Source organism: Amblyomma maculatum, chromosome 4 (genome assembly GCF_055883805.1).
Source record: "Amblyomma maculatum isolate TAMU_Amacu chromosome 4, ASM5588380v1, whole genome shotgun sequence".
Classification (NCBI taxonomy): Eukaryota; Metazoa; Arthropoda; class Arachnida; order Ixodida; family Ixodidae; genus Amblyomma; species Amblyomma maculatum.
Genome location: NC_139347.1, coordinates 176,269,602 through 176,341,690, shown reverse-complemented (window position 1 = coordinate 176,341,690; position 72,089 = coordinate 176,269,602). Strand labels below are relative to the sequence as shown.

The 72,089-nt window shown below is 47.5% G+C and overlaps 1 protein-coding gene across 1 annotated transcript; it reads right to left on the bottom strand.

Annotated features, from left to right (window-relative positions):
• Positions 1-14,223: 14,223 nt before the first annotated feature.
• LOC146193529 (uncharacterized) lies at positions 14,224-28,111 on the bottom strand. The gene is made up of 5 exons (XM_084600106.1): positions 27,976-28,111; positions 27,682-27,840; positions 25,066-25,203; positions 19,864-20,019; positions 14,224-14,521 (listed from the first exon to the last, which is right to left on the bottom strand). The coding sequence occupies exons 2-5, from the start codon at positions 27,801-27,803 to the stop codon at positions 14,443-14,445; spliced, it is 495 nt and encodes a 164-aa protein (XP_084456232.1). The 5' UTR covers positions 27,804-27,840; positions 27,976-28,111; the 3' UTR covers positions 14,224-14,442.
• Between the last annotated feature and the right edge of the window lie 43,978 nt (positions 28,112-72,089).

Here is a 72,089-nt window from a genome sequence, read left to right as displayed (position 1 = left end):
TTGGAATGACTGCTATGCTACACAAATGAAAATGGTCTGACGCTATATTTAGGAGGTGACCAATACTGATCATTTAGGTCGTTCAATAGCTCTACGTAAATTTCAAACTACACTCTCCTCAAATGCGTTTAGCAGTTTAAGGCCAACAGCAATCCGCATTAAAATAAGCACGACTACTTTAATAGACCTGTTCATTACAAATGTACCTACCCACGAGGTTTCCGCAGGCGTGTGCGCTGCAACCATAAGTGACCACCTACCCATCTACATGCTCAAAAATTGCCATTACCACATTCTAACAGAAGCTGAACACCGGTGCGAAAAACAAAACATCGATGAACGAACATTAAGTAATTTTCAGAGGAAAATAATGGAGGCAAGCTGGGATAGCGTTTATGAACTGAACTCTGTAAATGACGCGTATAACGAGTTTCTCAATCTCTTCACATCTGCATATTCTCAATCTTTCCCTTTGACTTTAATTAAACACGTTAAAACATCTCGCAAGCCTTGGATCACGAAATAATGCATTAACATAATAAAAAGAAAGATAAACTATTTCAGCATTTCCCAACCACACGTAATTCAAATGACTGGAACAAGTTTAAGAAACATAGAAATAGAACAAATTCTTTCCTAGGAAATCAAAAGCGTAATTATTTATGTAATGTTTTTGAACTCGGCTGCAACAAAAAACCTGAAGTAATGTGGAACAAAACAAATAGATTATTAAATCGTTTCCCTGCCAACAGGAACCTCAATGAAATAACAGTGAACAACGAAATACTGCGTGATAAAGATTTAGCCGAAGCATTTACTGTTTTTTTGTAATTTGGTATCAAGTTCTGATAATCCTGAAACGCAAAATTGTGTGAGTAGAAATTCAAATACACTTTGAATTCAAACAACCCTTTAGTCTGCCGACAGCGACCAGAGGAATTTCGCTGCTTCGGCGCAGCTGTTCGAAGTCAATGGCCTATCTACCAATAAAGATCACTGGTTCCTAACAACCGCGGTCATTCACGAGAAGCTGAGGCATGCCACTTTTTCGGCAGTTTTCTTTCTCTCCGCGAGACAACAGAGAGGAAATGCCTGAAGACTTACCATGCAGATGGATACATCTCTCTACGGAAACCTTCGCCTTCATAGTACTACTGCTATACTGTGTGCAATCCCTAGTTCATTTATCTCCTCGTAAAAGTGCGCAGTTTTGAGCTCCCGAAGCAGGATCGCGTATGAGGCGAGAACGATTTACATATATCTGTATTTGTTGCGAACTCGGTTTCGCGATGGCCGTTTCGGCTTAGCCAGGGAAAACCAGCGGTGCGAGATACAATTGGTACAGCACTATAACAAAATATTAGCGGTGGTTAAGCTCGTGGGTAAATTTGGAATTATGCGAAAGCAATCTGCATGGCTACGCTTAAGTTCGGCTTCAAAGTAAAGGCGTGGCGTTTGCACGTAATAGTTTACTTTATGATTTAAGCTTTATTTATGCCATAGGGGAATCACGTCACGTGTGAGCACCCCTTGACTCTTGTCGTTGATCATCCTCGTTCGCGCGTAGAAGACTTCTAGTGGTATGACATCGTCTCTACGTCGAACTTTGGGGCACACCACCGTCATAACGTTCGAACGAACCCGCTGTCCTAGGAAGTCGCTGTTGTCTTTCGCCTCTACGTACTACAAAATTATTTGTTATCTTATTTTTTTCCTTCTTCTTTCTATTCTTTTTCTTTTGCTTCTTTTTTCTTATTTTTTCCCTTTTCTTTCCTTTTTTTTCAACTTCTGTTCCTTTTATTTCGTTTCCTTCTTTTACTTCTTTTTCTTCTTCTTTACTTCTTTTTCTTCTACCTTTACTTCTTCTTTTCTTCTTCTTTTACCTTTTTTTACATCGTTTTTTTTTTCATTTTCTGTTGCTTCTACTTTGTCTTCCACGGAGCACGGTAACACGATGCCACGCCATCGGCTTAAAAACCTAGCACAGTGCAGCACAGTGCACGAAAAAGCGCGGCATAATTTTATCAGCATATTTTTTGGTTCCCTTTCTTGGAACGCGACGGCGTCCAGAACAGGACTGCAGGAGGAGAGGAACAACCGCCAGCGCGCCCGTAAATACCCGCTGGGACGCAGTGCGGAGCAGACATGTGTTCCGATGCAGCGCGGATATTTTGCCGAAAGGGCGCTGACGCACAGAGCGGTGCAGGGCTCCACGGCCCACGTTGTCTTCCCTATCTTCAGCGGGACCGATAAGCCCGATGTTGAAGATTGGCTCACTGCTTAAGTATGGATGGGCCTCTACAATAAGTGGGAAGACAAAGATAGCTAGAGTCACTCCAGTATATAAAGGTGGGGTAAATGAGAACCTGGCAAATTATCGCCCTATATCCATGCTCTCAACGCTATTAAAAATATTTGAGGGTGTCATTCACACCGAATAACATCACTTTTTGATAAGCACAACATTATTTCAGAGAGTCAATATGGTTTTCGAAATGGAAAATCTACCGAGCAAGCTTTATTATACAATAAGGATAGAATAATTTCTAACATAGATGATAGAAAATACACAGCGGGACCTTTTTTGGATATCAAAAAAGCGTTCGAGTCTATCCAGTACAGCATCTTACTAAAGATATTATCTATGTATGGTGTACGTGGTATTGCTCGGCAACTTTTCACTTCGTATCTTTATGATCGCTGTCAGATTGTGCGCATAAATGGCTGGAATTAATCACAGCTAAGACTAACCCAAGGTGTTCGACAGGGATCTATACTGGGACCGCTGCTCTTCCTAACTTATATAAATGATATCGTAAAAATACCCAAATCACGAGAAGTTATCATGTATGAAGATGATACTAATATTTTTTTTCATTACAGGATATAACAATACCCGAAACCAAAGTACACATCTTCCTTATGCACCTCGCCCGGTGGCTCAAGGAGAATATGCTAGAACTCAATTAAAAAAAGACAACGTATATCGTATTTCGCCTAGTCAATAAACCATTACAGACTACAATAACACTGAAGTATGATGATCAATGCCTTTCTTCGGTTAAATAACAAAACTTCCTAGGCGTGTGGTTCCAGGAAGCAGTATCATGGACCCCACACGGGAACCATTTAATAAATGAACTGGCACGAACAGTTGGTTTCTTATACAAAGTAGCGCAAATAGCCCTCCTGTGGATAAAGCAACTTTTGTATGACACACTTTTCTATTCAGAACTGTTCTATGGTATTATAGTGTGGGGAACCACAACATATACTAATTACAATAAGATTATAATACTGCAGAAGAAAATGTTGCGTTGCTATGAAAATTATTATGGGTCTTTGCAGCTTTTACGAGCTTCTCCTTTGTTCTTAAATTAAAAACGTTGACGGCCGACCAGCTTTAGTACTACGAACTACTAATGTTCATAAAACACCAAAAACTGTACGTCTGCGACAGAAAAGAAAATCCTGTTTATCCCTTGCGATATAACAAAGGACGCACACCAAAAACAAGAGCGAACTATGCAAAACAAACATCCACATACCAAAAGATTGTTATTCCTAATAAATTAGAAGATGCAATAAATTCCGAAACCAGTATAGGTAAGTTTAAAAAGCGCATTATTAAAGATGTCTTAGTAACATCTGGAGTTCTGTACGGGGACTGATTATCTTGGCCATGTTTCTGCAGAACATATCCTAGTAATGTATACTCACCTGGCATTTGATCTATTTTGCATTGTTGTGTTCCAGTATATAATATCTCTATTATCTTTATTTTGCTATAAGTGACTAACTATAAATTGTATAGTTGTACTGGAGGAGATCTCCGTCGGATATCATTTCACTGTTGTATATATTGCTATGGTGTTGTATAGTATCATGTGATTCTGTTAGTTTTGCTTCTGCACATTTTTTTGTGTACGTTGCGTTCCGTTATGCGGTAATATGACTGTACTGCAGTCGATTGCAGAGGGATAGAGGCCTTCGTTAGGCGCCACAGCCTTTAGCCTCTGCCCCTACAGCAGATGCTGTATTTGCTCCGTTGAAATAACAAAAAAATAAAAATAAAAACTGAACAACGTATTTTTTTATCCCACTGGCGTGGCTAACTTGCGGTACCGCAAATAAAAGCGATATCCGCATGTGGGCTGCATTAAGAACAACGATTGCCGATGTCTTTGGTAGTCCAGCTGTCGAAAAATTGCGCGCCAAACAGCGCTTGTGTGAGCGATCGCAGCAAGTAGGCGAAAGCTTTGTCAGCTATATGGAAGAAGTCATCAACCTGTGCAAGCGCGGAAATGCCAACATATCAGAAGCTGATAAGATCAAACGTATCTTGAAGGGCATAGACGGTGACGCCGTCCAATTAGCGCGCTGCTTGCGTAGCGTCACTGAAATCTTCAAGCTCTGCCAGAGCTTCGAGTAGCTACGCAAGCATAGCGCATAGACGCGTCAGCCACAAACACAGGTTGAATGACTTGTTGGACTGACGTCTGCAGCCGACAACCTATCGTTCCTATAGAAAATTAAATCATTCCTTCATAAAGGGATAGCGCATCAGCTTTCCCTGCATCCTAGCCCTGAAGAGCAGCGGGCCTTGGAGCAGCCACCATAGAGAAAGAGATTGGTAAAGACCGGACACTCCCATAAGGCCCAGCGGCCCATTCGACTGTCGCGCACCAAGCTGCCGGCGGCAACTACTTCCGGTCTTTCTGAAAGGCGCGCGATTTGAATGCTAGCATGCGCTGCGCCCTTCCCTGCCCTTTTGGCACAATATTTTGGTTTGACATGGTCTGCTAGTGTTTCTACTTTCAGCATGCATAGCATGAAAAATAGATTCCCAGTTCTCTAAACTGGCCATCAACGCAGCTGCAGCCTTTACAAAAAAGTATTGCAGAAAAGACGCCAAGTGCTTTGTTAAATGAACATTTATTTTGCTGCATATAAACCACATAAGAGATGCAACAGATGTAGACGGATGCATTGACAAACCTTGGCACACATTAGGCGATGTGCACAGTACATAAAAAGGAAAAACCAAGGCGAGAAACAACACTTAGGTAGAGAAAAAAATAGCATAACGTTGATTTCCGAATTATGAAAAATTATATGTAACAAAACAGGCATTATACATACACTACACAGTCCCAGTCGCGGCTATCTTAGCAAGGGTAACTTGTATTTATTGTTCAGGGCAGAGAGGAGTACTGACGCTTGGGGGAAGGCCACACCGTTCACTCGTCGCATCTGCCGTGCTTCGCTGCAGTCCGTGGGTCCATGCAGTGCTGTTGAAAAAGGAATGAACGTGATGCAGAAGGTTGCAATGAAATGTAAGGCCACTGCACCGCGCGCACATATGTGCATGTGGGTGCGTACTGAAGACTTTGTGAGCAGCAGTTATGGTCCAGAACAGAAAATCTGTCATTCGTAAAATTAATACAAAAGCTACTCTTGCAACGTAGAGGTCAGGAAATGCAGGCTAACTGAACCTATCTGAGAATGCATTTTTACAGTGAGTGAAATAACAGCCACTAAACTTACAATATTCCTCAAAAGCACTGAACAGCTGAAGCAATGAAGCTTGCAGCGCAATAAACCATTTCTAATTTTAACGTTGTCCCGTTAAATGCAACGCGACACCACACCAAACTACCTTTCGCAAAACCGCGGCCTGGCCTCACCGCGGCCGGCGAGCACACCATGTTGGCTTGCCCTTCATACGCGACTTTCTGAAGCGCAAATCGCCGTGCTGAGCTAAACTGCCCGAAATGCCTCGCAGTTTGACAAGAATGAAACATTTCTCACCTTACGATTGCCCTGTTAAACGCGACACCACGCAAAACTAGCCGTTCGCAAAACCACCTCACGCCATGTCACGTCACCGCGGCCAGCACGCCTTGTCATGTTTGTTAGATTGCCCTTCACGCGCGACTTTGTAAAGCGCAGTCGCCGCCGTACTGAGCTAAACTGCCTGAAATACTGCGCAGTTTGACAAGAAAGACAAGAATGCAACATTTTTCACATTACCGTCGCCCTGTTAAGTGCGAAGTTAATCTTCAGTCGGGTTTCTTCTTCTTTCTTTGTTGCTGCTTTGCAACGTCAGGTCCTCGGGGGGAGGAGCGGTCCGTTTGGCGTGCGACACGTTGCAGAGATGACACAGATGGTTAGACTTCTTGGCACGAATGAGTACTGAAGGATTTATTTACACTATATACATATTTACACTACGACCGGTGTGGTCGCTACCATGAGAGGAAAACTAGAACGCCAGGCCACGGTGCGCCCGCAACAACACCCTGTCCTGCCTGGCCGACGACTTAACTTGCGTCGCACTACAAGTAGTGGTTCCTCGGAGCACGGTCAGCGCATGGCATGCCCCGGTCCGCACCTCTCGCCCTGCTCTCCACCGAGAGCCTCAGATCAATCTCTCCTCTAAGTCTGAGTTCTAAGTCCCAACTGCCCTCTGGCGCCAAAAACACATCCCTAAATCAATTCGCACAGCATTTCAGTGCCCAATAGGAAGTGCGTTTTCTAGGGGCCAATCAATGGATCATTTCCAGTTCAAAATGGCCAATGGCATGCTGCCACACCACTCACGCGCACAGCATGCATTTCTCTCTCCCAACAGCAAAAAAAAAAAAAGGAAAAAAAAAGAAATAAACAGACAAACAAACAAACACGCTAAAACGCAGCGGCCACCAACGGTGCTCACCAAACCTGCGAGAGCCGTCGGCGGAAGGCGACTGAAGAAAAAAAAAAAAGGAAAGGAGCAATTAAGCGTCCCCTTTGGCGCGCCGACTCCTACGCCTTTAGGCCCGTAGCATTCCCCATGCTACACCCTCCGACCGTCCCAGGCGGCTTCTCCGGAAGGACCAAAACCGGACAATGCAAGGGGAGCGCGACACGCAGACCACGTCGCCGAGCGCGCGTCTCCTGCCAATGTCTTTCCTGCCGGCTTGGTTTCACTTCCGTGCCCGGCGGCCCTCTGCAAGCAGCATTTGCTACAAAGTTTCGCGACGGCCGAACAATTGAGGTGGGGGCGACTCGAGGAGCCATAAAAAAAAACGAGACCTAAAGACGCCGAACAAACACCCTTCTGGTGTGCAGATGTACCTGGCGCCACCCAGTCCAACGGTCTGCAAAGGTTTAGAGAGAAAAAAAAAAAACTCTAGACGCCGACCTAAACACTTTCGGATGTGCAGGTGTACATGGCCCTCTCAGCCCAACGGCCTGTAAACCTGACTCCTCCCAACCCAGATTGTTGTGCGTACACTTGTTGTAAGCACAACAAATACCCTAGGCGTCGATCTGCTGGCGCCCCAACGCTCAGCCGCGGTCAAAGTCAACAATAAAAACTGCATGCCCACATAGCAACAAGCATGCCTACATCGACAGCATCTCGGCATGCATCACAAGTACAAAGACGACGCAATGGGCACTTCAACAATGTGATACAAGGAAAAACAAAATTGCCAAGTGGCAAGCAATGACACAAATAAGTTCGGGCAACAGTTCATGTCTCAAAGCACAAATAAAAAAAACACAAAAAGGTGGGACCCTACCCGTTCCGTCCCCGGCGAAACATGGAGGCCACCCTGTCACGTACGGTCTATCCACCGTCTCCTAGTTACGTGCATGGCACACTTGGTGAACGCAAGTGGTGCCAGCAACCACGGTAGGCTAACTGCAGCCTCCGGGTTATTCAGCTTCCAATCTCGACAAGGCGTCAGCGCACTTGTTTAACGTCCCCTTAATATGGGAGAATTCAAGGTCATATTTTTGCAGGGCCAAGGACCAGCGCGTGAGTCGGGCGCTCGATGATGTCGAGCGTGTCAAGTAAGTCAAGGGGTTATGGTCGGTGACCACCCAACCCTTGCTCCGAACAACCAACCATCCAAGCGACCCAACGCCCGCACTACCGTACACGCTTCCTTTTCAATGGCTTAGCCTTTCGCCTAATGCCCCGCGCGTGCTCGAACCTTACGCGCGCATCATCAGTGCCACCTGGGTCGAATACCAACGCTTCCCGGATGAGACTACATACCTCTACATGCGCGGGAGAAGCAGCTCGCCTGGGGCCTACCTTCAAATCGCGGCGCGAACTGTTTCTCTGGAAGCTTCCGTCTACTGTCAGCGCGCACAATCCGCTCGCCTTCATGGACTGCACTCTCGCATAGGCGTAGCGCTCCCTCGTGTGTTGCTGACCTACACTAAACCTTTCATTACAGGTAGACTCCACACCTTCGACTTGACTGTCACGTACAAGCATACTTAAATCACGGCGCAAGTGGCAGCGCATCACCGGCCATGACGCTGTCCCTTTGTTCTGCCTACGATGAGGCAGAAAGTCCGAGTCGTCAGCAGTGCTGCTCCATCCGTGCGGCCGCAACTCAGCCACAGCGCCACCTGAATCTAGCCCGGTTACCTTCTCACCGAAAACTTGCGCATAAGCGGAGCTCATCTGCTTACTAACAGTTGAAGACAACTGTTTCCTCCCTGTCTGTGTAGCTGGAACCACAACCTCTGCAGTCGCGACACCGCCTGACTCTATTCTGGTCAACAGTCGAGATTCTGTCAATAACGAATCTGAAACATTGCACTTGGCACCTCCATCTACCGAACTACTTGCGTGATGCCCCTGCTGACCTCTGCAGATGTTCTCAACGCCTTCGATATCACTGGTGTGATTTGTTGCATCGAGTATCTGATTGTCAGCGTGCACCACAGTCGTCGTGGCTATGTGCATGCCGGCCGCTAATAACCGCTCACTCTCAACCTGGGTGGCTGCGACAGTAACATCGGGCGCCGCCGCACAAGTGGTCTCCACACTACAGTCCGCAGGAACTAGACATTCACTCTGGATACTGCCTATTCCAACCGATGTGATTTCACGTGCAACAGTATCCAGCGCCTGAGTCACGTTTTCCGCATCACCTGCAGGACATGAACCACTCTGAGCTCTCTCCGGCAGAATCCTCGCTGCCCTCTCTGAGCGTTGCCCTTGCTCCAACCCTATCGTCACTTTACATATCTTTTCTTCCACTATCGCCGCTTGGCGCTCAGGGACCTGTCGATGCTGTTCTCTTTCACTCTTTTCTTCGACCTCTACGGTGCGAATAGAACACGGCGGGTTCTGCTCATCATTTTCTGCTCGGACGGGTGCCTGCTTTACAGCTTTCTCTGTGAAAACTTTGCCCTCTGCTCTCACCATGCGACCTGCAAGCTCCTGAGATTTTATCTGAAGACGCCTGAGCTCCTCAAACGCATCAGGAGTCAATAGCGCTTCCTCTGCCAGCTCGTCGGTTACTGCACACAATTTGAGCGCGGGCGGAATTACACTGCCGTCTGGTGTCGACAAACTCAAGGGAACATGCATTAAATCAGCTGTGACTGTATGCCCAAACGCACCTTTGAGCCGTATCTTGCCCGATCCCTCTGATGTGTTTTGGGGTACTATATTTCTCCTGAGGATCGTTATCTCTGCTCCCGAGTCAAGACAAGCCCTAATTGGCTGTCCTCCCGCAGTCAGCTCGACCCAAGTTATTTTGGACTCACTAACGGCGCCGCTCACTACCTCACCTGTTGGTGCACTTTCATATGCAGCCCTAGCAGTTAGTTTTGAGGTCTGAGCCCTTTTTCCTGGGTCCTGCATCTCGAACTCTTTAGGCTGAGTTTGTGGGCAATTTCGTTGGTAGTGGCCTAGGCGGCCGCAAGAGAAACATCTGGGGGCAAGTCTGCAACCCTTGTTTTCGTTCTTTAGATCTGACGGCCTCATGTTATTCCCCTTTGTTGTCTCTACCAACCTCTGGCTCACATGGCGGGAGCTTCTTTTGCTATCCTCGAACTTTTCCGCAAGCTTCGCTAACTCTTGGGGCTGAAACCATTCTCCGGTTTCGTGCTGTAGTACGTAGGTTCGTAGGTCATCGCTCATGAGTTGCTTCATCCGGTCCGAAACGAGTAGCGCCTGCAGCTGATCCACCGACTCTATTTTACGGCTGCTCAAGTAATAGTCCAAAAGGACTTGTAACTTTGTTGCGAACCGACTCCAAGTTTCGCTACCCTTCCGGCCCGCGACAAACCTACGCTGGTACTCCTCCGGCGTCAATTTCAGCTCCGCCAGCACGAACTCCTTCATTTCATCGTACGATGCCAGATCACTGTCCATCCCTTCTGTTATCAGTGCACGGCTACGCTCATTCAAAAGGGGCATTATGAGACGTCCGCGAAGGTCATCTGGGATCTCGCAGATCCTCATCATCTTTTCCGCATTTTTGAACCAAGCGGGCACCAGTTCGTCGGACACCGGCATGGGAGCAAGGACTGCCCTCAACTCTTTCGAATATTTACTCGGATCACATCGAGTTTTCCGTTCCCTTTCACGCTCGCCCTTCTGCCTGAGTTTTTCTAGCTCAATTTCGAGCCGCAGCCTTTGAACTGCACTTGATTCACTGTCGGCTATACTGCCACTTGCTGCGACAGAGGGTACATTATGATTTTCCTGGCTCGGACCAGATTCATTTCCTTGCGATACTGAATATAGCTCAGCATCATCCGTCACTGACGCCTGGTCAGAATTCTGGCTCGCCATCCCGTCTTCCCTCTGAGTTGTCCCTCGTGTGGTGACCACCATGCCCTACCAGAAACGAAAAGGGAAGAGACCCACCTTCAAATGTCGGTGCTTTCCGCCGTCCGTCTGGCTCACTCGGTGATGTCAGGCAAAGTTCTGTCACACCCAGGTCAGTTCGTTCACCGTCAGCACTCAGCAGCACGGTCCCTGTCGTGGCCTGGATCACGGTCGTCCCGGGGTAGGATGCTCAGGCGCTCCGATGAGGCGTCGTCCTCCGCAACACTTGTGTTGTGGCCCCGTTCGCTCGATCTTCCGTTAGAGTTGGTTGAGTCGTGCTCTTCTATACTCTGTGCCGTCGAAGCCGCTCACCCTCTGCAGGAAGCCGCACACCAATCCTGTCGACTGCGCCAGTTAATCTTCAGTCGGGTTTCTTCTTCTTTCTTTGTTGCTGCTTTGCAACGTCAGGTCCTCGGGGGGAGGAGCGGTCCGTTTGGCGTGCGACACGTTGCAGAGATGACACAGATGGTTAGACTTCTTGGCACGAATGAGTACTGAAGGATTTATTTACACTATACACATATTTACACTACGACCGGTGTGGTCGCTACCATGAGAGGAAAACTAGAACGCCAGGCCACGGTGCGCCCGCAACAACACCCTGTCCTGCCTGGCCGACGACTTAACTTGCGTCGCACTACAAGTAGTGGTTCCTCGGAGCACGGTCAGCGCATGGCATGCCCCGGTCCGCACCTCTCGCCCTGCTCTCCACCGAGAGCCTCAGATCAATCTCTCCTCTAAGTCTGAGTTCTAAGTCCCAACTGCCCTCTGGCGCCAAAAACACATCCCTAAATCAATTCGCACAGCATTTCAGTGCCCAATAGGAAGTGCGTTTTCTAGGGGCCAATCAATGGATCATTTCCAGTTCAAAATGGCCAATGGCATGCTGCCACACCACTCACGCGCACAGCATGCATTTCTCTCTCCCAACAGCAAAAAAAAAAAAAAAGGAAAAAAAGAAATAAACAGACAAACAAACAAACACGCTAAAACGCAGCGGCCACCAACGGTGCTCACCAAACCTGCGAGAGCCGTCGGCGGAAGGCGACTGAAGAAAAAAAAAAAGGAAAGGAGCAATTAAGCGTCCCCTTTGGCGCGCCGACTCCTACGCCTTTAGGCCCGTAGCATTCCCCATGCTACACCCTCCGACCGTCCCAGGCGGCTTCGCCGGAAGGACCAAAACCGGACAATGCAAGGGGAGCGCGACACGCAGACCACGTCGCCGAGCGCGCGTCTCCTGCCAAGGTCTTTCCTGCCGGCTTGGTTTCACTTCCATGCCCGGCGGCCCTCTGCAAGCAGCATTTGCTACAAAGTTTCGCGACGGCCGAACAATTGCGGTGGGGGCGACTCGAGGAGCCATAAAAAAAAACGAGACCTAAAGACGCCGAACAAACACCCTTCTGGTGTGCAGATGTACCTGGCGCCACCCAGTCCGACGGTCTGCAAAGGTTTAGAGAGAAAAAAAAAACTCTAGACGCCGACCTAAACACTTTCGGATGTGCAGGTGTACATGGCCCTCTCAGCCCAACGGCCTGTAAACCTGACTTGCGACACTTAGGAAAACTAGCCGTTCAGCAAACCGCGTCAGACCTTGCCGCACCGGCCGCCTAATAGACCATGTTGGCGCAACGGCGTGCCTTGGTGCCTTCACATGCCACTTTCTCCAACGTGCTGAAATAAACTGTTCGAAATGCAGCTCAGTTTTGCAGGAAGAAAACATAATAAACATCGCTGCAGTTGAAAACTGCCTGATGAAAGCAGCCGACCGCTCTAAAACAGAGTTTTGTTGCTTCCGGCAACTTGTAGGAATTTACCGTTATGCCTTTCGACCTTTGCAGTGCTCCTCGACATTTCAATGACGGACAACATTTAGTGTAGAGTGAAATGGAACACCTCTTTTTCTATCTCGACGACATTGGCATCTTTTCTCCTGACTTCGACACTCATCTCTACCACCTGAAGCACATATTGAACTACCTTTGTGATGCCGGCTTGCAGCTCAACATATAGAAGTGTCAATTTGCCATACTTTAACGGACCATTTTAGAGCTCGTTTTCTCCAAAGAAAAGGTTTCTCCAGGCCGGGCCAAACTTCGTGCTGTCGCTACTTTTGCCCCGGAGATCCATCAAAGCACTACGCAGCTTCCTAGTCTTGTGCTCTTACTTTCGTCGGTTCATACCAAACGTTTCTTTCACTGCTGACCCTTTGACACAGCTTCTGTCGGTAGGTTCCGGTTTTTCGTTCTGGTCCCGGTCATGTGACGACACCTTCAATGCGTTGCACCGCAGCCTCACAACACTACACGTCTTGCGTTACTTTGACCCCACGGCCCTTACTGTACTAAACACTGACATCAGGGGTGTTGGTCTGGAAGCTGTACTCGCTAATCAGAAATCTGGCTTTGTTGAATACGTCGTCACCTGTGTATGTCAAACACTCACGAAGGCGGAGTTAAATTAGTCGGTCACTGAAAAGGAGTGTCCTCGACGTCGCAAGCCCTTCCTCATCGTTCTGCTGGCGAGTTGCAGCAGTTACTTTGCCCACCACGCGTCTTTGTGGCGTCGGTATTTATTTTTATACGTCCCGCTCCCGTACACTGCTGCTGCAAACCGTTGGGCCATCGTCGCGGTTAACCACCTCACGAGATATGCAGAAATCGCTGCCCTTCCATCTGTCACAGTGTCATATGTAGCCTCACTAATTTTTCAGCGATTCGCCTTTCGCTACGGAGCACCTTGTGAGCTTTCAATTTTAGTCGGGCTGCTGCGCTCGGCGGATACTAATGGGTAAGATTACTTTATGGCAAATGTACTTAACACCGGGCAACTCCAGTGAAGCAAGGGCGATGAGATGCAGAGTTCTCGAAACATGCATTCGGAAATACGTTCACGTGCTTATGCGGGGCCTTCGCCATCATTTTCCATCGAGCTTGGAAGTGCCAGACTGTACGCAGTACTCGAGATAACTACACTGATGCAGACGCTGCTGCGCGTATGCTTCATCGAAGGCTGCTCTCTCTGTCTCGCTTACAACTCGGTGCGGGCTTTTTATTTCTTCTACTTTTTTTTAGCTGACCAAACTACTGTTTCTTGCATCTACTCAATCACCGGATTAGTAAAATTTTAGGGGAAAAAAACGCATTACCTTCTCCTTCTCTATGTACCCAGGGGGATGAGTTGTCCCTGACTTCCACGATTCCATCGCACATGGGGGCGGAGGGAGAAAGGGAAGGAGGGAGGGGAAGGTATACGTCATGACCAGGGCACCACACGGGAAGCGAATATTGATTGACGAAAAAGCGGCTCACGTGTCTAGACCTTGGTAATGTGTGAATTGATTCTCCTTTCGGTAGAGCCTCGAGCAACGGAGCACAAATCGCGAAACAATTACGAGTAAAAAGCGATTCTAATCAGACTGTGTGTCTGAGTGTTTTCTGCTACACAGGCGTGTGCTTGCTGCCTGTGCTTTGTTGAAACTCATGCGCAAAGCCCTGTTGTCTTCTTTTAACTGTCATCTATTCCTTGTCATCGAGAGTTGCATACTATGCCATTCAGCGGTCAATCAATGAACGTAACTAACGAAGTATAGAAAATTGTGCAACTTTATTGACGCAGTGACTCAGGATTTGCAGTATAAGACTCAGTACTACATCACAAGAGCAAAACGAAATTCTCTGGGCGTACGTAATGACCTCATGTACAGACACACTACGTGACATGCAAAATACAAGACTCCTGTGGGCTCTCTATCGTCGCCAGGTCATCTTTTTCTTGCTGTCCCGAATAAAACATATGGGTTCTTTCCGTTCCTCTTAGTCGTTCTTCGAATCGCTGTCCATCGGTCTGGATGAAGCGGAATCCTCCTCGGACGAATCGCCATCTATAGAACACCTGTGCAATACCAAAACATGACCTGAAGCGAAGAGGCTGGTTATGCCAGCATGTCATTGCCTAATGTTTCAAAAACTCGGCGTTAATACACTTCATGCATACCGACCTAGGTGAAACTCAAAAATTATCCGGATCAGGTAAAGGAAGCGTATGGACGGCAGTGAACGTTTAATGCGAAGGCATGACTTGGCTAATGCGTTGCGTGAATAGGATTTGGGGACAAAGCGTAACGAACAAACTATATCTTCGCCAAAGGGCTTCAAACCCACGCAAGAACAAACAGGTCAGTTTCATTGGACCAGGATCGAGAGCAACGAAAAAGGTTTTTGCTATCGCCGCAACATATCACGCCTCATGTAAAGGTGCAAAACGCTCTCGGGCTGTGTATTGAACATCATCGCCTTCCTGAAGTTCCATCTGTGCTACTCTTTCATTTAAACTCCGTAAATACGCCGTACGCGTAAGCCATCTGACCGAGTACTGCCGAGATCCTGAAGTATACTGTTGGGGGAAAGGAGCACGCGGCTTGATAGAAGTCGCAATGCCTTCGCATTAATGTACCTAGCAGACTTAAGTGAAGCCCTTTTTTCTGCTTTCAATATTTGGCCCTAGGTGCTCTCCTCGAGAACACATGGGGCGTTGATGAGTCTTGAAGGGTGGGGACAGGAGAGCCTTGGTCGCTGTAAAGCCTGCGAGTAGAGATGATATACGTGTTCCTGATGCTCCCCTAAGGTTTTGCTCCTCATCGAGTGGCAATTTAATTTCGTCATTGCCTGTCTAACAGAACTCACTTAGAGACTAAACATGTTTACCATCTAGTCACTCTCTTGTTCATTCCAAAAAAAGCACAATCTCTTCACGGCAGCAGCTGACGTTTGAGATAACCTCACTAAAATATCCTGAAAGGATGCGACTGTCAGGTACGATCCAAGCCTCCCACTCATTTGATCCAGCGAGCACGCCAAACAAGCGAACTGTGAATGAAATTGAACACAAACCACAGAGACGACTCCCATGTTCGAGTATTGACTTGCGTCATCAAAATGAGACAAAGATCTTAATCAAGTTGACCTACAATCGCAGGGAGCCTTGCGAAATGAAAACGAAACTTTCGAGAGATAAAAATTAGTTGTGGTTTAGCTCTGGTTAACACTAGCTGAATTGCGAAAACAACGGCGGAAGTTTTATTTACCAGCTATATTGTTCTAATGTCAGGCCCTATCAGTGTAAGATGCTACATTATTGGCGACACTTAAGCTCATCCTTTATTGGTATGACGCGAGAGCGTAAGCTACCAGCCCACATATAACGTCACCTTTCAACCAAGCCGTATGGATGTGCTGGCGTGTCGTAGGAATAACGAGAAGGCAAACGGCTCTGGCAAGCTGATTCTTATATCACCCTAATTAAAAGAGTGACCCGAGTTGGCAGCTCTTGCCTGTGGCATAGGAGTAACGTGCATTTATATGTCATGCTAGGTTGATATTTTATGAGGAGAGCGTAGCTGCGCCTTTTCATAGCGTAGCTGCCGTCATCCGATGTCTCGCTTTGGCTGTCATAGTATTGCTTTCTCATTAAAAACGAAGTAAACGCATCACCTTCTAGCTTGCATTGATCATAAGTTTTGGGGCAGGTTCCGGCGATTACGCCACAGCGCAATTATAGCTTCAAAAAGGTGGCAATAGCTGGTATTAGGACTTTCTATAGACTTGTGGAAAGTTTTAAAACCACATTTTGGTCATCAACACATATGTAGTTGGCTGCTGGACAAAGGCAAACATAGCCAGAAGGAGGCAGAGAATAAATATTTACTGATAAAAATTTTGCATGTCGTTGTCCTCAGTGTTCCTTTAGTCGGTGATCTGCAGAAGTAGGACATAAAAAAGCTTCCGTATACAGCCATGGCTGCATGAACTGCATTTCGACAGGCGGGATATATACGCTGGTCGTCGCAATGAAAAAGCTGGGCGCCTCATATCGGGAGTCGGCAGAGCCAGCAAATAAAATTACTCTACAGTTAAGGTCACGCACGTAGGCTATCTCTGGTCAATTAGTAAACTGTTCCTATCGCACAATGCTCTGTATTTACCGTATTGTAAGTAAGCAAAAAGTTTCGTAGGGAAGGTCGCGGCGAACAGCGCAATCGTCGACATGAATATCAATGCGCGAATAAAAAAGGCTTAAATAAATGATGCACGTACACACACTCGAATTGAGCGCTAGTGTTTCGTGATACTTTCTTATTTCTCGCCACCATGTAACCACTCTGTTTGCGCGTAGTGGCTAGCACCGCTAAGTGTCGAAATTGCGCGTCAGGATTCCAACTAAAAATACTCAGGTAATGCTAATGCGGGGAAATGTTCGTCCAAGCAGTCGCAAAGCTAAGTCTACACTGGCTTATAACTACCTCAAAGATATTTCTGCAACCAGAAAGGAACAGGGATGCACTGAATACAAAGTTGGGCGTACCACAATACTTTGGACTGTGATGCAGTATGAGGCCACCCCGGAGAAAATAAACCTCCAGGAAACAGCACGCGCGGTTGCTACAAGACGCCTCAGAAGGAGTCTCTATGTTCCCTCCCGGCCGTCACGACGAGAGTGGGACCACAGGCCAGCGTAGCTGCTTCAAAAAAATGTGCATCCGAAGGACAGTTTGGGAAGAAAAAAAATTGGAAGTGCTTAGCTTGGTTAAGCCTGGTAATTGCGAAAGCAATAGCTACGGCTACGCCTAGGTTCAGCTGGCGGTGTAGCTGGTTGTGGTGCTTGTGGTTATGCAGAGATTCACTCTGGCCACGGCATATGGTTCAACTATTGTTTATTGCGGGGTGCTACTTGGTTATTCTATGTATAACTAGTAGCGAGGCAAGGAGTGCCGTGGCTGCAACGATATACTTGGTTGTGGGTGAGGTTAAGGCAGAATGTACAACTGCCGCTCCGGCACCGGCTGCAACGGAATTATTTACGCCAGCAGAAAAGAAAGCATCCATGGAGACTGCGTTGGTTCCACCTGCCGCTAGGTCACCTCCTATAGTACCCAACGTTGCACCCCCGGGGGTAGCTGCGGCTGCAGCCCCATAATTCTTCTTAGCTTTACGAGCATGAGGCACAACTGCAGCTCCGCGGTTGGTAGCTACCGCCTCGCGAGCCGACGGCACGAGCTGGGGCCCCAAAATTGCCGCAGATGGGACGATGTCACTCCGGCTGTAGCGCCCCTCGTGGAAGGAGCGGCAGTTAGGCTGCGGTCAGTAGCTACCACCTCGAGCGCCGACGGCACGAGTTGGAGCCCCTGTTTTTGCGACAGATGGGATGACGTCATTCCGGTTGTAGCGCTTCCTCACGCAGGGAACGAGAGTTTGGCCGCGGCTGGTAACTACCGCCTGGCAAGCCGACGGTGCGATTTGGGGCCCCTGTGTTTGCAGCAGATGGGATGATGTCACTCCTGCTGTGGCGCTCCCTCACGAAGCGAGCGGGAGTTAGGCTGCGGTTGGTAGCACCGCCTCGCGAGGTGAAGGCACGAGTTGGAGCCCCTGTTTTTGCGCAGCTGTACTTGGTGGCGCACCGACGGTCACGCTAAAGGTCAATAGCAGCTACCGCCTCGCTACGAGAAGGGCTGAAAAGTGAAAGTAGTACTGCTTTCGAAATAAAAATTTGAATTAAACTAAAGCTGAAGAAATGCATGCGAACACCGCCGTAAACATCTGGCCCAGCAGACCGCTTCAAAAAATGCCGCTGGTATTAACGAAACCTCTCTTGTAGCCAGATCGGCGAAGGAAACGCGTAGAGCGAGCGCTGTAATGTTAAATCTGGCTATCGCTTCAGGAGATGCGCATGAATCCAAGAGCAGTATTCAGCGAATATTGAACTCTAAAGTGACAATTAGGCGCAGTGATTTCCGGTGTTTCGATGGCGGCCGCTTCGTTAGCTTATGAAATGTTTACGTACAGGTTTGCAGGAAAGTAAACAGAGTATTTCCTTCAGAGTGTCACCTGTGGCAACATTTTGATTCGTTATTTTCTTGTCGCAGGGCTGGTCAATATGCGGAGCCGAGGCTTATGTCATAGGGCGGGTCGCAGTAATGAGTGCTTCTCTACGTCATCTGTTTCCACTGCTCTTTTATTTTTGATAACGTTGAATATTGCCTCGATGCGTAAATGTTGAGAACAAAAGACAAAAAGGGTTGCTGAAAAAGGTAGTCGCTGATTTAATAACGTCGACAAGGGAGCGATTATGGGACCCCTTTATTCAAGCAATATATAGACGATATGCTGTTCGGGAGAGGCGACGCAGCCAGATGCCGAATTCGTCTTGGACTTCGGCGCCCGGTAAAGCCTTAATTTGTGTGAATATCTGCCTCAGTGTTTTCAGAGGGACAAATTGGACACCCTGGTAAGTGCGGATATGTAGGCCACCTCCAACTTATAGCAGCAGTGAGGGCAGGCTTGATCCGGACCCTCCAAAACACAGCGTCCTCCGCTCGGACAAGACAGGCAGGGAAGGTGTACAGCATCCTGAGGGACGACAGCACAGCACCGCGTGTGTGGCGCCTGGGGTGTCCCTTCATCGTGAGAAAGAGGGTAGCATTACCCATACTGAGGAACTGAGGCACTGTTTGGAGCAGGTTTTCTAGGTGTGTACCAGAACTTTTAGAGCTTTGTGAACTCAAAAGGTCACGTTGGACCCAGAGAATCCTAGTGGATGTCAGGATGAAATTGCATTTAGGCTACGTTTTTCGCACTCCACATTAAAATATATTACCAACTCGACCGTTTGGCTATACAGTTTAGCTGTTATATTTAGTGTCCCGTTGCGAAAGAAAGCAAAAATTTCTGCGTCCATTTTTCTAGGTATCTCGATAGTGATTGAGACACTCCTACCCTCTGACAGCTGGTGGAGAACAGGAATGACTGTTGCCGAATAAAACGAGGTAAGGAAGAAAAGCGGGATGTGCTTTCTGAAAACTGGTTGGTTGGGTTATGGGGTTTAGCGTTCGAAACCGACTTAGGCTATGAAAGACGCCGTAATAGAGGACTGTGGGAATTTCGACCACCTGGGTTCTTTAATTTGCACTATATACGCACAGCACACGGGCGTCTTGCTTTTCGCATCCATCGAAGAGCGGCCGCCGTGGACGGGATTCAAAGTCTGTCCAGCTTCTGAAAACTCTTGATCAGTCCGTCATTCAGATTATGCAGACGGTGACTTAATAGTAACTTCAATATTACGCGGTCATCTATGATTCTAACAGCCCAGTATTAGTAGGGACGTGACGTCCTCGGGCATGGAGCTGTCTGTGAGCCGTAGAACTGTAGTAAAACAGGAAAACCGAACTGGTTTCTCACGTGGTAGCTGCATGGGAAGCTCTAGTTCTCCCTTTCGTGTCTATGCGGGGCGTGCGGTCGACTTTTCGCCTTTCCGTTCGGCGCCTCCGAGCTTTGGGGCCTTCGATCTCGGGTGCTGTGGGATCCTCTATGGGCGAGTCTGTATCCGCGGAAGACCTGCGCAAGGCGGAGAGACAACCACATCAGCGAACAAGTTCGTTCTTTCTTGCAGCCTTACGCCCGGTAATATCGGCAAACGTGACGGCCGACGTCGAAGAGGTTCTCATTCGCTTCAGTGCTTATTTGTCTCCTCTGCGACATATAATGTAGGTATAAAATTTTCTTTTTTTAAACATATTTGAATTTGCATAATTATAGCAAAAAAAGTTTTCAGATTTATGAAATAGCGTCAGGATATCTGACACACCATGACATGGCAGGCGCAGGTTGATTTCCAGAGGGAAAACAAAAACACGCTTGAAAATCCTCTAACAATAAAAAAAAAGTACTAAAGCTTGGCAAAAGAAAAAAAAAAGAAATGTTTAACCCTGCCAAACCTACGTACCCAAAGCAAAAGTACCTGCATGTTTTGCTCGCCCACCTCTCAGTCTCTTTGCGGCAGCCTCTCGGCGAGCTACAACCACTGCATGATCGTAGTCGGCCTGTCATTTTCACAGCCTTTGAGACGCAGACAGTTCACGAGGCGTCTCGAAAGAATAATCCATGAGGACTGCTGCCGGTAATTTGTCGAGAACTATTGCGTTCCATTGGCACAGCTTCAGCTTCTTCTCATCTGACAGGAACTATCGGAATTGGCAGCTCCAGTCCTTGTAATGTTACGTAGTCTTGTGTTGTCACAGAAACTGATCAATAGTAGCCAGCATTGTGGCTTCCAAGCTATCACTTGCTAGAGGCATGCCCGTGAAAAGGAACGTAAAATTAAACCAATGAACGTCGAGAGAAATGCGTGACTGAGGAGGGGGTGCTCTTACTGCTATGAAGATGGCTTTATCTCTCAGCAGTAACCGCCAATGGAGTTCTATACCTCCTCCACGAGAATCCATCACTCAAATGCTTATTAGACAGTCACCTCCGTCATATCCTGTAATGCGCTTTGGATGTGGAGTAGGTGACAGCCCGTAAAATTGAGTCTCTCTGGTCTCCAGAAACCATAATACGAGAGAAGAGTTGCTTTCTGTAAACGCGTGAAATTGGAAGCTTGCCGCTTTTGGTTGTGCGAATAAATATATTGGGATTTGTGCTCTTTCAGGGCAGTCGGCCCTCTTACTTGCAAGCAATCTGTCACTGTAACCTTTGCTACGGTCGAAAAATGGATATCATCGACGAAAGGTGCATGTAACTACTGCTGAACCGAGGCATCGAGATCGCAGCAGGCATCACCAAGTTCTGATACTGAAGGTACAATGGGTAACGTCGGTCGAGAGTACTTGCACCTGAACAAAAGCAATCAGTTCAGTTCAGTCGTTCAGTCGTGTCCGACTCTTCGTGACCCTATTGACCATGTCACGCCACGCTTTCCGGTCTCTCACTATCTTCCTAACATCACATAACTTCATCTGCAGTGCCTCGAGGATGCCATCTAACCATCGCGTTCGCTGCCTACCCCTTCTCCGGCGACCCTCAACCTTTCCCAACATCAAATCTTTCTCCAGCGACTCCTCTCTTCTCATCAGATGACCAAAGTAGCTGAGCTTTTGCGCGCTTTTGTTACAGCTTGGGAAAGAAATATACAAGCGAGGCTTTCTTTATCAGAAATAAATGGAAAAGGGTTTCAGAAGGTGCTCTCCAACTTTGGAAATCACATTTTTGTCTAAATGCAACAGTTCGTAATTGAGAAAAATTTCTTAATTACTAATAAGTTAATTGCAAAATAAGAACTGCCTATGATGCTCCAGATGGATGGAAGCGGTCCTAACTCAAATATTTTATTTTTTAACGCTTGGATAAATTTAGCTTGGACACCCTGTAAATATCAGAGTTTTAAAGTACTGGCAATTATTTTCGCTTTTTGGGACGTACCTATTGAATCGTTTTTGGACAAATTGTCGTTTGTAAATGGTATGATGTGGCGGCTAGGGCTTTTTTACCATATAGAATAGAGTTTCTGGTTTTAACACCCTCCTTTTTTACTACAGTATAAATACAGTGTAGTAGCAGGTAGCAATCTACAGACAATACATATACTGTAAAAAATAAATTTGTTCTTGCACTATTTAACTTATCTTACAATACCTACACATCAGAATTGTTTCCGAAAGCAAATATAATACCGTGTTTGAACACTATAATTACGGTTTGTGAAAAGCTTTCAAAGAGGGGGGAACAAATGTGAAATTGTTTCACGAATTATCTAAGCTTACAAAGAGTACACACTGTTATGTCACAAGATGCACGTAACAGTGGAAGATGGTCATGCCACGAGCCAAGTATTCTATACGGAAGGTATCATGCACGCTACCTACACTTCTATATCCGTTTCATAAATCAGATCGCAATTTTTATGCTTGTCATGTACAAGACGTTGGTGCATTTTTTGGTGCTTATTGTTTATTAAATAACTGAAGAGCATTTTGCATATAATTTTGCGTGTTATTTATTTTGTATATCACTAATTAAAAGCCAATTGTTATTCTTTTCTATTTTCCTTTGTATCTCTGCTTTCCTTCTAAAGGCGTTTGTGGGCTGTAGTCAAGTCCCTTTCCACAAAGGGACTTTTAACCGCGGTCTCCTCCACCATGGATGGAAATAAAATTATTATTATTAATATTATTATTACTATAATTATTATTATTATTACTAATATTGTTATTATTGTTATTGTTATTATATTATTCTTTTTATTATTATTATTACTACTGTCATATATATTTTGTCCAAGGAGGAGGAAGGCGAGGAGGAAAAGCAGGGAGGTTAACCGGTAAAAGCGGTTTGCTACCCTGCACTGGGCGAAAGGGTGAGTCGATATAAAGGGTGTGGGTGAGAGAGGGATAGGTGAAGTAAGTACAGTCACATCAAATCACGTCACAGTCATATCACGGAACATAACACTAACATCATAGGCATTCGATCAGGTCTGTGCTTTTCATAAAGCTGAGCAGTGCTTGGGAGGCCTTCACCGCAGACGATCGCCGTGGCCCAAATCGACAGCTGCTGCTAATTAGGTAATGATGCGTGGCCTCAAAGTCAAAGAGAGCGCCTACCCAGAGAACAGAGCGTCGCATTGCTAGAACCTGTGCACTTCAGAAATTCCATTATGTCTGAATGTCTGAATACAAGCTCGTGTGACAGTGCATGAAGACATGTCTCTGAATTTTTGCTGATTATCGGCAACTTAGCAGAGGAAAAAATACCTACACTCTCCACTTCGTATCGATGCAACCTTTGCAACAAGTGCTTCTTGTTCATGAATCTAAAGATTCGGTGCTGGCATGCCGAAATGAAAGAAAACAGTCGAATGAAGAGTGACTTCATCATCGTGGGTAGCCTCATTGAGTTCCATGTACAAAAGTTAGAATTTGTTCAGCCCCAGTAGCATTTCATCATTAAATGAATACAGTGCTGGCGGGTCTCAGATGGGGCATTTGTCTCCTATTTAAATGTTTGTTTTGTTTCTAACGCTGACGATCTTCTAAGAGGCTTTCGAGAGTATCGCAGAGTCGTCAGGGATAAACATTAAGTGACTACATGGACACTTTGCGGAGATGAACTGCTGTTTCTTGATCAAGTCGCAATCACACATAGAACAAGCCCAGACGAAAGAAAATATGCTATAGCTGCGTTTGCGCAACCAGCCAACAACAAAGCTGCCCCCCGAACTCTGGGGCACTGTGCGAGCTACCACCGGTTTGTTAGGTACCTTTCGCGCACAGCTGAATAAATTGACGAAGGTGATCAAGTCTGATGAGCTGTTCGTATAAGATACTCCTCAGCGTGAAGCATGCAACGAACTTCAGCAGAAACTCCTGCGAAAATCCCGAATCACACATACATACTGACTTAAGCAGTGTTATTGGCCACGAAGGAGTCATTGTGCAGACGACCTGCTTTTTATCAAAGTCTCATCTGTGCAATGACAGAGTAGAGGCGCCTTTTGATGGTATGGGTTTCGTATAAATTTTCACTGTATTTGAATGGCAGCCTTTCATTGTTTTAAAATACCAACGTGCTTTGTATTGGCTTACAAACACGAAAACCCTGTCTGGCCCACTCGTCTGTATAAGCTTGCGACTGCAAGATTACTGTGTCGCCGGGGTCCACAAATCCGGCTGCAAACGCTCCGAGAAGGATTGACCGTCTTGAGCCCCAATCTATGGGTCGCCGAATGAACACAGTACACCCATCCACGTCCATTCTGGACCTTCAACTTCGTGCAACCGTGCTCGGACCTTGCGCGGCAATGCCGTATCAAGAATCTAGATGGCAGGATTTCTTCACATCCCATCTAGTCAGGGGTATTCTCCATCTTTTTTTCTGCTAAGTGAGCCATCGTGTACAATATGCGCCCAAAATATCACGTAACATGACAATATTCGGCAGGTTTCTCACGAGGAACAAATAGCTGGAGACTTCGTTTTTTGTCACGCCCTCTACCGAACTGCGGGCGACTAATTAAGGCCGCATTTTTTTGTTTAAACCGGACACTACGTCAAGAGTGGTAGTGACTGTAGCAACGTCAAAATGCCACCAGCGAGCCTTGCGAGGTTTGTACAGGTAATTTAACCACCGAGACCTTTCGAGGAGATTGGTACAGACAATCTTGGCCCCTTCCTAGCATCAATGCCCTTCAAAAAGTTGGTTAATTAGAAGAAACCAGCTACTTTAGCCACTATGCTGAAGCGAAAGGACACCAGAAGTTGCCAAATTCCTTCCTTAAAACATTTTTCTTCCCTTCAGCGCTTCGGAGGTTTTGATTACAAAACCCATGACCTGCGTTTAGTGTCGAAATCACTAAGGTATAACGACGACCGCGCAAATGACATCATTTAGGTTCGTTCACTGTAAGGAGGCCATAGCCACAATAGGGCCTGAAATGGCACATGCGTTTAACGCGTGTGGCATCGAAATCAAAGATCTTGTCTTGATCTTACTGGCACTACGTCAGGGCTATTGTTCCTGGGTACTAGATATGACCAAAGGCACGAATTCTAGGGCATTATGCACGGACTAGCGTATTTCGTGACTAGTGGAATCGGAGTGTCTTGCCTGCGAGTTGCGTTAGCCGCTCGAGCCGTCCTCTTACGGCGTGAACGCTGGCCTAACTTCAGTGTCTCGCGCAGTTTCAGGGTAGTGGAGTCATCAGACGAAGAGTCGTCTGTGGACGAATCTTCATCCACATAAGGCCTGCCGGAAGACAGAAAACATTAGGTTAGATGATACTATGGCGGCGCCCAAAGCCAGCATGCTACCAAGAGGTCAACACCACCAACAAATAACAAACCCATCACAAACAGCAGACTTCCGCGAGATACAAAATGTATCAGCGTACTGCATATCAATGTGTGATCAAGCGATGCCACATGCTAGAACAGCAATTTAGGTGAAATGCAATTCCAGGCAGCGAGACGAGAACATGGTTCAGCCAAATAAAAGATGCAAGATTTGATTAGCAAAATGATTTCTGAGAAGAAGAAAGGTACAGCGGCGAGCAGCCTTGTCGAAATCGTGCCGACGGCGCTCTGCGGAGCAAGTCAGCGACATCTAACGTTTGGCTCTGGGTTTAAGATACGCGTCCCGCGCTCATGCGCGGCAAATAAAAAGTATGCCTGCTCAGCGCCTCCTCTATAGAGGCGCTGGCCTGCTCATTATTTCTTCGTTCAGCCAGTGCCTTGCGAGTACAGTCGAGCGCGATTTGAAGGTTATCACGCGAGCGTCGACCAGCCTTGCGCTCCAGGCACCTGGCGGCCGGGTATGGAACAGGGCAAATTATGATTTTGCACTCTTCTCTCCCTTGTTCGCTGTTTCATACAACCATCACCACCGCGACAAACTCCCCGCACTTTCTCTCTATTCTAAGCTTTCCATTTGTTGCGATAAAGTATCCAATTTCAGATAATACCGAAGAATACGTTGTGCGCACAACGATCACTGCCTGTTCTCATAACCAAAAAAAAAAAAAGAAAGATGTTCCAGCAGGGAGTGATGGCTGCTAAAGGAACAGCAAAAAGAGTGAGGGAAGCTCGCTTGATATCTCCCTGGCCTCGGCAGAGAATTCTGGGCCATGACGCTGTTCATGTTCCCGCTCGACGCTCGCGCGATAACCTTCAAATCGCGCTCGACATTACCTTTCGTGCTGCTGAGGTCGCACTGCCTGGATTTGTGAGGCTGTGAGGCCGCCAGAGCGTCGAGATGCCGCCATATGTTCTCCAGTGTAACGAGACGGCAAGGTAAGCAAGTGCGAGTGATAGATTAATACGCCTTCCTGCATGCGCACTGCTCATCGCTCCTGTGCTTTACCGGGGAAGAAGTCAAGTTCCTACATCTGTACAGATGCCATATGGTTTGTCCCTTATAGCTGATAACCCGGCCCAAAAACACGCTATCAAACAATACGCCTACAATGCGTGGCGCGTGGTCGTAGCCTTTAACAGGACAAAAACAGACACCAAACAACTATGCCCAATTCTCGCACTCTCAACCATGGTGTATTTTGGAAACGTGCGATCATCCTCACTTACTCCGCGGAGCACCGTCGGCGCGCTCTAGACAAGGCTACTCACAACTGTACATGTAGCAATTCTACTCACAATCAAGAGAACCAGAGGACAGCTTACGGTACAGCAGCTATTTAAGACAGCTTATGTAGCCTGCACAACGCGTAAAGTGGGATAAAGAAATAGCATCTTTGAACAGGCCGCATCCTTATTCTAGTGAATTTTACTCTGTCGGAGAAGAAATGAATAACGCCTGAAATTGAGCCACCACACATCACAGTGAGAAAGCAGGAAAGTCTGCTCTTTCCCCTGAGGGTTGTCCTGAACAAAGAGCAGTGTGCGCAAGCTAAACCCTGCCAGCGCTGTGGAAGCGTGGCCGGTTCGCGGTGAAACTGGAGTTTTGTAATAGGAATATGTCAAGCACAAGGAAACCACTGGATAACCAATGGAGCACGTTTTACTGCCCGTAACGTAGACGGCACTCATAAGCACATTGTCCGTCTTGAGAGCTAAATTACCTACCTATAGATCTACAGCCTCTTCCTTACAAGTGCGCCAGCATACCTTAAGCACAGCTATGCATACTATATATGCACTTCGCTTTAGGAAAACGTGAGGAAACCAACCTGGAGTATGGGGCTCTCATGTCAGGCATCTACTGGCTTATTTTTAAAAGGGATCTTCGTCATTAGTAGACAAGTAACGAAAAGAATCTTAATAGGAAGAAGAGGTTCAAATGGCAGCCAGAGCAGATGTGATACGGAAGACTAGATTGTGCAGCACGCACCAATGCTATAGGAAGCATACAAGTTGCAAGAAGGCCATCGCGAAACCGGTCTTTAAAGACCATGTAAAGAAGCGTTTCTGAACTGCGCAAAGCAACTATGCGTTCTTTGTCCAATTTAAATGCATACCAGCTATGGATGGCGTTTAAGGTTACAGTACATCGCCATTTTTACTTACTTGAAAGTTGCATCACAAGATCTATGGATACATGGGACAAATACCTCTCGTAGAGTAGCCGTGGTACTACAGGCCCTTGTATTATTTCAAAATCATCGTTCTCGAGTGAAAATATTGGCCCTTCGATTAAAATGAAAATTTGCCTTGCATTGCTCAGGGCGGCTTGTGAAGGCACTCAAGATGGTAAATGAAATGGAAGGCTTGCCTGGAGGCTGCGACGCTGGCAAAAGTTATCGTTTTCCCGCCTTTAGTGGGACGACGTGGGGCCACTTCCCCTTCAACTCGACGGCCTTGCGCGGCGTTCAAGTCTGGGGCATTCGATGCCATAGGATACTTTGTCGATGATCCTCCACGCGTGGGAAACCTGCGGACGACAGAAAAAGATGCCTGTCAGCAAAGACACTGGTTGTAATTCGAGGCCTAGAGCAGGTAGCGGTTGGCAACAAGAGAGAGTCTGTAAAAGAAGCTGTTGCTCATTTCACATCAGTGTTGCACTTGCCTTCAGTAACTCGCACTTTCGTGGGCAAGGTTTGGCTTTGCTTTAAAATACCAAGGCAAGCTTCACGACAGAAACGCTCTGAAATACAACGCGATAACGTGTGCAGCTGGCTAGGTTGAAAAAGCTTCGCCGTTGCTGTTACTAAATGAAATATTGAAATATTTGTGTTCTTTTTCGATCACCGCCGGCATGTGCGACCTTATCACATTGATTCCAGCGCACGGGCCGCTTCTGTATGCTTTGTTTTTCAATGTTCGTTGTCGCAAGATACTGCTTTATCATTTGCTGTGTCCCGCAAGATGCGTCGAGATGTGTCTCGAAGTTATGCTAGTCAGCGTTTGCGGCTTTATCTTGAAATTTCTTAGCCGGCTTTAAAATGAATGTTGATAAGCGCGACAGGTATTCTTTGTTCGACGACCAGTGAGCACGTTGGCTGTTATCGCCGCCGCAGAATCGATTAGCTCTTTTGCGGGCGCAAGTCAGCCCAATAAAGAGTTTATTTCAGTGTCATTGTTAGTGTTCCTGTATATGCTCCCGCAGGGAACAGAGTTGCGTGAACGTCCGCCATCATGTTCCCAGCTGGGCGGGAAAGCCACTGCTCGTGCGTCCAGCGGCTACGTTCATGGGATCTCTGCGTAGAGCGCTTGGGCTTGTTTTTTTTTATTTGCGTACAAATTGCACCCGATGGTAAGTTTTCAAGCATAATGCCGAAAAATAGTCTGTGATTTTCCAAACGTGTGCATCCAGCATAAAAAAACAGGAGATCTTCATAGGTTAACAGCAAAGCTGTAGTCATGACATACTGACGAAAAAATACTTGGAAATGACCTGCGAGATTTTCTTTATTGAAACAGGCAATTTGAGATGAACAAGAAATCTCATTCCGGATGGGACATATATTATGGTGAGGCTACCCAAAAATAATATAAAATATTATGCCTCTGTCCATATGTGTATGTCCCGTCCTGTCTTCTTGCGTGCTCATCTTGAAACAAAAATAGTATCGCGACGAATTAGTTGTTCACAAGAACTGCCATGTGTTCTGCGCGAGTTATGTTGCGGAAAAAAAATAGAAACGCATCCCCCTAAAACTGCATTGAAATCACTATGCATTGTGTTGAATTGATTTCAGCAGACACCAGTGAATTAAGCAGGCGACTCTGACCGAACGTAGAAATTTCATACTCACTTGCTTCCGAACAACATTTTGCATAATGTACCCCTTTGCTAAATGCAGTGAAAGAACGCATCTTTAAATTACCTTAAAAATGCTTTCTTTTTGATAGTATTAACCTTCCCCATTTTTATTGAAAGTAGTATCGTTTCATCTGATTATCAAATAAAAATATTCGTTCGTTAATGTTGTAGAATTTGCTGGTTGCTTCATCCTTGCTCTTCGGAAAAAGTAACAATTCACTTTAATGTTTCCTTCGTACTCTAATTTATTCTTCGCAGATTTGACTTCGGTTGCAGTATAAAACATTTCGCGACTCCTGGATGTTTTGAACAGATATTATAGGCTCTTTTGTTTTCGTTAGCTCAAATTTTTCGCGAACTTAGGATATGCAAAGCTTGTTTAGATGTGACGTTTGCCTCTACTATCCTCACACCTCTCACATAATCCTTGAAAGAGGGTTCCTAAGGACATTTTTATTAAGCACAATACATTATAGCGTAGGCAAACGAAATTTTCATGCAGAATAAACTGGTATTCAAATGTAGCAAAGCTTTCTACATGCGGAGCCCCAAGGCCTACACATGATAGCAACGATGGCGTAATAGTGCCTGCGAATCAGTGTAGTTGTGATGGCCGCAGTTGAAGGCCGACTGAAAGTGGGCTGCTGGTTGTCAACCAAAGCCCTAAACATGCGCAGCCAGTGCAGAACATCGGCGATTTTATCAGGAGAAAGCATTGAAAACGGCTGTGCCCAAGATATGCGTGTATATATATACAGGGTGTTACAGGACAGAATTGATAATTTAAAAAATAGTCGGTAAACAGTCCTCATCATCATCATCAGTCTGACTATACCAACTACAGGGCGAAGGCCTCTCCCATAATTCTCTAATTAACCCGGTTCTGTGCTAGCGACACCCACTTGACCCCTGCGAACCTCTTAACCTCATCCACCCACCTAATTTTCTGCCACCCCCTGCTACGCTTTCCTTCCCTTGGTATCCAGTTTGTTACCCTAAGCGACCATCGGTTATCCTCTCTTCGCCTTACATGTCCTGCCCACGCCCATTTCTTCTTCTTGATTTCCACTAGAGTGTCAGTAACTTGAGTTATTTCTCTTACCCACTCTGCACGCTTCCTATCTCTTTATGTTACCCCTACCATTTTTCGTTCCATAACCCTCTGGGTTTTCCTCAACTTAAGTACAATCCTCTTGGTTAGCCTCCACGTTTCAGCCCCACGGGTGAATACACGTACGATGCAAAGGCTGTAAACGTTGTATACTTTCCTCTTGAGCGATACCTGTAAGCTGCTCGTCATAATCTGCGAGTGCTTGCCAAATGCGCTCCATCCCAATCTTAATCTTCTTGTCATTTCCTTTTCATGGTCCGGATCTGCGGTTACTGCCTGTCCTAAGTAGACATATTCGCCTATTACTTCCAGTGCTTCGCTACCAATCGTAAACTTCTGTTCCTTCCCGAGGCTGTTGAAGATTTCTTTGGTCTTCTGCATATTGATTTTCAAGCCTACCTTTCTACTCTTCCTATCTAGGTCACTAATCATTCTCTGCAGTTCATCTCCTGATTTACTTAGCAAGGCAATGTCATTAGCAAATCACAGATTACTGAGGCATTCTCCATCTACCATTATCTCTAACTGCTCCCATTCCAATCTCTGAATGCTTTCTCTTAGCAAGCTGTGAAAAGTACTCGGGAGATCGTGTCTCCTTGCCTAACACTTTTCTTCATGGGAATTTTTTTACTTTCTGTATGCAGAACTATGGTTGCTCGGCAGCCACCTCATATATCTTCCAGCAGACACACAATATAAATCTTCCGGTACACAATACAAAGGAAATATTTCCGGGAACACAATACCTGCCCTGGCCCACATAATATTGCCACCTAGCGTTGCCAGGTGGCGCATGACTGAGGTGTGAAAGGAGGACGAAGTTGAAAAGGACGACAAAGTGTCGCTTGCACGTTTGCGTCTGTGCTGCTGTGTTGTTGTGTCTGGGCTACCCCCTGCTATCATTGGTATCCTTAGTCACCGTGTACGTGACATTCTGGTGGAGGTGCTGGATGAAACGATCGCCTATGAAAGATTCTCCATCTACAAGACGTCGCGCCAGCCCTGTACCATTGGACACCCCCGTGCATTGCTCCAGTCGACGGCTCCAGGGACTGTCTCCGGAGTTTCAACCATCACCAGCCGCCATGACATCTAGTGCTTCTGCTCAGCAGGTAACGGGCGTCGCACCGGCCTGTATTTGCACCTTTCAGGCTCCTCGGGTACCGAAGTCTTTCGATAGGGACCTCTTTGAGGATGTGGAGGACTGGTTCCTTCAGTTTGAACGTGTCGCTGCTTTCAACCAGTGGGACGATGCTGCCAAACTAAGGAACGTCTACTTCAGCCTTGAGGACGGCGTCCGTATCTGGTTCGAGAACCGAGAGCAAGTATTAACTTCGTGGCGGGAATTCCGTCGTCAACTGCTCGAGGCTTACACTAGCGCGGATCGTCGCGAGCATGCAGAACGTGCCATTCACTCTCGCATCCAAAGGCCGAATGAGAGTGTCCAAGCGTACGTCGAGGACATGACGCGCCTCTCCAGGCGAGCCGATCCCGCCATGTCCGAGGACAAAAAGTCAGGCACCTGATGCAGGGTTTGAAGGAGCAGCTGTTCGCAGGCCTTGTGCGAAACCCACCGTCGACTGTAAACGGATTCCTTGCGGAGGCCACCACAATAGAAAAGGTGCTACAACAACGTGCCGTGGCTTATGACCGACCTTTTCATGCAAGCAAAATCGCGGAATCATTTGCATCTTCAGAGCGGCATTCCGATGCATTGCGCGAACTGATGCGCAGCGTCGTCCGCGAAGAACTAAGCAAGTTCTGGAGCCCTGTGCAGCAATCACCAACTTCCGTTTCTGCTATAGTGCGGGAGGAGGTGCGGCAGGCACTCAAGAGCCCTCTTTCGCCTGTAGTTCCGAACCCGCCATTGCTGTCGGGGACCGACAATCGTCCCACATATGCGGAAGTTCTGCAGAGTCAGGCTCGCCCCTCACCATCGCCCATTCTCGCGTCACCTTCAGTTGCGCTGCCCTCGGTGCAGCCAGTGCAGAACTTCGACAATCGTCCGCTGCCCCGACGCAAAGCCGACATTTGGCGCACGCCTGACCGCCGTCCTCTTTGCTTCCACTGCGGTGAACCAGGACATCTCCACCGGGATTGTCCGTATCGACGCCTCGGTCTTCACGGCTTCCGCATCGACTCGCCTCCTCCCCGGTTTGGTCAACGACCCCGAGTTATTGAGGAGTACCTGGCGGAGCAGCGTTCTTCATCTCGTTCGCAGCGTCAGCCCCGCTCCCCTTCGCCAAGGCGCTCCTCCTCGTTCGCCCACGGTTCCTCGCGAGAGGACCAAGGCCTCTCGTCTAGCCCTTATCGGGAAAACAAAACAGCGACCTTCGGGGGCGAGGCCGCTGGTAGTCGCTGCGTTGAAGACCTCCCGTCGTCGCCGCTTCGATCCGACCGCGAGCTGCTGGTACCGCCACCTAGGGAAGCAAAAAGCTTTTCTCTGGATATTCCGGTTATTTTAGACAGTCGCACTACGGTGAATGCATTAGTGGACAGCGGTGCAGATTATTCAATTTTGAGTGGTCGCATGGCGACTGTTTTGAGGAAGGTGCTCACTGCTTGGCCAGGTGTGTACCTTCGAACCGCCGGCGATCATATAGTTACTCCAAAGGGGATGTGCACGGCTCGCATTCAGATTAACGGACGTACGTTCGTTGTTAGTTGCGTTGTTTTAAGTGACTGCTCCCGTGACCTTATTATCATCGGAATTGACTTTCTGTGGGAGTACGGAGCAGTTATCGACCTGCGAGATAGACTCGTCACGTTTTCGATGGGACAATCTACCGAACAAGATAGTAGCAGTCCTTACAATGCCGCACTTCGTGTTTCCGCTGAGAGCGTCTCGCTGCCGCCGCGAAGCAGTGCTCTTGTGGAAGTTACCTGTGACGATTTCCGTACCGGTGATGCTGTTGCGGAGGCGAACCATTCACTCCTGCTTGCTCAAGGCATTTGCGCTCCCCGAAGTTTATTGTCGTTTCACATTGGCCGGGCTGCACCCCTTGTCACACATTTTTCTAATGAGCACCGACACTTGTTCCCGGGGACTGCTATCGCTTTTGCTGATAATTTTGGGCACGATCCGGTCTGTTTTGCATCCACGGCAGTAGAAACTAACGAGCCATCTCTTGACAACATAGACATTAACTGTCACTTGTCAAAGGAGAAACGGCAGGCCTTAGAGCAACTGCTGCTAGACTTCAAGCACTGTTTTGCTTCTTCCTCGAAGGTTCGTCAAACGCCCATCACACAACATCGCATCATTACTTATGACGACGCTCGCCCAATGCGACAGCAGCCTTATCGTGTGTCTGCCAAGCAACGAGAAGTGATCCAGACGCAGGTTCAGGAGATGCTGGATGATGATGTTGTGCAGCCTTCACAAAGTCCGTGGTCTTCACCAGTAGTCCTGGTCAAAAAGAAAGACGGCACTTTCCGATTTTGCGTCGACTATCGGAAATTGAATAATGTGATAAAGAAAGATGTATACCCGTTGCCGCGCATCGATGACTCACTGGACAGATTGCGACGTGCGAAGTATTTTTCATCTATTGATTTAAAAAGCGGCTATTGGCAAATCGAAGTAGACGAACGAGACCGAGAAAAAACCGCATTTGTCACTCCAGATGGCGTATATGAATTCAAAGTACTCCCATTTGGATTGTGCTCTGCCCCAGCTACATTCCAAAGGATGATGGACACCGTCCTCACTGGCCTCAAGTGGCAGATCTGTCTTGTGTACTTGGACGACGTAGTTCTTTTTTCCGAAACATTTGACCAACACCTCGAACGCCTTCAAGCTGTCCTGGAAGCCCTCCGTTCTGCTGATCTCACGCTGAAGCCCCAGAAATGCCACTTCGGGTATACAGAACTCAAGTTCCTCGGCCATGTTGTAAGCACTGATGGCGTGCGCCCGGATCCCGATAAGACTGCTGCCGTCGCACGATTTCCCGTTCCAGCTAACAAGAAGGCTGTTCAGCGCTTCCTCGGCCTGTGCGCATGTTATCGGCGTTTCATTGCGGACTTTTCTCAGATCGCAGAACCTCTGATGCGCCTTACAAGGAAGGACACCTCCTTTGTGTCGAACTCTGAGCAGCAGATGGCCTTTTCTTTGCTTCGTGAGCGCATTCGAACATCCCTTGTTCTGGCGCACTTCGATGAAGCGGCTGATACTGAGGTGCACACTGACGCCAGTAGTGTCGGTCTTGGCGCGGTCCTTGTTCAGCATCAAGATGGGTTTTAGCGAGTAATAGCCTGTGCTAGCCGCACTCTCTCTCGTGCCGAAATGAACTACTCCACCTCAGAAAAGTAATGCCTGGCTGTCGTATGGGCTACTATGAAGTTTCGCCCCTATCTTTACGGCCGGCCATTTAAAGTCGTCACGGACCATCATTGTTTGTGCTGGCTGGCAAATCTGCGAGACCCATCTGGACGGCTTGCACGCTGGAGTGCCACCTAGCGTTGCCAGGTGGCGCATGACTGAGGTGTGAAAGGAGGACGAAGTTGAAAAGGACGACAAAGTGTCGCTTGCACGTTTGCGTCTGTGCTGCTGTGTTTTTGTGTCTGGGCTACCCCCTGCTATCATTGGTATCCTTAGTCACCGTGTACGTGACAATATTCTGCAAAGTTTTTCTAATTTTTCAAGTAATTAACAAAAACCAAGTATTTACTTTTTTATTATTGTCCCAATGTCCCGCCTAGTCCCAATGTTAAGATTGATGTTTGATGTCATTAAGGATAAGAAGTCATTCAGTTCTTGAAATGAAGAAAAACTTATTTTCCAGAGCATGCAGAGCGACGAAATTTAATGCTTTTTCCTGCGCGCAACCGAAACTGAGCGCACGAGGAGCGCAGTAAGTATGACGCAAGCGCAACGTCCCTGGTTACGTGTAATGAATGCAGCGACCAATTCGAAACGTGTGTCCTAATTTCCCTGGCTAGGGAGCCTCGCCGCTTAGCTTTGACCGCGGCCAGCGTTATCATCTGCTTCGTTGCTCGACATAACGAAAATATTAGCTGGGGCTTAGCTTTAGGTAAGCCTGGAAATTGCGACAGCAATGTCAGCTTGGCTACGCAAAGTGTTTCGCTTGTTGTGGTGCACATTGCTATTCTCCTGTGTCCCCACGAAATGAAAGGCATATACTTTATACGTCTCCAAACTTTATTATTCATTCACAGATTCTTCTTTCTGTAGCCCAATGAAGACACTCCGATGATCAGTAAAGTAGTGGCTCTTTGCCTTCACGTCTCGTGTGGTGTATCCATCGTCCAGGGATTTTCTATATGTATAACACCGAATCTAAACTGTTTCCTCATTGTGCTGTTGTACTCGGTTGTAATGTAGTAAGTTCCAGGAAGTGGTCTGCTTGAGCAGCCTCGACGAATACTTTGTCTCTGCGGAAGTCCTTGATGAAATCACCAGTGCATAGGACAAACCTCGCGTCTACACGGCTTTGTAATCCAGTAGACACAACGTTGAGAGCTTGTTGACATCCGGGCTGAGGAGAGATATATACACTCCCGTTACAACCAAGTCCAAAGCATGCAGTTGTACTCATACTGATTCTCCAAATTTCATTAGCGCAGGGGCCGTTACCAAACTGGCTTCTAGAGGCTGTCTAACATACATGGCTACCTCAAGGTTTCTGTTTCGGTCAGCTCGCCTTGCAGGCGCTACTAGAGTGAAACCACACGCTGAAACACACACATCCATCACCGCAGCAAGGCCTGCAAGCTGTTATAACTTGTATGTCGTCAAACGCTTGCCGCTGTTAGCAGGCGGTCGACCGGCCGCGGAGCGTAGCTGCGGTGCGCACCGACTTGGTCCCCCGTCTCTCGCTCTGGTATGACATCAGTAGTCTTGTGACCGACCACCGCCGCCGCTCGACCGTGGACCGTAGCTACGGCGCGCCAAAGAGCCGACTTGCTACCCCGTCTTTCTCTCTGGTATTATGTCAGTTGTCACATGACAGACCACTGACCGTGAAGTAGGCTCCGGTACGGCGAAAAGGTGAAACATGGCGTAGTATTGCTTTCGCAATAAAAGGATTGTCATCGTCAGCTACGGGAAGGGCGATTTTGAGAGCCTTGAAACGCACTGAACTTGCACTCTGCCAGTTGGATTACCTCCGGAGGGAGCTTTTGTATCTTTTTAATTTCGTCGCCAGCTTTGTGCAAGGAACGCACCAAGCTTCTGTGACAGCGTACAGATTGAAGTTGAACGTTAAACGGTGCTGGTATATTGGCGTGCATTGCGTTATTCCTGTCCAGTTGAAAATTTTGTTTTTAACGTATCCGCCATGGAAGGTATTAGGTGATGAGAAATTGAGTGACCAGGTCAGGTTGTTTTTATCCCATTCCCAATGCTTTGGTTGAGAAAGGTGCTGTCCAAGAAATACAAGACTGAAGGAAACAATGCGGCCGGGCTCTTTCATGCTTAAGCGTAAAACCATTATTTTGTTTCTACGGGACCAGTGATAGCTCAGCTGTAAATTCAGAGACAGCGCCATTTAGAAGGCAGTATGTGTAAGTTTCCCATTAAGGCTTCCGTCGATGAAATAAGGACCGACAATACGGCCGTCATAAATTCCAAACCGAACATTTTCTCACATCCCTTCTGATGCTTGTGCTGACGTATAGCCAATGTCGGTTCTTGTCGCGCCAATAACCGACATTGTGCAAATTGACATTTGAGTCCCTTCTTCGGTCTCGTCTATCCCAAACATTTTGCGAAGAAATTCCGAGCTTTCAATTATATAGGCGCCATTTGTAAACATTATTCCGTTTCTAAACATCATTTGGCGTCTAATTCTTTCGAAGGCGCACATATGATTTGCAGCTGCGTCTTGAAGATGACCAAAGTAGAGCCGAGCTAGCTCTGTACGCGTTGGCAATTTAACCAACACTTGCTCCCGGCCTGAGAGCAACGTTGCGATGATCAAAGTGATCAATTCCACCCAATGGACTTTCTTTTTCTGAACATGAACTGATAGAGTATTCTTAAATCGATTAAATATCGATATTAAGGGAGGAACAGTCGGCACACAGCAACCAGGTAGTTCGACAGCATACAATCTGGATGCCAGCTACGCGTTCATTACCGCCCTGAAATAAGCCATCGCAATGTTCACCTTCTCAGCTGTGGACTATCGGAATTGCGCTGGCGTGGCTTATCCTACATTTAACACGATGCGACGTGACGCTTTACTCAGGCGACAATTCCACATATTGAAGCGACTTGAAGCACTTGCACTGCAATGGCCTTTTCAAATGTGCACCTCAAATGCAAACGTCTGCGTGTTTTGAGAAATAGGAGCTAATACATGCTTAGAACAACCGCAACAACAACAGCCTGATAGCATACATCCACTTCTGCGCAAACTCCCTTTCTACGCGCACAAAGCGTTTTTTCGGACACCGTTCACCCTATCTTCAGGGATTAAACTGGACCCTCATCCAAGTGAATAGATGAATGCATGATGATGACGACTCAAGTCGAGCTTGCCGGGAAGCCATAAAAGAAGTGGCGAATGAAAAATAAATCTGCCACTCAGCCCATTGGGTCTCTGAGAACCGATCGTCGCCGCTGACGATGATTATATTTTTATGCGCCAACCTACGAAGCAGACGACAACGCCGGACGCGGTCTAAGCTCGAGCGCCTAGGCTCCTAGCCAGGATAATGAACACACGCGTTTCGAATTGGGCGCTGCATCCTTTACGACACGTCATCAGCTCACGTTGCACTTGCGCCACACTTCCGATGCTCCTCGTGCGCTCATTTCGGTTGCAGCACTTTTCAGCACTGTTAACTGTGCCATGAGAAAGAAGATAAAGTTGGCCACCTTCTGAAAGGAATTGGTGAAGATGTCTACGATTGCCATATTACGATTTTGATCCGTAGGATCAAAATATATAAATTGTGAAGAGGAAGAAGTGCACAAGGAACATTCAGTCAGTGGTATCGTGTTCTCTGTCGCTGTGTTCGCCGCTGATCTGCCCTGTCCTGCTGATCTTCTCAATAAACCCCCATCCTACGTTTGGTGGAGCTGCCGGTTGAGATCTATCCTCTCGCCCTGGAACTCCGCAGCCGCACATTACCACCTCCTGCGATGCATGAGGACGTTAACCACCAAGCCGTACAAGCTGGTGCGGCCATCATCTGTCCCGGCTTTCTCCGCCAGATAGACTCCGCCATTTTCAGCGGCACTGACGACCACGACGTCGAGGACTGGCTCACATCCTATGAGCGAGTGAGCGCTACAACAAATGGGACACGGAAACGAAGTTAAGCAGCGTGATTTTCTATCTCACCGGCGTAGCCAATCTATAGTTTCGGAACAATGAAGCGGACATTCCATCATGGCCCGTGTTTGAAGCCAGCTTCTCTGAAGTTTTCGGCCGTCCAGCTGTGAGGAAACGCCGCGCTGAACAGCGCTTGCGTGCGCGGTCTTAGTAGGTTGGCGAGAATTTCACGAGTTATGTCGAGGACGTCGTCGACTTGTGCAAGCGCGTGAACGCACAGATGGCAGAAGCCGACAAGATCAAGCACATTCTGCAAGGCATTGATGACGGCGCCATTCAGATGCTGGCGGCTCGAGATATCCGCACTGTCGCGGAAGTTGTCACACTGTGTCTGAGTTATGATGAAATGCGCAAACAAAGGGCCATAACTCACGCGAACGCGATGCACTCTGAGTCCCTTGCTGGCCTGACAGATGTAGGCGAACATTCTGCGCTCCTGACTCAAATCAAGAGCTTCATTCGCGAAGAAGTTGCTCGACAGCTCTCCCTTATGTCCTGCCATCAAGAGCCTTCCTCACACCTAGCTCCCAGTTTGCTCCAAATTATTCAAGAGCAGGTAGCTGAATCTCTTCCTCCAACCCCTCAATCCATTCCTGTCGCAGCGCCGTTGACATATGCGGCTGTTGCTGCCCTACCACAACCTACATATGCTCCGCCGCCACCTGCGTACGTTCAGCCGCCTCCTGGGCTTGCTCGAGAACCTGCGCAGTTCATTCGACCGGCTCCAAGACCACGCAATCCCTGGCGCACGACATATAACCGGCAAATTTGTTACACTTGCGGGCTTGCTGGAAATATTATTGCGGGGCGGCAAGCCGATGAAGAAAGGAAACAGGACATGACTGATGGCGATGGTAGATGACGTTTAATTAATGATGGCGGACCTAGCGCGAGCGCGCCTGCCCGCGCCAGTGCTCGCTTCTTCTTCCACGTACGTAACACTACTCGGGGCCACCGAGCGATCGTCCCGCTCGGTTGGACGCAGAAGTCAAAGTTTTTTTTTTTTTTTTTTTCGAAGAGTTTGCCACAAGGCATAAGTTGAGAAAGGGGGAATGGGATGCAGGAGATAGAAAGTTAAAAGAAGGAGTGCAGTCCAGTTGTGCTTATGAATTCGAGAAGGTTGGCAGTATAGCGATTGTCCATTGTCCATTTGTCATAATCACTATCGCGATTCCACCGCAGGCCCACCTTCATGATTATCCGTTGCCTGATGTGCGTTGTTGATGGACACGTCCACAACAAGTGGCGCACATCGCAGACGTCATGTGGAGTGTCACAGTGAGGGCACCTGTCAGTCACTGGTAGGTCTTTTTCCCGCCATCGATGTCGAACAGATGGGGTCAGAGCCGCCCCTGCCCGGATCCGGCGCACTGTCACCTCCTCCTGCCGAGTAAGTCAAAGTTGATCAGATGTATGACATGATGATGATCTTGTGTGGATTGGAGAAGACAGAAGAGAAAGAAAGTAAGGGCTTGCCGCCATGATGACAGATGAATCCTGGCCCAGGAAGCTTTCGTAGCAGCGGTAGCCAGGATTTAACATCTGGGTCTCAGGCACGCATCAAGCGACACAGGCGGGGGCGATCTTTTCAAGTGTAGTGTTGTGTCGGGTCGGTGGGTTCGTATGGTCGGCGTATCGGGGCGTTCGGATCCTTTGGTCAAGTCTTTCATGCGCTGTCTTGTGATGTGTACTTGCTTGTTCGTGGTCTCTCGGATTGCTGAGGTTCGGAACATTGGGCTATTTGTCTTTCTTCGTGTCTTGTGGACAGAGTGGGGGACTGGGCGGGGGGGGGGGGGTGGAGAACGGCGATTCGTGTCGGGTCCGGCTGGCTGGGGAACCGCCAGGCGATGCGTCGTCCCAGGAACCCGTTGCCGACGGCGCAAAAAGACACAGGACGCCCAAACTCCGGGCCAGGATGATGAGTGGTGATGACGTACCCCGTGCCTCCAACCAAAATGTTACGGGGCGGCAAGCCGATGAACAAAGGAAACAGGACATGACTGATGGCGATGGTAGATGAGGTTTAATGAATGATGGCGGACCTAGCGCGAGCGCGCCTGCCCGCGCCAGTGCTCGCTACTTCTTCCACGCACGTAACGAGTGTTATTGTCGCAACCGTCTCACAGTATCGGCACCACCTAGTCATGGTTCTGGGCACTGGTCTCCGATGCCTCAGTATTCCGTGCCTACGGAGCCTCCAGCCAGCCGTCACTTCTCCCCAGATCGCTCCGCCATGTACGACCACCGTTTACCGTCGCCGCGACGCCGCTCTATCTATCCGAGGCGACGTCGACAGAACGCTTCACGTGAGGAAAACTAGAGGCCGCAGTTTCTAAGGCGAGAACTGCGACCCCGTCGAACGTCCCAAGTTCTCACCTGTCGCCCGCAAACCTAATTGAAGTCGTCGTCAAGGGTGTTGCTGCCATGGCGCTAATTGACACTGGTGCTGCGATTTCGGTTATGGACGCAAAACTATGTAACTCTTTAAAGAAAGTGAAGACGCCAATTGCGGGACTTTCGTTGCGAACGGCCAGCGCTCGGCATATCAAGCCTCTAGCAGCGTGCACCGCTCGAGTAGTTGTCCAGAACTGCCTTTATACGATTGAGTTCGTCGTGCTGCCAAGTTGCTCACACGCTGTAATTTTAGGCTGAAATTTCCTGTCGCGTCACGCTGCTATTATCGATTGTGCTCGAGCTGAAGTGGGGTTCTCGACTTTTCCCGATGCCTTACCAGACGCTGATCCATCAAATTCCTGTGCTAAAGCCCTTGCCGCCGAAAATATCGACCTTCCTCCCTGCTCTCCTGTGTTTGTTCGTGTCGCTTGTGCCTCTGTTAGCGATGATACCGTTCTCTTCACATCAGCCCATACTTTCCTGCGCCGCAAGTGTCTTCCATTGTTCTATGCAGTGCTCGCTATTTCCGCTGGCCTTTCCATGTTATGGGTCTCTAACTCATTTAACTCCCCTACTTCTTTGCGCCATGGTGAATGCATCGGAAGTGTCCAGCCAATCGCATCTCTTCTTATCTCTGAGGAACCTGACGACACGCCGTATTCTGCCGTGACTGTGCTCAGCCCCCTTTCACCTGCGCCCGCTCCCCCCTCTACAGACATGTTCCTCCGTTCCATCAACGCCGAGCTACCTCCAGAGCAGCGCACCCAGCTTTTGAACCTACTACATCACTTTCACTCATCCTTCGACTCTCATCAAAGTTCTATGGGTCAAACTTCTACACTCACTCATCGCATCGACACCGGCACCCACGCACCACTGCGACAGCACCGCTATCGTGTGTCTGCCACCACAACGCCAGGCTATTGAAGAGCGAGTCGACCTAATGATCCAGAATGGCATGATTCAGCCCTCGAGCAGCCCTTGGGCGTCACTTGTTGTCCTCGTAAAAAAGAAAGATGGCTCTATCCGCTGTGTCGATTATGGCCGCCTTAATAAGATTACGCGAAAGCACATCTACCCTCTCCCACGCATAGACGCTTCCGATTGTTTGCAAGGCGCCGAGCTCTTTTCTTCCCTAGATTTACTTTCCGGGTACTCGAAAGTTCTTTTAGAAGTGACTGATTGCCCCAAAATTGCCTTTGATGGACACCATTTTGCGTGGCCTAAAGTGGAAGACGTACCTCTGCTACCTCGACGACATTGTCGTCTTTTCGCTCAACTTTGACACACACCTCTACCGTCTGAAGCACGTTTTGACCTGCCTGTCTGATGCCGGACTGCAGCTGAATTTAAAAAAAAAAATGTAGTTTTGCCGCCCGCCAACTCACCATTCTCGGCCAAGTTGTTTCCAAAGAAGGTGTATCTCCAGACACTGCCAAATTTCGTGCCGTAGCAGCCTTTCCCAAACCGACTTCCATCAAAGATCTACGTAGCTTCCTCGGGCTGTGCTCTTACTTTCGCGCCTTTATTAGAAATTTTGATTCTATTGCTGCTTCGTTGACAAAACATCTGTCCGGCAGTTCCGACCTTTCGTCGTGGTCGCCAGTGTGCGACGATGTCTCAATGCTTTACGTTACATCCTCACGGCACCGCCTGTTCCACGTCACTTCGACCTCACAGCGCCTACTAAGGTCCACACGGACGCCAGTGGTATTGGTATCGGCGCTGTTCTCGCTCAGCGCAAATCAGGTTATACTGAATACGTGGTCGCCTATGCTAGCCGTACGCTCGCGAAGGCTGAATCCAACTCTGTCACTGAAAAAGAGTGCTTAGCGATTATTTGGCCTCTTACTTAATTCCTCCCTTACCTGTATGGTCGCCCTTTTGACGTAGTGACGGACCACCATGCGCTTTGTTGGCTTTCCTCACTGAAAGACCCGTCCGGTAGACTGGCAAGATGGGCTGTTCGCCTTCAGGAATGTGACGTCCGCGTTGTTTACCGCTCCGGCTGCAAGCATCACGACGCCGATGCTCTTTCCCGCTGCCCCCTTACAGCTGAGGTCGCGAGCCTTTTCTCTTCCGATGATTCCCCGCCATCGCTTCACATCAATGACATGCTGTCAGCGCAGCGGCAAAATCCTTGGATAAATTCTATCCTCGATTTTATCTTCAATCCTACAGCTGTTTTTCCATCGCGTGCTCTCCGCCGCCATGCTTCACATTTCGCCATTCGTGACAACCTCCTTTACCGACGAAAATACTGCGCAGATGGCCGCAAGTGGTTGCTAGTCATTCCCCGGCAGCTATGTTCGCAAATCTGTGACTATTTCCACGCTGACTCACAATCTGGTCACGCGGGCGTCTTCAAGATACACACTCGTCTCCGGCTGCGTTACTACTAGTGGGGCATGTACACCTTCGTACTCAAGTACGTTCGCTCATGCCTCACCTGTCAACGTCGCAAGACATCTCGACGTTCTAATGGAGAGTTGCTGCCATTAGCCAGCCCATCACGCCCTTTCGACCGCGTCGACATTAATTTGTACGGGCCGCTTCCCTACACTGCGGCCGGCAACCGCTGGGCTATCGTAGCCGTTGATCATCTTGCGAGGTATGCAGAAACCGCAGCACTTCCATCTGCCACAGCATCAGAAGTAGCTTCCTTCATTTTGCAGCGATTTGTTCTTCGCCACGGCGCACCTCGAGAGCTGCTCAGCGACAGAGGGCGCGTTTTCTTGAGTGACGTTGTGAAAGCCTTGCTCACCAAGTGCAACATTATTCCTAGAACCACCTCCGCCTGTCATCCCCCGACTAATGGTCTTACTGAGCGTTTCAATCGTACCCTTGGTGACATGCTCTTTATGTTCTCTCTATATGCGTCTCCTCCAGCCACTTAAACTAGGACCTCGTCCTTCCGTTTGTCACGTACGCTTACAATACCACAACGCAGTCTACTACTGGCTTCTCTCCGTTTTTTCTCCTCTACGTCCGTCACCCCTCTGCTACAATCGACACCATACTCCCGCATCAGCCAGACATATGAGAGTATACTCCTGCGTCTCAACCAGCCCAACATGCGGAAGACAGTCGACAAATTGCCCGCGCATTCGCGGCTAACACCCAGTACGGCGAAAAATCCACCCATGACAGCCAACACTCGACACCGGACTTCTCCTCTGGCGCTTTTGTGTGGCTGTCAATACCTTCCGATGCTTCTGGACTTTCTTCAAAATTTCTTGCTAAATACCATGGCCCATACCGAGTTCTGGAGCGCACTTCTTCGGCTAATTATGGGGTGAAACCTGTTACGCCGTCCCATGATTTACGCCGGCGCGGACGCGAGATTGTTCACGTCCAGCACCTCAGACCCTATTACGACCCTGCAATCTTGCTCACGCCGTACGTAGCCAGGATGTCTCCTCTTCGTCGCACGTGTAATTGTGAAGAGGAAGAAGTGCACAAGGAACATTAAAGTGAGTGGCATCATAATCGCTGCGCGTGTAGGACCTGACTGTGTTCGCTGTCGCTGTGTTCGCCGCTGATCTGCCCAGTCCTGATTATCTTCTCAATGAACGCTGTGGTTTCTACGTGGGCATAGACCACCAACCACCGCGGGTTCGAGCGTCGCGCGAGCCGAAGCCCCGATCAGCCGTCACCGCGCGCACACTGAAACACCGCAGCGTGCACTCAACCTCCACAGGGAGGAGAGCACTTCGCTGCAAGGACACAAGCCTCCAAGTTCACAAAGGTGACGTTTATTGAAACGCCATCCTCCAGCGGCACACACACACACACCACACAGGCACGCACACACATACACATATATACAAAACGCACATACACACACATACTCAGTCACCGTGTCAAGGGAGCGCGCGAGGAGCAAGGCTCCTCTGCGCGCACGAAGTGACACGGAGTGCACGCCGCAAGCACGCAAGGGCGTGCTGTGATCTCTCCCTCGCAGTGACCAAAGGGCTCCTTTGAGGGAGAGTGGGCAACCACCGCAAGGTACGCCTGTCGCGGATCGTTGGATCCCGATCGACAGGCTCGAGCTTCGCTCTCCCAGGTAAGACCCGGATCAGACGAATTCGAGTACACACTGGTCTGCGCGGACAAAGGCCGGCAGACAAGAACAGTTGCGTACGCACCTTGCGATGTCTCGGAGGGGTCTCTCCTTGGGCCCCGCTCGGAGGGTCGCGCGAGCGCGGCCGTCGAAGCAGTGCCATGTTCCCGCCAAAAGGCGCCAATGGGAACAGCCACTGGGACGCCAGGGCGGACTGTGGCCCGAACGACAGTGACAAGTCGTCCGAGCCTCTCTCCGCCGCCTCAGGCTGGAAAAAGGGAACGAGGAGAACAACTGGGAAGCGGGCGGCGGCCGCGCAACGCAAAGGGCAGCCGCAGCAAGCCCGAATCCCACATCCTCCTCTCCCTAATTGCCCTCCTACCCATGAGCGAAAGCAAACGGCAGGTCCCCAGCATGAAGGAAAGAATGCTATCCTCACGCAACAAGTCAACTACGATTCACTCCAGCCAAAAAGATCTCGAAAAGACACACACTCAAGAAAGACCAACATTAGCAAGGCGCACAAAAAAACAAAAAATACAAGATGGCATGAAGAATAATGTACAAAGATTCTGAGGCTAAGTAACAACTATGTACAGAACACAACCATGTACAGAACACAACTATGTACAGAACACAACTATGTACAAACACAACTACGTAGAGATGTCCCAAAGTTCGTCGGTGCAGCTCAGGGAGCCTGCGGTGACTCACCACTCGTTGACTTCTGGGCGGCCAACGTTCATCATTCGCTGCAACCGATCTCTGTCGGTGGTGGTACAGGTTAGGTGCAGGGACAGCGAACACGCTGAAGGGGCCCCGGGTGTGGAAAGTCTGTGACTCCGTGGCGATCCAAGGCGCACATGGGGAGACCGCGCGGGGCTTCCTTTACACCGCGCTCCGCACTCTCCGGCAAACACACATGGCGCGACGTCGTCACCTCCACGCCCAGGCACGCACACGCACAGCCACTCACACACCAAACAAGGGTGATGCCGACTTTTAAGCGGCGAACCTGTCCCGAGCACCTCCGCAACCACGGCGGCCTTGGGTGAAAGGAGCATCGTCCATGCTCCCTGTCCCCAAACGGCCCCAACTTCATCTCCACACACACCAGAAAATCCGCGCGTCGGGGCTGCCTAATGGCCAACCCTCGCAATTTCAAAAAAAAAAAATGAGAGATGACGCGCTGAACAAAAGAAAGCACTCACTGTACAATATTTACAAGATAGGAAGCAAGAACGGAAACAGAAGAAAACAAAAATGGAAAAAGAGACACAAAAACAAAATAAAACACAAAGGCTGGAACTGAGCGAGCTAGAAAACCGGGAGACCAACCTTGCTTCCGGGTAGGGTTCGACAAGCAAGCTCGCTCGGTGAAGCGGTATGCCTTCGGTTGCGAAAAAGGGCCGCCGTCCGGCATCAATCACACAGGTGAACGTCGCCTCACCTTGTACCGGTGTGGAGACGGCTGCGTTCCACCGCATCGGGTGTTCCTTGGCGCTTGCCTGTGGTGACAATGGGCACCAGCGCAAGCTCGTCAGACCGTTACGCATAGGCCTTCAGGTCTGCAATGTAGGCACGGCTGGCTTTCCCCATAAGGGGATTCTCCAGCAATGAGCCCCTGCTTGTTACTAGGGAAAATGCCGCATGAAATCGCAGGTGGCCATCTGCCACGGACGCACACTGTCAGTTGGTGTCGTCATGCCCGGCGGCTTGCCACCGTTCGACTTCTCCATTTCACAGACATGGCCGGAACGGCAACAGCGGAAAATGTCGCGCTTCATGCCGGGCTGCAGTCACCGATTGACTCAGTTTCTGGAAACCTTGGATGACCAGCCAATGGTTTTTCATGAGAGAAAAACAACGCGCCGCTCAGACATTGGGGAATAGCCGCTTCAAATTGTTCAGGGACTCATCATCCGTGGCTATGTGTTTCAGCGCGAGCCCGTCATGGCCCAGCAAACATGAATCCCCGGGGCACGCCGCGACACACGCTGGCTCGTGCCCCCTGCGCCCGCTCAATACAAGTAGCGTAACGGCTCTGCGCCCGCTGCAATACAAGCAGCGTAACGGCGCTTCGTCTCCCAGAGACCGTCTCTGACATCGCGACAAAACGGGTCATTTTGCTGGACCGTCGTAGCTCTTCATGGCTGAAAACGGTCCCAGTCATCCCAAAGGAGAGCCTGGTTTCCTCCCCCCGCAGATTCACAGGAAAACTTCCGCTGGCATCGGCGTCTCAGATGTGCTCACAAAGAGCTTTCACCATCGCCTGCTTTGCGAAGCGCTGCTTACCCGGATAGCGGAATGGGGAACCCGTCTGCGGGCGTCCCTTCCGTGCCGATCTCCTGCTTGTCCGCTCTTTCGCCCCCTTCGCCCGCCGGCGTAAAGACGCCTCCGCGGGCGAGTGGGGCACGGGATAGCGCGTCAGCTACCACGTTCGTTCTCCCCTGTAGATACTGCGCCGGAAAGTCGAAATGTTGTACCAGGAGAGAATGGCGCGCCAGCCGGCTCGCAAGTTCACGGAGCCGCATCAGCCAACTGAGCGCCCTGTCGGCGCGGTTTCCAGAGGGAGCCCGGCCGACGCCTCGCCATTCCCCAAACAGAAATGACTGCTAGCGGGGTACGGGTGCTGTTGTGCGGAGATGCCGGCAGCGGCGGCGTCGCGCACATTGCTTCCGCGACGGCGTAAAGCTGAAACAGTAGAGCCATATGGTCAACGGTCGCACCGCAGGGCGATCCGAAGAACCATGTAGCGTGTTTTAGTACCTTTGCCGAATGCCGCGCAGGGGGCGGCAGGCATGGCGCATGAGCTTGATCGTCAAGGCGACCGGCTCGGCCGATGTGCTGTCCAACGACTCATGGAGCCAGGGACAATTCACGTTGGGCGCCAGTTGTGCTTTCTACGTGAACATAGGCCACAAACCACCGTGGGTTCGAACGTCGCGCGAGCCGAAGCCCCGATCAGCTGTCACCACGCGCACACTGAAACACCGCAGCGCGCACTAAACCTCCAACGGGAGGAGAGCACTTCGCTGCAAGGACACAAACCTCCAAGTTCGGAAGGAGACGTTTATTGAAACGCCATCCTCCAGCGGCACACACACACACACGCAGACACATACACATATATACAAAACGCACATACACACACATACGCAGTCACCGTGTCAAGGGAGGGCGCGAGGAGCAAGGCTCCTCTGCTGCACGAAGTGACACGGAATGCGCGCCGCAAGCACGCAAGGGCGTGCTGTGATCTCTCTCTCTCGCAGTGACCAAAGGGTTCCTTTGAGAGAGTGGGCAACCACCGCAAGGTACGCCTGTCGCGGATCGTTGGATCACGATCGACAGGCTCGGGCTGCGCTTTCAGGTACGACCCAGAGCGGACGAACTCGAGTACACACTGGTCTGCGCGGACAAAGGCCGGCAGACAAGAACAGTAGCGTACGCACCTTGCGATGTCTCGGAGGGGTCTCTTTTTGGGTCCCGCTCGGAGGGTCGCGCGACCGCGGCCGTCGAAGCGGTGCCATGTTCCCGCCAAAAGGCGCCATCGGGAACAGCCACTGGGACGCCAGGGCGGAGCTGTGGCCCGAACGACAGTGACAAGTCTTCCGAGCCTCTCTCCGCCGCCTCAGGCTGGAGAAAGGGAACGAGGAGAACAACTGGGAAGCGGGCGGCGGCCGCGCAACGCAAATGGCAGCCGCAGCAAGCCCGAATCCCACAACCCCCATCCTACAAAATAAATAAAACCTCGGCACTTCGTGTGACGTCTTCCATCATTGCAGCACACTTGAGGCGTTATAGACTGGGCGTATCGCCACCAATTTCGGTAGACATTTCAACGTCCCAACCATTGCCAGTATCGAGAGATACAACCGTGCTGGCATGGCGTCTTTCATTCTACAGATTGTCTAAGCAGAACTGTCCAAGCAATTCCAGCATCCTATCGCTCACACCGTGTACCATGATTGCGCGCTCCAAAGGCCGCGTTTTGAATTATTGCTCTCCTGGGCCGTACCGAGCTACAGTCATCCGCAACATAGCTCCGGTAGCGATTCCGCAGCTGAACCCCCTCCCCCTCGCCCTCCCCCCCCAAGGTGCGTTTTTAAGCTGCTTAGTGGAATACCAATTACCTGGGCCACGAAGCTACTACCACCCTTCAAACAACTCGCCTTTCCTGAGCTTTGCTGCTACTACCATCCCAACAATAACTTTTCCGTACCAACACATCGTGCGGCTGCGGTATATATGTTACCGTTCTGGTATTCGTGGTCACATTTTCTCGTATTGCCAGCGTCAGGACCAACAAGACCAACATCCATGTTCATAGGCAAATTCCTCTCGTCAACCTTTGATGGCATGCATGACTGCCAGCCCTGGAACCCACTTCTTTCCCGGCCGCGGCGGCAAGGAACACTCCAAAACGACTGACCCGCTTTGATCTCAGTTCCACACCACTTATTCAGTGACACCGCTCACCATCGGCAAGCCGGCGGCCTGTACCGCCGCTTCCGGAATACTAGCTACTGCGGTCGATGGAGGTGAGGTCGCGGAATTTTACTCTTCGCGAATTCCTCTTCCTGTCTTTATGTTCAAAACAAAGCGTCGGTTTGTGTTAGTGGCATAGATACTCTCGCGTTCGTAGACACTGGTGCCGCCATATCTGTGATTCATAATGCTTTCAAAAACCGCCGGGACGGAAAATAATGTTTACGTGCGGTCAGCCTGCTAGATTTAGCGGTGTGGGAGGTTAAACCTTGCACCCTGGAATGTGTTTGGTGTCAGTTGTTTTTGCCGGCGAAAACATTAGGACAAAGTTCGTCGTATCACTCCATGCAACTCACGATGTCGTATTAGGTATTGACGTTTTACGTGCAGGTATTGACTTTTTAACGGCTACACTTGACTGTGGTGCTGTTGAAATTTATCTTCGCGGCAATATGCTTTCTGTCTCTGTGGATTATTCAACTGACTCCCGCGACAGGGCATTCAGCGTCAGGCAGGATGGGCTATTATTACTTGCCAGAACCGCAATGTTTTTCCAGTTCGCTCTTCTTGCGATAGCACGGGTACTTACGATTTGCTGGGTGCACCAGACATCAGAAGGCCGCGAAAAATGTTCTAGTGGAAAATGTTATGGCATCGCAATACTGCATCTGCTGGACTGCTTAAACCGATCAGCCCGCCGTATACACCATTTAAAAATTGGCATCGACTTGCTTTGTACGCTACGCAAGTCAGCCACCCGACTCCGCTAGATTATTGTAGTGTCGACTACTGCACACGATACGTAGAGACCGATGCTCTCATTTCTGACAGAGCAGGATACGTTTCCACCGTCTTGCTGCGCAGCTTCATTCTTCGCCATTCCGCCCCTCGAATCATCAGTAGCCGTGCTCAGCAGATCACTGGCGTGTGATTGAAGAGTTATACCAACCATGTCACTGTGGTTATCGGCAGTCTACACCCTATCGCCAAAAGATGGTCTCACAGAATGCATAGGTCGCACCTTGACGATCATGTTGGCGATGTACGTTGACACTGACCATAATGACTGGGAGCCTGTGCTGCCGTTTTTCACTTACGCGGACATACAATATTGTCCAGCACGCAACCACCGGGTATTCGCCATTCTTGCTTCTCTTCGCCCTCTTACCACGAATCTTTCTCGACACGAGTCTACCATTTTACAACCATCTTGATATTTCTATTTCGGAGACTATGCTGTGCAGAGGAAGCGCGCTGACTTGTTTGTTTGAGATCTCTCAGCCCATAAGGTCGCACTAATGTAAGCTACGATGACGGCCGCTCGCAGTCACTTGTTTGGCTTTGCACTTCTCTGCACCGGCGAGGCCACTACCAAAAAACGTTTTGCGCGTACTCCGGTCCCTTTGTCATTTGAGAACGTTGGCTCTACTGCTCACGCTCCTCAATGCTGCGCTGTGACGCAATATGAAAAATGGCGGATTACATGGCAACGGCACATATCAATAGCGCATACTACGTGACCTCGCGTGCAAGGAAATTGTTAGAAGAAAAACACGTGAAAAAAACTGCCGAGGATGAGTTTCGTTTACGGGCCAAACCAAACAAATTAGCTCCCCTGGACCAGCCATGAGATCACTATGCTGCTGCCGCTTTTAATCTGTTTAGTCAAAATATACAATATACACGCAAGAACCTTCAGCCGTGTTTGAGATTGCAGAGATGGTCATGTGTCGTATAAGAGTAGAATTGTCACGTTGTAGAGTACACATTGTCGCCCTATCAAGTTAACTGCAACACCCTCTCACGCTGTACCGTGAACATCACCGTGTTAATGAAGTTTCGTATGCGCCAATCCCATGTGCCATATGGGCGTGTGCGGCTAAGACCACGAATACACCAGGCGGCGTGAAAAAGAGGAGGAGTACCATAGAAAAAGCCACTCTCGCTAAAGACATAGACCGCAGCAGTACTAGACAGGCTGTCGAGACGATCGAAGAAGGAACAGCCAGAGCATCCTGTTGCCGAGAAAGTTATCAAACGCAGAATAAAGCCAAGATCTAAGTTGCGGTACAGCGAATGCCTAGCCGATCGCTAACGCTCTTGACTAGATTCAAGGATAGCTGAAACTTTATAATGTCTTCCTCTCGCAGTTATGTTTTGGTAAAGTACCTGTAGAGAATACTTATTTGTTTCACAAAATCCAGTTTCGCACGATTTAAGCACGACAGCCATTCAGTGTATGATAAAAGGTTTAGGAACCTGTTATTACTTGCTCAAGGGTAGTCATCGAAGCAGTATTTTGCACAAGTAATGATCCTGGGGGTCGATACTCATGCATTACTGTAGCCATACCCAGGGTTACGCTGTAAGATCTCTAGGGTCATAGTTTGATCTGATGAAACGATGGGGAAAGGGATGATTTTGACTCGCCTTTTTTGTTGCACGTTACCGAACATCGTATATTTAATTCGTTTCATTGTTGCGAAGCAAAGGGAAAGTAGTGAAATAGACTCATCTTGGAAATTTAGTGACTGCGCTCTGAAACACGGACTCCCAAAGCAGCAGCAGACAAGTGGCCCTCAGTCGTGTTTCAAGATAGCATATTATCGAGCGCAGTTGACCCATTTGAAGATCAACACAAATGAACTAGGCCAGATCACATGCCGCTTCAGTCATTCAGATTTACTTTTTTTCTAATAAAGGCGTGCTTTTCTATAGATTTTCTATGCTGCACTACCTCGTCAACGCCTCTTTTTTTACCATGAATGCATAATGACCATCTGTGGTAACAAAACAAAGCGATCCTGAAAACGTGGGTGGATTCTAGGTTTTTGTAGTACATGAAGATTTACATTCTAGAACGACTCAGTCTGTGAGCAAAGCTGTAGTGAAAAGCTTCGGAAATTTCTCACTTCCGCGGTTTTCCAACAAACACTGACATCGCTAAGAGCAGGGGTGTCTTGAGTTTCGCTTCCATCTAAATGTGACAGGCACAGTGGAGCTTTTTTTTATTGGCTCACAGAAAGGGAAAGGCGCAGTATCTCTCACACTTGCTATGTGGACACCTGAACCTCGCCATAAGGGAAGGGAGGAAGGTGGGAGTGAAAGTGGAAGGAGCGAAAGGGGAGCCGTAGTGGAGGGCCACGGACTAATTTCGGTGATAATTATGATGAGCTCTTTACTTACTCCCAAAGAAGGGAGCCTGCCGAAAGACTGGTTGCACTGCTTAGAGAAGGTCAGCAGGGATCCCTTGGGACTCTGCGGCCTCCAGCGCTCAAAATCAGCTGGCGCTGTTCGGCGAGCTCAGTGGTACGCAGATGCGAAGAGCAGGACGATGACATATTCATGAAGAAACTCGTCGAGACATACATAGGGGACACCGAAATTAGAGAGCTACCCGACTACCAGGGAATTCCAAATGAGAAGTTAGATGCGCCCATCACGAGAGCTGAAGTAAGGGCGGAGATATCGAAACTAAAAACCAAGTGAGCTCCAGGGCCAGATGGAGTCACGAATAAGATGCTCAGGAATTTAGATGACAACTCGATAGAGGCCCTTACCAGCTACATGCAGAAATGCTGGGAAAAAGGGGAGATCCCACCGCTGTGGAAAGAGGCTACCGTGATCCTGATCCCAAAACCCGGGAAGCAACCTAAACTGGAAAATCTCCGGCCTATATCGCTCACGTCATGTGTAGGAAAGTTAATGGAACACATAATTCAGACTAGAATTTCAAATTATATGGAGGAAAAAGAGAAATGGCCAGACGAGATGTATGGCTTCAGGCCCCATCTGAGCACACAGGACGTCATGCTGCGGCTGCAGCAAGACATAATTAATTCCAGAACCAAAGATGCGAAAGTCATTATGGGACTGGACCTAAAAAGGGCCTTCGACAACGTCAAGCACGAAGCCATCTTGGAAGGGCTCCAGCAGGCAGGAATAGGGCTAAAAACTTATCGCTATGTCAGAAATTTCTTAACGGACCGCACGGCGGTTATAACTTTCCAGGAAATACAATCGGGGGTGATCAGGCTAGGTAACAGGGGGACACCTCAGGGATCGGTACTGTCACCCACCCTTTTTGAACATGGCCATGAGAGGGCTCCCGAAGGAATTGCGGAAAATTGGGAATTACAACTTAAATTACAGCCTGTACGCGGACGACATCAATCTCTGGATCAACAGAGGGAGCGACGCAGAGATCAATGAAACGCTGCAGGCGGCAGCAGATGTCATCTCTAAGTACGCGGTGGACAGAGGACTTAAATGTTCGCCTGAAAAATTATAAATCTTCGTGTATAATGACAAGGCACTCAGGAACAAACCTCCCTTTGACCCACAGGTGTACGTGGAAGGAAGGGAGATACCAAAAGTAGAGACAATACGAATATTGGAACTCCACTTACAAACACACGGAAGGAACACAATCACCATTAAAAAGTTAGAAAACCACGCGACCCAGACATTAAACCTCATCAGGAGGGTCTCACGTAACGGAGGCGGCCTCAAGGAAAAAAACCTCCTGAGATTGGTACAAGCCTTCGTCATTAGCAGAGTGGGCTACGCCACGCCATATCTGAACCTAAAGGCAGATGAGAGGAGAAAGATAGACGCGCTCATCAGAAAATGCGTTAAAAAGGCCCTAGGCCTCCCGACATGTACATCGACGGAGCAGCTACTGGCCCTAGGACTGCACAATACGATTTCAGAAATCACGGAAGCGGTTAAAACCTTGCAACTTGAAAGACTCAGCACGACGCGAGTGGGAAGAGCTGCGCTAAATAACCTTGGAATAGCCACAGACAGGGGGCAAAAGGAAAGGGTTGACATTGACAGGAAAATCAGGGCGCACCTAAGAATCCCTCCCCTGCCCAAAAACATGCACCCTGAGTTTAATAGGGAAAGGCGTCAGAAAAGGGCGGAAGCGATAGGAACAATATATTGGAGCAAACCCCCAAATGAAGTTGCCTACGTAGATGCGGCAGGAAACAGACACAGTCGATACATGACCATAGCGGCGGTAGATGGGGGAGGCACCCTCATCACGGTGGCTACCATACTAGGGAAAGAAACCGAGATAGCGGAGGAAGCTGCGATAGCGATCGCTTGCGTTGGCACCAAAGCTAGATATATTATTAGCGACAGTAAAACTGCAATCCAAAATTTCAGTAGGGGGAGGGTAAACCCCCTCACTACCAAAATTTTAACACAAGGAGTGATTGATAGGACGATCAACATCATCTGGACCCCGGCGCACGAATCTGTCAGCGGTAACGAGGCGGCCCACAGTGCAGCTCGAGATCTCTACCTCCGAGCTGTACAGGATGGCATAGAGAAGGGCGACTAATCTCGTATCAAGACATTACAGAACACTACAGGCAATGCCGGAGGCGTTTCCCCCCACCAAACACGGCGTTAAATAGAGGTCAGGCAATGGCGTAGAGACGCCTGCAGACTGGAGTATACCCAAACCCAGTACTAAATAAGCATATCCGATCGGGCTGCGAGGACGATAAATGCAAAAAGTGTGGGGCGAGAGGAACCCTCGACCATATAATTTGGGAGTGCGCTTACTCCCCAGGCAGGGCGCACAACGTTAGCAGTAGGGAAGGCTGGGGAACCTTATTGCGAAGCTCGGACCCTGAGGTCCAACTCACCGCCGTCCAACTGCAGCAGAGGCCGCCGGCGAAACCAAACCGGCCAGCATCTAATGCGACTATCCCGCGCGGCTGCGCCGCTAAGTCCCCTCCCCCTTACAGGGAGGTGAGACAGAGCGGCCCAGGCGGTGTGGCCCTTCTCTGTTGGACAATAAAAGTTTTCAACAACAACAACAACAACAACAAGGAGGGACTCCCACGCATCCACTGTAGCTGTATTATCTGCGTTGTGTCGTGTACACGTCCTCACTATGTGAATGAATGTGGCCGGTTGTGAGCAGTGTTTGCAACTAGGTGAAATAAGATTTGGGAAAATTTTGCTATATAGCCATGGGTTTGGATAGGTTCCTGTTTGTATTTTGCGCCAATGGACGGCCTCGCGCCGGGATAGTTCCCGGTGTGCAGGGGGGTATAGACACCGCGAACAGAATCATGCATAGACACCGTTCGAGCCGATAATGCTGAGGATGTCCGTGTATGTAACAAGACGTAACTGAGTGCCTTGGGGAGTGTCAAAGGAAGCGGCAGGCTTAGGAGGGTGCTCCGCCCGGTAGCTGAGTTTTCGTGCTAGAGCATGCGCCTGTGCGTTCCCGCTGAGCGCCTCATGAGCGGAGTCCATATGAGAAGACGAGGTGCAGACGGTAATGGGAGAGATCGCAGGATAGTGTGTGCCTGTCGGGATATACGACCTGAATCGAAGTTACGAATTGCCTGTTGGGAATCGCTAACGACTACTTTGGTGGAGGAGTTGGTAGGATCTAACGCGATGACAACCTCTTCCGCGGTGGTAACAGTTGCGGCATTGAGGACGCTGCAGGCGTTGTGCCAGTTTCGGTGTGGTGCCAATGCAACCGCAACTATAGCGGGGCGAAGGAGGGGGTGGAGGCATCTGTGTATGTAACGTCGGAGCGACCGGTAAAACGTTTGTGGAGTCGCCGGGCTCGGTCTGCTCTGCGCTCTGTATGATACTCTGGATGGATACGTTTGGAAAGCGGAGGTATACGAAGACTGAGTCTCTGCTGAGGCATGAAGTCGATATACGTAGAAGTCACCCTTAGAGGGGTGACTCCTACCTGGCTCAGTACTGCACGGCCCGCATGTAGCAGCGAGAAGCGCTCATATTTGGAACTTATGGAGTCGCTTCGACCACCTGGGGATCTCTAACGTGCGCTGACATCGCACAGCACACGGACGCCACTTCGTTTCGCCTCCACCGAAACGCAGGCGCCGTGGTCAGGTTCGAACACGGAGACTCCGGCACATTAGTCGGGCGTGTTACCACTACACCACCCCGGCGGGGTGGAGCTTTTACCCTCGTTTTTCTGTTCACGAGGCGAGCACTCTGGCCCTGAGTCGCCATGATTGGACCCAAAACCTAATCTAACAACAACTTCCTGCTATAATTTATCGTATAAAACACTTAGGTGAATTTAAGATAAACCCTTCTTGGTTCATCATTTTAACACCGACTTAAATTATTCCTGGAATGCATGCGTGTTTTTAAAAGCCTTGATTTCAGGCATGCGTGTAGAACAGCACGAAAAATGATGTCTCTAAAGAAATACTTGTAAGCTGTTTTTAACTGATGCCTTTAGCAACCATGCTGCAAAAGCAATGCTGTAGGGCGGACGATATATAATACTCGCCTGAAATTGCAGTCTCAACGAAAGTACTTGAGTTGTATTTCGTTCACTGTCTTTTTGAGGCACGTCTTCCATTCACAGGTAGGTCTCGGGTATGCATCGGGTACATATATGTATATTATATATAAATATATATATATATATATATATATATATATATAGACATGCTTGACTTGTTACTAATGGGCCAGGATGTCACGCAACTCTTCCGACTATCTATTTTATTCCAACAGTATCGGACGGTAAAGCGTCCTTCTTCAATGTAGAATTGAGAATTCTACCTTGAAAAAGGACGGTCCACCGTCCGAAAATGCTGGAATAAAATAGATAATCGGGAAAGTTGCATGACATCTTATATATATATATATATATATATATATATATATATATATATATATATATATATATATATATATATATATATATATATATATATATATATATATATATATATATATATATATATATATATATATACACCCTTTTGGTAAGCTGTTAGTCATAATCTTTGAGTAGCTTCCAAATGGGCTGCATATCAACCTCATTCTCCAAGTTATTTCTCTTTGGTGGTCCGGTTCTGCAGTCACTACCTGTCCTAAGTAGATATATTCGCCTACAATTTCGAACGCTTCGCTAAAAATTTTAAACTGTGGTTACTTGCACAGGCTATCCAGCATTAACTTAGACTTCTACATATTAAATTTTAGGCCTACCTTTCTGCTTCTGTCTAGATCATTTATCACTAGTTGCAGTCGGTCCCCTGTGTTACTAAACAAGACAATGACCTCAGCGAATCACAGGTTACTGAGATATTCTCCATCGACGCTGATGCCTAGCTGCTCTCATTCCGTGCCTGGGAGAACAAACTCTCTAAACAAGCTGTAAATAGTACTGGGGAGATCGTGTCTCCCTGCCTAACACCTGCCTGAATAGGAATTTTACTACATTGTTTATGCAAAACTATGTTGCTATGCAGCCACTATCGATATCTTCCTGTACATTCTTCCTAACAAGCCTTTGCCTCCCATCAGAGCTTTACTTCTGCTTATCTTGAACCAAAGAACCCTTGTGGTTTAAGGGTAGAGTACCCATCACGCTGTCTAAATTCGGTGTGCTTCATTCGAACCTCTTCCAAATTAATTGAATTGTTTTTCAGCTCAGTTACTTTCTTTGGTGGCTGGAACATCATTTAAAAAAAGGCCGCATATTTAAATACTTTTCGCTGGTTTCTGAATGTATACGGCTCAGTTTAGAGAGTCTTTGCAATGCTGCGTGGATAGTTGGGTGATGAAAATACGCCGAAAACGTTGATAGTAAATACATCCATGTATTCATTAACAGAACCTAGTTAATAAATTACACGGATAGCAGAAACCACTTTTGAGGAAATCCCAAAGTGCCTTAATCAAGGGCTCCATGAAAGTACTTGATAGCAGCCCCCCAAAATATCAATTGATCAGGTCGCGTTCAGAAATGGCCGCGTCTCTCACGAAAGCTGTAATAACCGGTAGCGGATAAAATGCGCCCCTGCAGCATGTGGTGACACAGACTCGCCGCAACAGGCAATAGAACGCGGGTGTGCGCTCCGTTTTTTGTTTGGTGTGATAGCCCTCCTCGGCATAGTCACGAAAACCCAAAAACTCCTGTACTCGGCATATCTTTAAACGTGGCGTGATAAAAGTACCTGGTTAAAGCAACGTGCCAAGAGGCAGTGAGTTAGTTATGAGAAGTAAATTGGAACTTGAAAAAGAAAACATGAAGCTGTCAGTAAATAAAACACGGCTAGCAGGCGGCAATGATAAGGAAGGAAAAGTGCTTATTTTACATTTTCAAAGAACTGACTTTTATTATAAATCACGTTGAAAATAAATGCCTTCTAGAAGAGGTCATGTGAAAATAAATAATGGGACCTTCTAGAAGAGGTCATGTGAGATAAAAAAAGGTTTTCACTTTTATCGCATTACCACCCCGTAAGAAAGATATATGGTTTTTGGAATGCTCCCTTCGTTCGGTCGGGTATACGAAAGAAATTAGTGAAATTTTTAGGAATAATCATTGTGGTCAGTAAAACAAAATCAGCTGTCTTTATATCTGAAGCTAACCCCAATATAAAAAAAAGATTGAAACCTATCTTGATGATTCAATTCGAAATATGTTCAAAAGTTCTCGATCTCGATACAATAAATAAAAAAATTTTGAACGGTGTTTCAGGTTCTTTAAATGATATGTGCTCTCAGCTGAAGTTTTGCTCATGAACCTTATTTGACATTGTTTAAAACTTTCTTCTTACAGGTTCTAAGGAGGTACAAAGTCGAAAACCGCAATGGCGACATCGGGTTCCGGACAATGATTACTGCTAGGCCTGAAAAAGCAATCAATTTAAAATTTCTGGAACGAGGTGTTTCTTTTAAGAATGACAGGCACCTCTGTTCAACTTTGTGTTACTTTCTAACATACCATCCACTAGTGGACGCAATCCCTGAGCCCATCAGAGATTTATTTGCATATGCGATAGGATATTGTAATCTGGAGAAGTTCCTAAGCCTAAATAACGTGCAGTGCACGTGCTAGCTAACAAATGATAGATGCTAGTTCATCATTAGTCGAAACTCAGTCGCTCCTAAATTAAAGCGCCCTCAAATTTTTTTCTAAATAATAAAAAGAACCCAGATGCTCGCGAACCCGCCGTATTGACATCTTGCAACCAACAGAGAGTAAATGAGCCGGCTTCAGGATAGGGACTTAGTTTCCTGGAGAGCAGAACTGATGTAGCGTCGTTGCACCACTAAAAGCATATAACGCAAAATGATAGTATTGGCTCAGCCTCGAGCTTATTCTCGCTGAAATGTCTCACACAGACGGTGAATGGTGTCTCTAACTTTCAAAATTACAGTGCCACAATTTATTTATATATAAAGAAATAAAATTTGCCTTGTTAGGTCAGAACTTGATTAGAAAGAAATACGTGTCGTTTGCAACCCTGGCAACTCAAAACCAGCAATGTCCGCATGGTTTGACGCCGGTGGTGCGGCCTAATGCATAATAATCAATAGACTACATCCTTTTATTTCAGAAAGTACGAACCAAACTTGTTGAACTGTGAGCGCAAAGTGTTGAAACGTTTTGTGTGCTAAATTGGTTTCTTTTTTTTTTTCTTCCGCCGCCGGCATCAGCTGTGCGAAATCCGCTCCCTTCGGGTAACCGACAATGCAGGTGGCTGCGATTTCTAAGTAATTCTGATCGAACACGATGAGGATTCCTCGTACATCTTAAGACGATGTCTGCGCTTGTATCCTTGGAATACTCTACGTGCAATCTTTATTCAATTTCATCTTCGTGAAGACTCGGCTAATTGAAGGAGTTTAGAGGGAAGCATTTGAGCTGTAGTTGGTGCAGTAAGGCTGCCTTCAGCTGTGAAAAGTGCATCGCCATGTACCGTTTGCGCAGAACTTGCGCCATCCTCTTAGCGTTCCTCTGGCGCCACATCAGTTCTGTACTACAACAGCAGTGTAGAAAAACGACGAAAAATGCTTCACAGATCTGCCTTTTATCGCTGGCTGGTCTTGCTCTGCTGAAGCCTACCTAAATATGGCAACGGCCATTCGGTTCCGTTTGCTTAGACGAAGTTCCCCGATACGGCATTAGGTAGCGACCGCGTTCTATACGCCCAATACTCATTAATTAAAAGGGCAATTCTACTCGATATACGCTCATTGATACTTGTTTCCATAAGTATACGCTCATAGAAGGCGTTGTTGCAGTTCTAGTGTCACGCTTTAGGCATAATCGGGTGGAGTTGACAAAAAAGCATTTTGCTTATGATGATAAATTATCAATAATATTTAAAGTTTACATCAGTAGCGCTTCTACATTTTTTTATAGAGAATGATTGTGCACAAAGGAAACAATCCAAAATCTAGCAATGGTTGAAGATGTATAGCCACATCCAGGGAATTATCGGAGCCTACACTGAATGCTAGACGAGTTCGCATGCTACGTGCGCCGAAGTTTGCTGAAGCGTCGCTTCATTGGCATCAGTTTCTGATAACCATCACATGTGTCTTTCTGCTGCCGCTGTAATATTGTGACGCTGTCACCCTACTGCTACTGCGAGGAAGGAACAGCCGCTCGCGTCCGACGCATGTTGATACGTGTGCTCAGGGATGGCGTCGTTAAGAATAAGAAGAAGAAAGTTTGTTTATTAATGAAAACAGGTATTACATATATAATGCAGAAGGAGGTCCCAGAGCTCAAGGCTGTATCGGGACCTCCTATGGATGGATGTAAAATGTTATGAAAAATATTTTTGGTACAGCAAAAGGAGTCAAAAGAGGCAAAACCGGCGAACACAATATGGTAAAAAAAAATAGGAATTCAATACAAGCTCGAAAATTTCATGCGCGGCCGGTATTGTTAAAATAAAGTATACTAAGTTATACATCTTCATACAAAGAGATACATATACAAAGTGATACATCTTCCCAACGGGCATATGAAAACACTCATGAATTGAATGTGAACAATGCGGTAAGTATATAAATAAAAAACTTGTTTGAAAGTTATGTGACACTATTGTGATAATAGGGATAACAGTTGTTGTTTAAAACCGGACAGAGATGGGGATTGCTTGACATGAGAAGGGAGGTTATTCCAAATTTGTAAAGAAGCGAAAAGAGCCGTGTGCTTGCCGTAGTTTGTTCGAATGGTTGGTAATAGAAAATTGTTGTCCTTAGCAAATCTTGTTTGATTATTATTGGTGAGGGCCTACCTGTTGATTACAATTGAGGGTATGGTGTTGTGCACAGCTTTATAAAGTAGGATTGCGAGACTAGAGGTAATCAGTGAAGCGATCGGTAAAATGCTGTGGTCGTGAAGAAGTGATAGCGCTTCTCTGCGGTATGAACTGTAGGTTATTACACGTATGGCCTGATTTTGAAGATGTTGCAGTTGATATAAATGTGATGGGTAAGTGTTTCCCCATGAAGTGATGCAGTAATTAAAATGACTATGAATTAATGCGTAGTAAAGAGCTAATAAAGTGTCACGATTGAAAAAGGGACGCGCTTTTAGTAGTGCTCTGATACCAAAACCACATTTTTGTTCCAGGTTAAAAATGTGCTTATTGTATTTAAGGTTAGCATCCAGAGTAACGCCAAGAAATGTGCAATGTTCTGAAAGTTCAATGCAATGGGAATTAAAAGTAAGTGGTGGGATAAGTACGGGAGCCTTGCGATTGGAGCTGAATATCATGAATGTTGTCTTGGAAGGGTTGATCTGCAAGCAGTTACGATAACACCAGTTTAAAATATTATTGAGATCAGTAGTCAGCATAGATGTTAATGAGTGGATTGATTTATCAGTAGCTAATATAGTAGTCTCATCGGCATAAATAAACGGTTCTGATTTAGCAAGACAACTAGGTAGATCATTATATATAAAAAAACAGCAGAGGGCCGAGATTAGAACCTTGAGGCACACCTGTATTAATTGTATTTAAGTTAGAGAGCACATTAGAAATCGACACGGCTTGTTTTCTTTCTAATAAGTAACTTTTGATGAGATTGAGAGGCGGCCCTACTACCCCTACAGCTTCTAGTTTACTTAGTAATATAGAGTGGATGATAGAATCGAAAGCCTAAGTTAAGTCAATAAATACTGCCCCGGCAAAGCATCCCTTATCAATGGCAAATTTAATTTTGTAAGTGAAGGCAACCAATGCTATGTTAGTTGAATATCCCGAGCGGAACCCAAATTGATGAGGTGAAAGTATATTGAGCTTTGAGAAGTAACTAGTCAGGCGCTGTGCTATGCACCTTTCTATTACCTTGCTAAAAAATAGTAAAATGGCAATGGGGCGGTAATTCGAGAAACAATGGCGGTCACCCTTCTTAAAAACTAGAATAATCTTAGCGTTCTTTAGCAGAGGAGGAAATAGTCCCTTTTCAATGATGAGGTTAATAATATAAGAGAGAGGATCGGCAATAAGATGAGCGATCCATTTAGTGTTAGTGGGGTGTAGGCGGTCAAGCCCTGCACTTGTTGTCTTTAGATTTAGAATGCATGTTTGGATTTCCTGTGCGGTGACAAGAGAAAAGAAAAATGATTCCGGGCAGCGTGGGAAAGGTGAAAGACGAGCATCAACTGGCAACTAGGTGTGATTGCAGTAGAAATCGTTGAATAAGTTTGCAATATCAAATGGATGGTCGTAAACGGTGCCTGACGGCATGATTATTTTTTCAATTTGTAGATCTTGAATTTCTCTGTTTAAAAAGTATTGAACACTTTCCACTTTTTCCTGTGGTCATTTCCAAGCTGGTGAATTTTTGATCCATAATATTTCCTTTTGGCTTCTTTAAGTAATCTGCTGAGCATGTTACTGTATGTGCTGTAGCGGGACTTGAGCTTGAGGTTGAAAGGTCTCTTTTTGACTTTCTTGTAAAGATTGTTTTTCTTACGCATTGAGTTAAGCAGGCCGGTTGTTAACCAAGGGTTATGTGGGGCGGAATATTTTTTACGACATTTAACGGTCTTCGAAAAACTGTTCAGGCAGTGTTGCAAGGCGGTAGAAAATGTTTCGAAAGCGATCGGTGCATCTGTTGCTGACTTTAAATTCGTCCAGTCGAGATTACAAACTTTAGAAATAAATTGGTCTTTATTAACCACAGTCCTATAAAATACTTTTTTTTTCTGCTGGATAAGCTGGAATGAAGACGAAAGAAAATGGTGTAGTGGTTCGTTATGTCAACCTCGAGGATCCCGTAGTCTTGTGGAGAAATAAAGTTAGAAAAAATGTGGTCGATGAGCGTGCTCGGCCCTCCAGAGACACATCTAGCTGGCAGCGTAATTGCAGGCTCGTATCCGAACCCGAGGAACTAGTTCAAGTAGTTGGCGCTGGCAGGATTGTTTTCCTCTAAAAGGTTAATGTTGATGTCACCCATTATGACATTTTTTTCCTCTGATGATAAAGTAAATAAAATCTCGTGAAGTGAGGAGCAAAAGTCGCTCACTGATGACGATGGGGAACGATATAAGCATCCAAGAACAAACGTATGCTGATCTGTGGGCAGGGAAAGTTCGGGTACCTCTATCCACACAGATTGACAGTCGGCAATGCGAATATCAATATCTGACCTTCTTGAGTAGTTTATATTTGGCGATATGAAAATAGCGGCACCACCGTGCGGCTTCGATGGGCGATAACAGTATTCTGCCAGTAACCATATGGGCTATATAAGTTTTTATCGTCGGGTGATAGCCACGTTTCCGTCATGCAGATGAACGAGAAGTGATGTTCAATAGAAGATAATAGCGCATAAATATCATGACAATGCTTTCTTAGGCTTCTGGAATTCAAATGTATGCTAGATAAGTAAGAACCGTAAAGAAACTGGGTAATCTGATCAGGCGAGAAGTAACTTAACATGCTAGTAGGAAACAAAATGAAGCTGGCAGTGTGCTATTACACCAGTCTTGCGAAAAACAGCCAAATCGGCCTCGGAGCGGATACGGAAAGCGCTTCCTTCAGGCGTTTGTTGAGCTTTAATTTGGCAGTTATCCACCCACAAGAACTTCCAGCCCTTTTCTTTCTTTAGTTTCAAAGCCCTGCCAAGCAGCCTTTTATTTTCTGGGGTCAATTGTTCGTTGACAAACACTGGGTTCGGGCTTTCTCCGGGAAAACCAAGATCAGCTGTGTTGAGTCGCGCCTTCCGTGCCTTGCTCACAAATTCGTGTTTCTTTGTATTTGTGCAGAAGCGGGCTATTATGTGTTTGGTGTTACTGTCAGCTACTGTTGGCACTCGGTGTGTGACGTCAATGTCCGAATCGGACACGGGGCACTCGATTTTCTCTCCAATTGCCTTTATAATGGTGGCGCAGTCTTCACCCTGAGTACAGGGAACACCTTTAATCTCGACGTTTTTTTTTTGACGTGAGTACTGCTCAAGGTCAGCTACTTTCCTTAACAGGGTATCGTTCTGAGTCTTCAAGGCAATGTTAGCTGAGACCAGGTTGGTATTTTCGGTGCGGACTTCATCAACAACAGTGGTGAGCTTATTTACTTTTTCAATCAAATTTGCAATTTCCGTTTTCAGTGTCGTAATATCCTCTTCGGATGTTTGCACTTTCGCTTGAAATTGCTCTGCAAGCTTCTCCGCCAGCCTGTCCAGGTTGCCTTCAGAAGCGGCCTCAAGCTCGTCTAATCGCTTAGCCAGCTCAGCATTTGTAGGCATTTTGACAGAAGCCCAGATTGCACAGTGAATGTAACAGGACACAAGAAAATACTCTGAAAATAAATTGGTGCGCAACAAGCTGAAAAAAAAACACGAAATAACGGCTTGCGAAGCCTGAGGCTGCAAGCCTACCCATTGTTTATGCGCTCGGTCGGTTGTGATATTCGCGTTAATTCCCACCAAAGAGAAGTCTCAAACTTGAGCAGCTCTCAGAGCGCCCTATGTTCATTTTTGCCGCAGTGCTGAGAGTCATAGGAGATCATGAGTGCGCCAGCCGTGAGCAATCCTTACAGGCTCTAGCTGTGTATCAGCATCTCACTGAAGGGCCCGGTAAAACATGAATGCAGTTAAAGCCTGTCAGATAAAATACAGCTAAATTATCTGGAATTGAGTTCAACATCACTGGTGAGCTGGTGAAATGAAGCAGCCGGAGTCCTTCAAGATCGAGACGTTATCGAAAGGAATGCAGCAGTAAACCGCGAAACTGTAGTTAACGAGTGGTCAAACATCAGGCAGGTCACTTATTCCAGGCGAAGATGCATCACTCGCACAGCCGCGTACTTATCGTTCAAAGGAAATAAAGTCTTAATATGTACCGCAGAAATCATACGTCGCAACTGAAGGAAATGCAAACGTGTTGATGCCATATTGTGAAGGCGCCTGTGCGCGCTATAGGCACATTTTTGAGAATCGTAGATCTACGGTTTCCTAACTTACTACTTTTCACTTAGTTGTTTTCATGCTCCTTATTACACCTAATACATACCGGGTGTCCCAGCTCACTTGAACCAAGTGTTAAAATTTATTATGTGAGATAAGCTAGCGAAATGAGCGGCACACAGCTGCGAATCGTGTTGTGCACCGTTCTTGTGAGGCAAGACTTATTCCGAGGCTACGTGGGTATCGCGGATTTCCCCTCCCCTGCAGCTTGAGAAGGAAGCAGCTAACTCTCGACGACTCGTGAAATTGCGGAACGATTGCGCGACCGTCTTCCTGGCAAATTTTCGTAAGGAGATGCGGCAACTCGCCAACGGCACGGTTGTTGCATTCCATCATGACGTTACTCGCTGCCTCATTTATGCGCCGCCGAGGCCAGCTTTCAGCTCTCAAGAGGCTGTACCGTGTCAATCATTCCATACCGCCGAAATGAGCCCGGTCCACCCTTGCATAAGAATTTGCTCTCGGCTGTTCTGACAGATTGCTTCACCATGGTATCCAAGGTATGAGATACTGCTATCGCCAAGCTTCGCTCGCATCATAGTCAACGAGGCAACGTTGCCTCTATACCAACGCATATGCCGTGCTATTTCTGAGGAACCGGAAGCAATCTAAAACTCAAGTGAAAGAAATGCTTACGGACGATCTGATCCAGCCTTCGACGAGTCCATGGGTGAGGCCTCTGGTCCTTGTCAGAAAGAGAGATGGTACCTCGTGATTCTGTGTGCATTAAACCAAACTATATAGCGGGACTAAAAATGACGTTCATCTCTACTCCAGAAATGATTTTTTTCACGAACTCGTGACCCCAGGTTTTTCTCCACATTAGACATCAAAAGCGGGCCTTGGCAGATAGAGTTGGATCAGAGAGACTAAGTGAAAACTGCTTGCGTAAAGCCCAACGGCCTATACGAGCTTAAGAGGCTACTATTTTTCTTGACTCTGCGCCGGACACGTTTCGATGTATGGTGAGTACTGTTCATCAGGTCTGAACTTGCAGTCGTTCTTCGCGTATCTAAATTATTTTTACATTCTTCGCCTACTTATGAGCAATACCTATACCGGTTCGACATTGTGCGACAAGAACCCCACTTGTCGCAAGTAACTATCAGGCCTCACAAATACAATCTCGGTTTCAAAGAACTTCGCTTTCTCGGCTATGTTGTCAGTGCACAAGGTGCACTCCTTGATCCAACAAGGCTGTCGCAGTCTCCAGTTTTGCTCACACAACCGACAAATAGGCACTTCGACGATTTCTGGGCCGATGCACTTACTAGCGACGCTTCGCCCAAGACATTTGCAGGGTAGTTGGACCATTGACAACACTAACTAGAAAAGACATGCCCTTCCTGTTGGAAAGCGACCAAGAACCTTTCAGAAGCTCCGAATCTGCCTACACAGTCCCCCATACTCGCCCATTTCGATGAAGACCCCGCAACCGACACTAATTCCAGCACAATTGTCCTCGAGACGATACTTTTTCTATACCAGGAAGAAGTATAACAAGTCATCGCTTGCGCGGGGCGAACGCTGTCCAGATGATAGGCCAAAAATTCTACGAAGGAGAAGGGGTGTCTTGCGGTAATCCATGCATGACGAAGTTTAGATCATACCTGTACGGACGACCATTACGTATTGTCTGACACCATCACATGTTCTGCTGAATGGTGATCTTTAAAAATCCGTATAGATAGTTGGCTCCATGAAGAGTATCGATGTTGTGGTCAAGTCAGGACGTAAACGCCAATATGCGGACTGCTGGTCACGCGCCTGTGATCTCCGTTTCACAAGAAATTGCCGACTATTTTTTCTTTATTGGGGCTGCAACCTAATCCCAAATGGCTGATATTCAATGAATGGACCCCGAGCTAGCGCCGCGCATCGAGTATTTGAACGCACGCAGTGGTTTGGCACCGGCTGTTTTAGTCGGGGCTCGCAATTCTTCGTTTTACGTGTTTTCCACAAGTACAAATTTGAAAGCTCAAACGAGGAATTTATACTGAAGTTACTAAGCCAGTTACGACATGTTTTAAGCGCTTGTCACCATGAACGGACCATTTTGGCCAAGGAACCACTGAAACCCTGTCGCGACTACCAACGCTGTAGGTCTTCATTCATAAACTCCATACGAATTTCTTCAAATCAGGCTCCACCAAAAACCTGTTTCAAACGAGTAGAAATGAATATTCTTTGTTCCTTCCCCAGGTAATCTGGAGGAAAACATTGGATTTCGGCCGCGACGCGCAAATTGAAACGATACGCAAAAAGGGAGTACTTTGCGCAAACGGAGCGTCCGCCGAAGCAGCGTTGTTTATTATGCAGAGTATTATACTGCGCCATAGTGCTCCGGCTGTTATTATTGGTGACTGTGGGTAACTTTTGCGGCCCGCCTGACTAAGGTTGTGCTCAACCTTGTGCACACTAGCCATAGACGGGGAACGGCGCAGCATACGCAGACTAATGGCTTGGTGGAATGGCTGAACATAACTCTGGCCGACATGTTCTCCATGTACATGGATGTAGAGCATAAAAACAGGGTCCCAATTCTCGCCTACTCCCCTTCAGCATAAAATACGACACAGCAAATGACGACTTGATGAGCCCTCCTAGCTTGCCTTCTGGCACTGATTGACTACTCTTCTGGATACTATTGGGTCCCTACACACCGTGCGCTTGACCTGGACGTCGCCACTTTTGCACAGCATGCGGAATAAGCGCTGCGGATGCACCTACAACAGTAACTAGACGCTGACGGCTACAATAAGGGATGGCGTTTCTCTGCGTTTACTATCCTGGCGACTGTTCGTGGGTTTGGACGCCCTCTCGTCACTACGAACTGTCCGAAGAATTACTGCGCTAGGATTTCGGCATCTTATCCTCCGCCGCATAAGCGACGTCACATAATGGTTAACTCGTCACACAAGACCACTCAGCCCACACACGCAAGCACACTGACGTTGCACGCGTCATCCGGATGAAGCCGTACCACGGCCGCCCGTCCATCTGACCTTGAGGCTGATAGTGCCCGTTTTGCGCAGTGGTCCTCCCGCCTCGACCTCGCACACGTTGTCTGATCTGTTCAGTCTGCTTCATGTCGCCTGCATCGAGGTGATGCTGCACTGAAGGAGGGCATTAACACCTGCCATGGAAGACGGCGAGGACTGACACATTGGATAGGGTAGCCCGGCGAAGAAGTGAAGATGGGCTCCAAGTGCGTCCTCGATTGCCTGACCACTGGAGTTCACGTGTTAAAGATTACTTTCCGAAGTGTGTGTGTATACATACACACACACACACACACACATATATATATATATATATATATATATATATATATATATATATATATATATATATAAGCAGATAAATGAAGGGGAAAGAGGGTGCTCGTTATAATACATGAAGGAAAAAAACCGACAGTCGGCGGGGCCAAGGAAAGCATTGGGGATTGTACTTTGTCTTTTTTTTTATTTTTGCTTCGATAATAACATAAATTAGTAATGTATTCTATTCAGGGGAAAGATAAAATAAACTCAACGTAGAAGAAAAAACAACGTTCCGAAGGTGAGAGCCGAACCCACGACCTCCAAATATCGCGTCCGGTGCTCTTCCAACTCAGCTACATCGGCCGCTGTCCCCCCTGCTACTTTCTCGGGTATTAATGTTGTCTGTATACGAATCATGAGAGTGTTCACCAGCGCCACCCTCAACCATAGCGGCGGGCGTGGAACATCCTGTGTTACCGCCAGCGTCACGTAGAACGTGATCAAGAGCGAGGTCGAAAGCCGTGATAGAACCCTCTTACGCTACCTATGGCTTCAAGACTGCCAGAACCGAGACCCCCGAAAACTATAAGCAGATAAAGGAAGGGGAAATGAGGGTGCTCGCTATAATACATGAAGGAAAGAAGCCGACAGTCTGCGAGGCCAAGAAAAGCATTGGGAATTGTACTTTGTTTTCTTTTTTTCTTTGATAATTTGATAAGCACATAAATTTGTAATGTATTGTGGTCAGGGGAAAGATACATTACTAATTTATGTGATTATCGAAGCAAAAATAAGAAAAGACATAAAGGACAATCCCCAATGCTTTCCTTTGCCTCGCCGACTCTCGGCTTCTTTCCTTCATATACATATATATATATATATATATATATATATATATAATAAATGAGTTGAGCGAATTAGGCGCATTATAAAAAGTGACACTTCAGTCAGTTGACGCAGCATTGAATCCACACGTAACGAAGTTTATTCACGTTTCGAGCAGGGACTGGTGAAAACCAGTCCTCAGCTGAAATCAATAAAGTTCGTTGTGTTTTCAAAAGTGCGTCAGCCTACTTCTCTGTTACATAAATATTAGATAAATTAAGAAGCAAACTGTGTGGGAAATTGGAGGCTCATTATTATAGAAATGTAAAAAAGCCAACGGTCACCGAAGCCATACAAGCAAACTGCAATGTTGCTTCTGTAGTTTCTGCTGCTATCTTGGGTTAAAAATGTAATAATTTGCTGGAAAATTATAAACTAACCCAAATTAAAATAAATAATCACGCGCCGCTGGGGAAATGAGAACCCACAATCTCAAAATTCAGACTGTAGTGCTCTTGTGCTTCTTTTCCGTAGTTATCTTTAACCCAGTAAATTATTACATAAGCAAAATTTGCCGAGCGATGACGATACCAGTAATACGTTACAAAACATCGAACTTTATTATGCCGAAATTCAGGATGACCCCACATGTAATCCCAGGAACATATTATACACGCTTCAAGCTGAACCTGTTACAAAGTTCGAACTATTAGCCCACTGCGACAACGTTGAGGTCTCATTTTGAAAACATAATAAGAGCCTTGGCAGGATATTTGCTAGTGTGGGCTGTGTAAATTAAATTGTCTTGCCCGCACCATCTTGCGGCACAGTGGATTGAAACAAAAACAGTATCCGCGGGAGACTCAAAACTACCAGAATACGACTACAACATGCGCCATGAAAACAAAGCTCGCGAACCGTTTTATACACAAACGTAACTGTTTCCTGCGGCTGAATGAAACCTTTAACAGATCACTTTCCTCTCGTCATAAAACCTTTAGTTGATATCATCATAATCCTAGGCTCTCACGAGTTATGCATAACCCATATACATCTTTGTCTTATTCTCTTTTTTACTGTTTCGTATTTGCTTGTTAATTGCCGCGAAATATTTAAACCTTTATTTGTTCTTATTCGACAGCAGCTGGCACGCGGCGTTATCATTGTGATTCTAGCGCGCTTATCGATTCTGTATTCTGTGTTTGATGAGACTACACTTTATCATTTTCTTCGTCGCAAAAGATGCGTCACGACGTATCTCGAAGATTTCAGCCGCTCGCGTGTGTATCTACAATGCTCCAGGTCATGCTAGTAGCGCTTGTGGCTTTATCTACTTCTTTCCTCGCCGCCTTTAAATTCAGTACTATCTAGGTCATCAATCATTATTTGCAGTTCATCCCCCGAGTTACGTAGCAAGACAATGTCATCAGCCAATTGCAGATTACTGATTACTCCATCTACCCTTATACCTAACTGCTCCCATTCCAAGTCTCTGAATACTTCCTCTAAGCAAGCTTTGAATAATACTGGGGACATTGTGTCTCCTTGCATAACACCCTCCGTTATGAGAATTGTGTTATTTTCTATATGCAGAACTGCGGCTGCTGTGCAGCCACTATAATATCTTCCAGCACTTTCACGTACGGCTCGTCTATCCCCTGATTTCGCAATGCCTGCATCACCGCTGAGGTTTCTACTGAGTCGAATGCTTATTCGTAATCAATGAACGGTATGTATAAGGGCTGGTTATATTCCGAACATTTGTTATCACCTAATCGATGGTATGGATACGATAGATAGTAGAGTACCGTTTCCGAAAACCTGCTTGATCATTTACTTGATTGCAGTCTAATGTTGTGCTGATTCTATTAACGATTACCTTAGCAAATACCTTATACGTAACAGACAGTAAGCTGACTGGCCTGTAATTTTTAAGTTCCTTAGCGTCACCTTTCTTATGAATGAGGATAATGTTTGCATTCTTCCATGGTTCCGGTACCGTCGATGATACCAGACACTGCGTATACTGGGTGGCCAGTTTTTCTAGCCCAATATCCCCCACCCCGCCTCCGTCCTTCAACAAATCTGTAATTATCTGAAGTTCTCCGGCTGCTTTGCCCTTTTCATAGTTTTTATTGCTTTCTTGGCTCCGCCGGGGTGGCGCAGTGGTTACAGCGCTCAAACCACTGTTCCCAAGGGCGCGTGATCGAATCCCTGCC

Bases quoted from the DNA above. Each gene is read 5' to 3' on its own strand.
- LOC146193529 (XM_084600106.1), bottom strand. From the start codon at position 27,803: ATGGCATCGAATGCCCCAGACTTGAACGCCGCGCAAGGCCGTCGAGTT. The intron at 20,020-25,065 runs GCAAGACACTCC...CGCCTTGCGCAG, and splicing joins GCGGCTAACGCAACTCGCAG to GTCTTCCGCGGATACAGACT. The intron at 14,522-19,863 runs GTGAGAAACCAG...GGTATTGCACAG, and splicing joins GCTTCCCATGCAGCTACCAC to GTGTTCTATAGATGGCGATT.